This window comes from Cupressus sempervirens, chromosome 1 (genome assembly GCF_028749045.1).
Source record: "Cupressus sempervirens isolate cs-2001-9-10 chromosome 1, ASM2874904v1, whole genome shotgun sequence".
NCBI lineage: Eukaryota > Viridiplantae > Streptophyta > Pinopsida > Cupressales > Cupressaceae > Cupressus > Cupressus sempervirens.
The window spans coordinates 73,238,996-73,311,084 of record NC_143118.1 but is presented as its reverse complement, the minus strand read 5'-3'; the positions used below and the strand labels follow the sequence as shown (position 1 = coordinate 73,311,084).

At 34.6% G+C, this 72,089-nt stretch overlaps 3 protein-coding genes across 11 annotated transcripts; 2 read left to right on the top strand and 1 right to left on the bottom strand.

Moving 5' to 3' along the window:
* Positions 1-22,760: 22,760 nt before the first annotated feature.
* LOC149576224 (homeobox-leucine zipper protein HOX15-like) lies at positions 22,761-45,079 on the bottom strand. 9 transcript variants are annotated; one of them, XM_089816697.1, is made up of 7 exons: positions 44,894-45,079; positions 44,432-44,699; positions 43,888-44,165; positions 42,574-43,657; positions 39,247-39,297; positions 38,985-39,105; positions 22,761-23,230 (listed from the first exon to the last, which is right to left on the bottom strand). In XM_089816697.1, the coding sequence occupies exons 2-3, from the start codon at positions 44,559-44,561 to the stop codon at positions 44,131-44,133; spliced, it is 165 nt and encodes a 54-aa protein (XP_089672823.1). In that variant the 5' UTR covers positions 44,562-44,699; positions 44,894-45,079; the 3' UTR covers positions 22,761-23,230; positions 38,985-39,105; positions 39,247-39,297; positions 42,574-43,657; positions 43,888-44,130. The 9 variants fall into 9 exon arrangements, 8 of the variants coding, with proteins under 8 accessions (XP_089672823.1, XP_089672821.1, XP_089672814.1 ...); XM_089816695.1 differs by having other exon boundaries at positions 42,574-43,609; positions 44,302-44,699; positions 44,894-45,056; XM_089816688.1 differs by having other exon boundaries at positions 44,894-45,056.
* Positions 30,496-31,640, top strand: LOC149576226 (F-box/kelch-repeat protein At1g80440-like). The gene has a single exon (XM_089816674.1). The coding sequence runs from the start codon at positions 30,496-30,498 to the stop codon at positions 31,531-31,533; it is 1,038 nt and encodes a 345-aa protein (XP_089672800.1). The 3' UTR covers positions 31,534-31,640.
* LOC149576225 (F-box/kelch-repeat protein At1g80440-like) lies at positions 31,805-32,942 on the top strand. Its single transcript, XM_089812792.1, has one exon. It carries the CDS (start codon positions 31,805-31,807, stop codon positions 32,870-32,872), a length of 1,068 nt encoding a protein of 355 aa, XP_089668918.1. The 3' UTR covers positions 32,873-32,942.
* Positions 45,080-72,089: the final 27,010 nt, after the last annotated feature.

The window sequence follows — 72,089 nt, the reverse complement described above, 5'->3', positions numbered from 1 at the left end:
TGACTGGCATATTGTATCTATTTTGGCCTATTGGATAATATATAAGTGAATCCTTTTTCTTATGTTATTCAGTCTGGTTTCTTGATCTGTATGTGGTTATTGATTGATATAAGTCTGGGTGTGTATGTCTTTTGGACATTATCTTGGTTTTGTAGTGCATATATGGCCAGAAAAGAAGTCTAAACACTCTATTTTGGTGCATCACCTCGTTAGATTAGACTAGGTAGATTTGCTTTCATGCTCTCTCTCTCCCTTTTCCTCTCCAAGAGTAGTTAGGTGCACCCTGATAGTAAGAGGAAGCCAGTCTTCTCCAGAGACTCAACCTCGCAGTTCAAGTCCCACAGCTTGGAGGTTGTTTCCATGTTTCACTAGGTTGTCCTCACGCATGGACCTTGGACAAGGGTGCAAACCTAAGTGACAACAATTTTTGGCATGCCCGGTGGGACACTTTTTCAAACAATTTTAAAGTCTATTGGTGTTAAGAAGAAAGAGTTTTAGAGATTAATGCTGAAGAGGTAGTGTTGGCTTCAGTATTCAACCCTTTAAGAGGCTGATCCTTCAAAGTACTTGGTGACTCTGAACATCAACAAATCTGGTTCCAGGCCAAAGTTGCCGTGATTCATGCCCAGAGCTGAAACAAGGGCGTCTTCTGGAGGTAAATTTCAATATCAAGATCTTTCTCTTTCAAATCCTAGAAGAAGAAGGACTAGAACTTCATTATCACCAGTTAGGGGTGTAATAACAGTCAATATACCTGTAAGGTCTGTCTCTACTCCTCCTACTATTCGAACTCAGCCTAGATTGCCATCAACGCTCATCAATAGAACACTTGTTTACATGGCACAACCAAGAGTTCATGCTTTTACCACCTTTAATGGTGGAAGTCCTCTGTTGTTAGCCCAAAGACATGATATACCAGTATCTGCACTAAAAAGTATACCTGATTTTACTAGTGAAACTTCCATCTCCCCTTTAGAGCATATCTAAGAAGTAGCAAATGTCTGTAATATTCATGGTATTACAGAGGATGATGTTACTGTCAGACTTCTAGCCTCATCTTTAAAATGAAAAGCATTACAGTGGTATAGAGGCTTAGCTCATGGTTCTATAACTGATTGGGATGGACTAGGAGCAGGATTATGCAAACATTTTGAGGATAAGAGTGACCATTTGTCACTTTTAGAGCAGCTGACTACAATAAAAAGAGCCCCCCATGAGTGTATGACTGATTTTAACTATAGATTTCAAAAGACATGGGATAGAATACCTACTATAGTGAAACCTACCCTTGGTAATGCCTTCTTGCATTACCTTAGAGCTTTTAACAGTGATATTGCCACTACAATCCAAACTATGGGAGGAGATATCTTGCCCAATGCTTATGAGATAGCCATAAAAGCTGAGAACATCTTGATACAAGGAGGAAAGTTGGCTCCAAGGCCCCCAATGCCTTTCTTTCCTGATGTTCCCAACCACCAACCAGCAATAGCCCCTCTTCCTACAACTTCTACATCACAAGCCCTTACTCCAGTTCCCCAAGCTTCCACATCCTCAAATGGGATAGATGAACTCAAAGAAATGCTCCAAGGTCTAGTGTTGAATACAGATAAAAGAGAGAAGACCCTAGATAAAAAATTGCAAGAGCAGGGGAGGGAGTTGAAGGACCAAGGAAAGAGATTAGAGGATAGTTTCTCTATGATACAAAAAATGAGTAACAAGGTGGTGGCCTTGGAAAGGAAACAAGCTCAAGGTGGCAAGCTTCCCCAATTGCAATATCAAGCCCCAAATGGTGGTAGGCCTCCTAATCAGTGGAATAGCTCTTTTGATCAGGGTAGGCAAAGTAGTCATGCCTCTGCTTCAAGCTCAAATCAGAACAGGGCTATTGTCCCTCAAAATAACTTGGCCCAAGATCAAGATTTTTGTCCTTCCTGCAACTATTCTTATACCTATTGCATGTGCCAGAAGGCAAAATTATATTTGGCCCTAATTGACCAAGAACCTACAGCAAAGCAATCATACAAGGAAGATCATCCCAAGGAGGCCTCATATATTCAAGGACGTGATGATTACTCTTTCATGAATCATCAGATTGGGGAGCATTGTAATGTAAACCAGGATTTCGTTGCTCATAACACAAGAAGTAAGAAGAGAGCTATGTAACATGCTGCCCCTTCTTCTCCTAAGAAGGCCTCAACTTCAAGTGTTGGACCTCATGCACATGTAGCAAATGAACCAACAAGTACTTCACAACAACAAAAGCAAGATTCTAGAAAGAAAGATGCAGGTGATCCTTATGTTGCTCCATCTCAACCTCTTATAAGTGCAGCTCCCAAAGTTTCTACCAAAGTTCCTAATACACCTTTCAGTGTGGTAGAGAAAATGAAGAAGACCAATGTGAACATTTCTATGTGGGATGCTGTTGCTACCATACCAATGCAGAAGAGGATGCTGCAGCAAGAATTAGAGAAGATTGAACCCAAGGATCAGCCATCTTCCATGGAGAGTGCCACAAGTCTAGTACAACTAGGAGGAGATGTGGAGACAAATAAAAAGGTTAGACCTCCTCCATTCTATGTTTCTTTGATTATAGGGGGCAAATTAGTCCACAATTGCATGATAGATTCAGAGGCTAGTAGCTTAGTAATGCCTAGGTGTGTTGCTGATGCTTTAGGAATGAAATATGAGCCCATTGTTAGGGATGTGTTACAATTAGATGGTAGTACTGTCAAAACTATAGGTATCCTTAGGAATGTGGAAATGGCCCTACATGCATGCCCTGGTTGCACTGTGGTTCAAGACATATCTGTTGTTGAAGTCAAGCCCTATTTTGCTATCTGTCTTTCAAGAGACTTCACTGCTCAAATTGGTGGATTCATATCTGCTGATTGGTCATATATGTCATTTAAGACTAGATATGGAACCAATGCCTCAATTAGAGCAAAACCTCAAGCCCTTCATCACACTGAATCCTACACCCCCAATCCCATCAACATGAATTACCCTATTTTAGAGATGGATGAAAATGACCTAGTAAATGAGCCTGTCACTTCCATAGCAGAGATTCTTGATTTCTTCTTGGATGAGTGGGAAAGTACATATCAGTTTGAGCCTATGTCAAAGACTCTTGAGACAGGTCTTAGTACATATTGCATAATAGAGAAAGATGCTCAAGTTCCTGATCTTGTTGGGACTAATGATGATATAAATGGAATATGGAGTATGTACTTTGACGGCTCAAAGAATAGAAATGGAGCAGGGGCTGGTGTGATGCTAATCTCTCCTACACAAATAAGATACTACTTCTCCTTTAGACTCCAATTTAGTTGCACCAATAATGTGGCTAAGCATGAATCCTTGATTCAAGGTCTCCTACTTGCCCAAAAGAGAGGAATTCAAGCCTTGAGAGTATATGGGGATAGTGAGTTGGTAGTTAATCAAGTGAGAAATTAGAATATCACCAAAAATGGCCTGCTCAAGTCTTACAAACACAGAGTCTGAGATTTTCTTGAGGGCTTCAATGCATTTAATATTCAGAGCATTCCTAGGAAAGAAAATAAACATGCTGATAGACTTGTAGCAGTGGGTGCAGCTTATGATGTACCACGGAATCTTGAGGAAGAGAAGAAGCAAAAAATAAGGGTGGTAGTGAGGCCTGCCATCCTTGACAACAGCACTTATTGGCAGGTGTTTGATTTTGATGAGCAAATTGTGAGTTTCTTGCAGAATGAGGCAGAATTCTCAGATAGAAACTAGTCAAGAATGCAAGATCAGTATGGAGATCAGATCATTCATCTTAGTTCTAACAAGTTGCCCAAGGGTCTCATTACCTTGGAGAGTGTCTTTAATCCTGATGACCAAACAAGAGGCAAAGGGATGAATCTAGCTGTAGAAAAGGATGATTATGCCCCACTTACAATTGTTGATAGAAAATCTCTGAATATGGGGAAGGTATGTTCTAAAACTAAGCAAGAAAACTTCATCCATTTATGTCAAGAATTTAATGATGTATTTGCTTGGACATATGATGACTTAAAAGGATTTGATCCTATTTTGTTTAAGCATACCATAGATTTAATTGATAAGGCCAAACCAGTAAGGCAAAAATAGAGGCCAATGAATCCTAAGATTGAGCCCCTAATGAGAAAAGAGCTATCCAAGTTAATAGAGGCTAATATAATATTTCCTATCAAACACTCATCATGAGTAGCTAACCTTGTCCCTGTAAGGAAGAAGAATGGAGAAATCATACTGTGTGTGGACTTTAGAGACCTTAATCAGGCTTCTCTTAAAGATCACCATCCTCTCCCTTCCATGGAGCAGATTCTGTCCAAGGTTAGTGGTACAAGGAGATTCTCTTTTCTTGATGGATTCTCTGGTTATAACCAAGTGTTGGTTAAAGAATCTGATAGATATAAGAAAACATTTACTACTAAATGGGGCACTTATGCTTATTGCAAGATGCCATTTGGACTAACAAATGCAGGTGCCACATTTCAGAAGGCAATGGAGATGGCCTTTAAAAAATTAATTGAAAGGTTTGTCTTAGTATACCTTGATGATATAACTATATATTCAAAAAATGTAGAAGACCATTTTAATCATCTAAGGCAGGTATTTCTAAGATGTAGAGAGTTTGGGGTTTCCCTTAACCCAGCCAAGTGTGTCTTTTCTACAAGCCAAGGAAAATTATTGGGACACATTGTATCTGAGGATGGGCTGACCATTGATCCAGAAAGAACAAAGGCAATACTTGCCCTTCCTCTTCCTAAACACAAGAAGGGGCTACAAAGTTTCCTTGGTAGGATAAATTTTGTAAGAAGGTTTATTCCTAACCTTGCTACCATGGTGAAACCTCTTACAGCTATGCTTAAGAAAGGTATGGTCTTCTCATGGACCAAGGAAGGGAAGGAGAGTTTTGAAGAGATCAAGGCAACCATAGCCTCAGCCCCTACTCTCATGAACCCAATTTTTGAGAAAGATTTCATCCTCTACACTCTAGGTGGTGGGTCAAGTATCTCTGCTGTCTTGACTCAAACAAATCACAAGGATGAGGAGCAGCCCATAGCTTTCTTTAGTGAAGGGCTCAAGAAATATGAGGACAAGTACAACTTTGTTGAGAAGCAGGCCCTTGCGGTCATCACAGTCTTGAAGAAATTCAGACACCTCTTATCCCACAATAGGATCCATTTGTTGGTGCCCCATGCTAGTGTAAAAGACTTCCTGTTAAGAAAGGATATCAGTGAAAAGAGAGCTGGATGGATCATTAAGGTAACGGAGTATGATGTTAATATTCAGATTACCAAGCTGGTAAGAGGGAGAGGATTATACGAAGAAATGTTATCAGGCCAAGATTTAGATGAAGAGGCTGCTATGGTAATAACAGAGCAACAGGAGGAAGGAAATGTTAATGGTCCAACGAGCTGGATAGATGATATGAAGAGCTTCTTATCAAGGGATGGATACCCTTAGGGATTGGACATAGCCAAAAGAAGACAATATAGACTGCAGTTCATTGCCTATGTTGTAATTGATGGTATCCTATTCAGAAGAGATTTTAATGGGACCCTGTTGAGATGCATTGAAGAGGATTAGGCTGAGAGGATGATTAAGGAACTTCATGATGGCCCTGATGGTGGCCATTTCTCTGCAAGAACAACTGCCATAAAGATCATGAGGGCTGGTTATTATTGGCCATCTCTATTCCATGATTGTTACAGATATGTGAGAAAATGTGAGAAATGTGCTTTCTTTTCAGGAAAACAAAGGCTTGCAACTCTCCCCCTTCATCCTATTCAGGTGGATCAGCCCTTTACCCAGTGGGGGTTGGATTTTATAGGCCCCATTAATCCTCCATCTAGTGCAGGTCATAAATGGATTTTGGATGCTACTGATTATTTCACTAGATGGACAGAGGCAGTTGCCTTGAAGGATGCCACAGAACCATCAGTTGTTGAATTTCTTGATGGAATTGTATCTAGATTTGGTGCTCCTTCTACTATCATTTCGGACAATGCCAAGTCTTTTGTTGGAACCCAGATTTGTGCATGGGCAATGGATCACTATATCTACCTGAGCACATAATCAAATTACTATGCCCAGGGTAATGGTTTGGCTGAGTCTTCCAACAAGAATCTGATTAGAATCATGAAGAGGACAATAGAAGACAATCAGAGGGTCTGGCATAAGAAATTAAGAACTGCTCTGTGGGTTGATAGGATAACACCCAAGAGATCTGTTGGGAATTCACCTTTTGTGCTGGTATATGGTAGGGAGGCTAGACTCCCAATTGCATTGGAATTCCCATCCTTGGAGTTGGCTCATCAGCTGGAATTGATTAAAGATAATGCCATGTCAGTAAGAATGGCAGAGCTGATTGAACTAGAAGAAAAGAGAAATAAGGCTATGCAAACCCTAGAGATACATCAGCAGTAGATGAAGAGGAGTTTTGACAAGGAAACTAGGGTTAGGACCTTCAAAGAAGGAGATTTAGTTCTAAAGTGGGATTCTGATAGAGCAAAACTAGGAAGACATTCCAAATTTGACCCACTATGGAGTGGCCCCTATTTGATTGCCAGTTGCAAACAGGCCAATGCATTTCAATTGAGCAGGCCAAATGGTGAAATTTTGCCCATTCCAGTCAATGAGATCTATCTAAAGCTCTGTTTCTAAAAATTTGGGAATCCATGTATATAGGTAGTTTAGATTCTTTTCTATTGTTTCCTACTTTTCAAGAAGTGCGCGGGCACAGCCGTCTCCCTATGAGGTAGCGGATTTTGCGGTGTCTCAGGTTGTAGAGGAAGTTTGGTTTTTTGTTTCCAGTTGCATCTGCAGAGCTAGGGTTTTTTCGATGTTTTCGCAGAGGGGTTAGGGTTTTGCAGTTCTCAGGTTCATATTTTTCGACTCCATAGCCCAATAGATTTTTTGCCAGCACTGGTCTGATGCATAGCAGGCTTCCATCCCCTATGAGTTACCAGAATGTTACCACATTTTGTTCACCCGCCAAAGATTCAAATTTCAAATGTCCAGCTCATCCAACGACTATTTTCCAAGTTAATATTATTTTAATGCCGAGCTTTATAACATGGTTCCTACGGTTGCAAATTCTCCTTCGTTGGATCCGCGAAGATCTATGATTGGCGTTGTCTCGCTATGGAAAAGTTGTGCGAGATTTATGTTAGCGACATGGTGCCTGGAGGATGCGTGTTCGGTGGGTCCAGTTTTTAGGTCGTCCAAAACTCTACGACGGGTCAAAAAAGTTTCATGACGGATCGAAAAGGTTCCCCGGCACTGTGGGTGTTATGTCGCTATCGTGTGTTGGCCAAAAACTCTTCATAGTGACATAGCGCCTGACAGAAAAGGTTTCACAGCAGGCAGATTGCATCACCGAAAATGTTTGCGGTGGTCGGGCAAATATGTGGTTCACGGGCCAAAAAATTTGAAAGGCAGCAAGGCGCCATGTCGCCATCAGAAAACTCACAAGTTTTTTGATAGCGACATAGCGCCCGACCGACTGGAGGTTATTTCTACGGTGAGTCCTACTGTCGGTGGCAAGGTTTGCGGCAACGGAAAAGTCACCACGGTGAGAGCTTCAGGCAAGTGGTTGGGTCCCATGTACCTCATCTGTCCAGTTGGCAGAGTCTGGTGCCATGGTGGCAAATTACTTGTTGACACGTGGCCGCTCAGTGGGGCCAGGTCTTGCCGGGTGTGCTGACAGCAAAGGATCAAAGTGCGAGGTACGACGAGTCTTCACGATCGTTGGATTAAGTCAGATCAAAAAATGATGCTATGTTGCTATGGTGAAGCTATGCGATCTTTACCATAGTGACATGGCACCCTTTCGCCACGTGTCAGCAGGGCCAGATTGCACCAAGGTACGTCTGTCAGGTATTGCCAGGTGTCATTCGGGTGTGGCGTTGTTGCTGAGGTGACACTAGATATGATGGGCCTGGGGTAAGGACAGAGCGGAGCATGACGAGTCTTCACGATCGTCAGATTGAGACAGATCTACGATGGGCGCCATCACGCTATGAGGAACTACTCAGGAGATAACATTCGCGACATAGCGCCCTAGCGCCACGTGTCCTAGTGGGGCCATATTTCCATGCAGCCAGTGCAGTAAAGAGGGACAGATCTCTCGTGGCCGTCAGATCAAGACAATCGATGGCAGGTGCCATCGCACTATGAAGAAGCTGCACGATGCATACGTTGGCGACATAGCGCCTTGATGACACATGTCTCACTGGAAGACCAAGGTTGATGGTCAGTGGCTGGCGGTTGCGATTAATGATAACAGTCTGAAGGGTGGCACGGTTAGTTCAATAAAAAGTAGGTCAACCACAGAGGACCTCCCAGGTGGCAGAACAAAAAGAAGTGATTTGAATGGTAAACCTCAATCAGGGGATGGTGAATCCTCTCCAAAAAGGGTGCTTCAAGTAAAGAAAATTAATGGATGTTTGTAGAGAGCGGAGAATTAGCCAATTTTAATTATCCAACATGAACAAGTCTAAGAAGATGTTGAATACTAGAGCAATCATGCACTTATCTGTAAGTTTTTGGGTCTTCACCTTTCCTTGCTTGTACTGAAATCTTGGGCTTGCCAGATATAGAACCTAGAAGGAAATATGGAGATTTTGTTAGCAGCTAATAACTACTTTATGGTTTTTTTTCAAGCATGACAGAAAATTATAAGGCATTTAAAGAAGGCCCTTATTTCTTTAACCAGGTGGGGCTTTTCATCAAGCCTTGGCACATGGGCTTCAACTCTAATGAGGAAATCCCCTCTTGAGTTGTAGTGTGGGTCTGCTTACCGAGGCTGCCTTTGGAATTCTAGAGGGAAGATATTCCTTGCTCAATCTCAGCGCTTCTTGGAAAACCTGTGGGTTCAGCTACACTAATGCAAAATCGTAAGGTAATTTATTTTTCCCATATTTGTGTAGAAGTTAATTTAAATAATCCATTGCTAGATTCTATGCAAATTTGCATGGGATCATGTTCTTGGATCCAACAGATGGATTACGAGACCCTACCATTTAGATGCAGAATTTTCTATGAATATGGGTATTTATAGTGCAAATGTCCCAGGAACTAGTCCCCCACCTTGGCCACTCTCAAACCTCTAAGGGAGGACAAGGGGAAATCTACTTCATCTATTGGAACTATTGATAGGGAGGGATTTATTCAGGTCAAGTCTCGTAACAAAGGCAAAGGAAAGAAGAGAACCTGGGTGGACAGGCAGACTAATGAAACCTTTAACAGGTTTGATGCTCTTGGAGATTTGGTCCAAGAGGAAGGTACCCCAGTTGAGCTTCTTTCTAAAGCTAAAGGGTAGAAAGAGATTCAAGTTGGGGATATGCAGAGGGAGGATTAGATTCTAAATACAAGGGAACAATAGGCTAGACAGTTGGATATTGATTTGCCTCCTCTTGTTCAGGATATTGGAGATATTGGTGAGTCACAAGCTTTGATGGGTCCTATCTTGGTGGCTCTTATCCCCAATAAGTCCAAGGGGACCCTAGTTTCTACAAAGGGTAATAAGGCTCCTCTTGTCTTAGGCATATTGTAGAAATCTTTCAAAAAGGGGTCTGTTGATAAACGATTAAAGAGTGGTAGGAAGACTGATCAAGAGAAGGTGAAGATAATGAGTGAAAATTTGGTTGAGTCTGGGTCTCTGAAACCTATTGATTCTAATTTCTCTCACCCCCATAAATGATTGTGTTGTTATGGAATGTAAGGAGGTTGAACAAAATCCCTAGATAAAGGGTTGTTCACAGATTAGTTGAGTCTCAATCTCCAGATGTGGTTTTTATATAGGAAACTAAGCTTACAATGGAGGTATTGGCTAATTGTGCTTCACGTATTTGGCCCTAGGGCTTTTGGAAGTAGGTAGGTGCCTTGAATAGTTTGGGGGGGGGGGGGGGGGGGGGTGGCTTGCTTGTGGGACCCTAGAGAAGTTTCCTTGCTTGTGGGACCCTAGAGAAGTTTCCCCCTTATGGTAGATCTCTAGTCAATTTTCCATCTCTTTGGTTGCTTCTAGTTTTGAGACTAGAGAGAGGTGTCTTTTATCCAATATATATGATCCTAATTATTTTTTAGGTAAATAACATTTAGGGGCTTATATCATATTCATCTGGTCCCTGGACCCTTTTCTCCCATGGATTATGGTTGAGGATTTTAATGCTATCACTAGTTTGGAGGAAAAGCAAGGTGGGCAAGCTAGGCTGGACCCATCTTCAATTTTTCTCAGTGGTATATGATTGGCTCCTTGAATCTCATTGATTTGAATTAAACCAATGGTGTCTTTACATGGAATAATCAGAGATATGGGGGTGAGGCTATTTCAAAAAGGCTTGATAGATTTTTGGTTTCCTGCTGTTGGATGAACAACAAATGGATCACCAATTTAAAAATTTTTGACTAGAGGGGCTCTGACTACTAGCCCATCAAGCTATCCATCACCTCATACAATGTCACCAAACCTCCCTCCTTCAAATTTTAGTTAATGTGGCTCAAAGACTTGTCTTTAGCTGACCTTATGGTGGAGTGGTGGTATGAGGGGAAGCCTGCCCATGGAATGACTATGTATACTTCTAGTAAGAGGCTCCAAAATGTGAAGTATAGGCTTAAGAGATAGAATAAACATCATTTTGGGAACCTCCATGCTCTGAAGGTTGCTACTCAAACCAAGCTGGATAATATTACTCATTAGATTAGAGATTAGGGGTTGACATCTGATTTGAGTAAAGCTGAGTCCTCAACTCTAAAGGGACTGGAAGAATGGGAGCTTCGGGAGGAGATTCTATGGAAGCAAAAATCTCATGTTTATTGGCTACAGGAAGGGGATAGGAACACTACTTTCTTCAACAACTCAGTGAAGGCTGGAAGATAGGGTAATTCTATCTCCTCTCTTGTCTCATCTAATAGGGATCGGATCTCATCCGGTGGAGAAATTTCTAGGGAAGCTATCAATTATTTTACTAATCTTTTTACTACGGAAGTTCTTTCTGCTAAGACTGAGGAGCATGCCATTTTGGACTGTATCCCCTGCTTGGTCTTTGTTGAGATGAATGAGGCCCTCTTAAGCCCTATCTAATTAGCAAAACTAGAGAAAGTTATTTTTAATATAAAAAAAGGTAAGGCCCCTCGTCCAGATGGCTTTCTGATTGAATTTTTTTAGGAATTCTACGAAATAATAAAGTTTGATCTCCTTGAAGTGGTATACGAATTTCATAGAAATAAAAAGATGTTGAAGTCTTTGAATTATACTTTCTTGGCTCTTATACATAAGAAGGAAGATACCAATAGGTTGGACCAATCTAGGCCTATAGTGTTATGTAATGTTGTCTATAAGATTATTACCAAACTAATCGCTGAGAGGCTCAAACCACTTCTTGGTTCTTTGATCTCTGTTGAACAAAGTTGTTTTGTTGAAGGTAGACAAATTTTGGATGGGGTTGTTATAGAAATGGAGGTGATTCACTCTATGGCGACATCCAAGGAGAAAGGTATGTTTATTAAACTCGACATGGCTAAAGCTTATGATCGGGTGAGTTGGGATTTCTTACAAAAAATTCTTTTCGCCTTTGGTTTTGATGAGGAGTGGGTGAATTGGGTTCTAAGTTGTGTGACCTCTTTCTCCTTCTCAATTCTCATTAATGGGGAACTGTCTAATTTTTTTGGGGCTTCTTGGGGACTTCGGCAAGGAGATCCTTTATCTCCCTATTTATTCATCATCATGGCAGAGGGTCTTGGCAGATTTTTAAAATCACAAGTGAGGCAGGGTCTTATCCAAGGTTGGAGCTGGAATAATAATCTTCCCTCCTACTCTCATCTTCGATTTGTGGATGACACTAAGTTAATGGGCATGGCTAGAATCAGTGAGGTAGTAAATTTTAGGTGAGCTTTGGATACCTATTTGAAAGCCTTAGGGTAGTGTATTAATGATGATAAGTCTTCTATTTATTTCTTTAACACTTCTTGACTTATTCAGAATAGGATTGCAAGGATTCTTAGATTTCAAATTAGATCTCTTCGTCTGATGTACCTTGGGATTCCTTTGGTCTTGGGTTCTCAATGAAGAGACTACTGGAAGGGGATCTTGGATAAATTCTAGAGTAAGGTTAGTCACTAGACTTACAGATGGTTATCTTTAGCTGGAAGAGTGGTTATCCTTAAGTATGTGGTGTAGTCTCTCCCAATTTATAGATGTTTTGTTCAAGTTCCCCCTTCCAACTTTGTGAGGGATTTTGATGCTCTATCTAGGCAATTTATTTGGTCTAGCATCTTTCTATCCTCGAAATGGAGCCTTGTTAAGTGGAAGTCTATGTGTAGACAGAAGTGTCAGGGGCCTTGGTTTTAGGTCGATGGCTCTTGTTATCACTGCTTTGGCTGCCAAGCTATATTGGAGATGGTGTAAATGTTAGGATCATGATTGGGCCAATATTTTTGCCCACAAGTATTTTTTGGGTGCCAATTGCCTTGATGTACCAAGGCTTACTCTGGCAGGTAAAGGTTCTTGTATTTGGTACACTCTTAAGAAGGGAGTTCAACTTATTAACGAGGGCATCTCTTGGATTTGTAACAATGGTTCTGATGCCCTATTTTGGTAGGACTCTTGGGATGGCCATCCTCCCATTCTTTCTAGCTTCCCCCAACTTTAGACTCTTTGCCACATTTTTACTAATGCTGCATGGTTTACGATGGAGCACCTTAAGATGGTCAAGTGTCTGGGTCAGGTGGAGGTGACTTGTTGGAAGGACCCTCAGAAGTGGTCCATGGGTGGCTCTGATGAGGACTGTGTTGTTCTTACTAAAACTTTGGAAAGTAGGTTTTTCAGCTCTCTTCATGAGTGGGATGTCTTGGCCTAGAGTCCTAGCCCAAAAGGCAAGTTTACTATGGCTCAAGTATATGCTATGCTTGAATGGAACCTTCATGGTCCAAATGAGGTGAACTAGTGGAAGAGAGTTTGGTTTAACCTTTCTTGGCCAAAATGTAATTTTTTCTTATGGTTGCTAGCTCAGAACAAATGCCTCACTTGGGAGAATCTTCAAAAATGCGGTTTTCAGGGACCCTCTATCTATTTCCTATGGTTAAACAATGAGTAATGTACTTCTCACATGTTTTTTCTTTGCCCTTATTCAGGAGAAATATAGCATAAATGGTGGGAGGCTTGGTGACATGGTTGTATTCATACGTCCTCTTTAATTGACTCTTGGGAGAGTTTGGGCAAACCTCCAGCAAAGACTTCTTTCTTGCGGGTTGCTTGGATGGTCGGGCCATCTCTCATTCTGTGGAACCTTTGGCTAGAGAAAAACCACAGAATTTTATGTGACTTCAAGCTAGAAAGTTTGCATCTATGGAGGATTATTCTTAGTAGGCTTTAGGAGACCATCTTCGCTAACTGTGATATGTCTCAAAGTATTGATCTTGGTGATTTTGCTACTATGTGAAATTTGAATCTAGCAGATAGCAGACGAGGTTTCAACCTTGGAAAAAGACTTCACCATGGCAAGCAACAGGTTTGTCAAGATGGGAGGTGGACACCCCCTTGTGGCTGGGACTTTGTCGATTAACATGGATGGTTCTTCTCATGGGAACCCTAGTCATGCTAGTATTGGGGGCATAGGTAGAGAAAATGATGGGGGTATGGCTTTTCTCTTCTCTATCTACAAAGGTCAATACTCTAATAATCTGATGGAGGCCCTTGCTATTAAGACTGCGGTTGAGAGAGGTTGTTCCTTAGGCTGGAAGAGGATCATCAGTGAGTCTAATTTTTAGATTGTTGTGGACATGCTAAATAGTCAAAGCTTGGAGAATGTTAGTGGAAGGGATGAGTTACCTACTGAGTTTACTGGGATTGTTGAGTAGATGTTATTGGGTGACATGAATATGTAGTGTTGTTGTGGGTCGTGTGCCTATGCTTTGTACTTTGATTTTGGTTGAATAAATTTTTACCCCCTCTTCTTCCAAAAAAAATGTTCAATTTTTAAAATAGTTATATATTTTGATTTTAAGATCATTTTATAATTTTAAAACATATATTAAATGAAATTTAGATATCATTGTTATTTAACTTTGGAAAACATATAACAAGCTTTGAAGCTTTTAGTAACTATAATTATTATTGAAATGACATTGTTATTAATAAATATTTAATATTCTGGTACTATTAAAATAATAATTACTAGACTTAGTTTTTTTGCATATGAGACAACTCAAAATTGAATAATGGTCTATAATTTAGTCATGAGTAAATCAGTCATACCAATACGATTACATTATTTTTATAAGCCAAAATTACTATTATGTTATTACAATCATTATTATTTTTCTTTGATTTGTTGATCTTAGATTTATATGATTTAAGTCAAAAGACACATTTATTATTTAAGTATTTCTTAAAATGACATAAACATTTCTGTTTTCCATCTACAATAAATTATCAAAGTTTTAATTTATTTAGTTTAATGTCAAAATTTACTTGTCACAAATTGGATGGAATTTTCTTGGTTGAATGTTCCAGCTACTTGCAGTCCAAGGGGTCAAGTTTTCTTGGTTGGATGTTCCATGTCCTTGGGCCTAGCTGTTAATGGCTTTGGGAACCTTTTGCATTATTCTCTCCAAGCCTAGTTGTTAATGGCATATTAAATCTAAGATTGGTACTAAGTTGATTAAATTTATATTCAATCTCAATTGCATATTTCTTCTACATGTTCTTCCACTCTTTGTGCATTTTATTTCATTATGCTAAAAATTGTAACTAATTTAATTTCCTCTTCATGCACTACTACTTTAGTCAACCATAAAAACATGAAGGCAGGAACTTTGGCGCATGTGCCCCTTGTTTATTTTGTAATTTTTGAAGTTCTATTTAAGAATTAATTTAAAATTATTTTAATGAGATATTATTAAATTAAAAGATCTATTATTAGTTCTTGCCTTTGGAAACTAATGGAATCATGAGATTCCATATTAGTTGCATAAATCTAAAAATTTGAAGTTATACTAATGTTTGCAAAAATTATATTAATTTGCATTTTTTTTGAAATTGATAAATATAATTTTTTGAAAATTGTATTGGCCCATGATAAAAAAGGCAATGAAAAAATTCAATTTTCTCCAACAAAAATAAAAATATTTTCTAACAACTCTATTAATGAATGCATTAATTACAACTTTATCTTTTCCACATTTGAGACAAGTGGATTAATTTTTTTAAAAAACAATCATTTTTATCTTCCACCTCACAAATGAATGTCTTATCAATATTAAATATCCCTATCTATTTTCCTTACCAAGTTCAAATATAGAGTTAAATGTTTTATATTTCTTATTTTAAATATATTTATTATTAGTTTTACATTGATGTTTATTTTTGTAATTTGTAAAATGTTATTCAAATATAGATATTTTAATCAAATATAGAGTTAAGTGTTTTATATTTCTTACTTTAAATACATTTATTATTTAAGATGGTTTATGAAGAAGAAGTCACAAATTTATAGAGTTAAATATTTTTTAAGTTGTATAATTTAGATATTTTAATCAAATATAGAGTTAAAAGTTTTATATTTCTTATTTTTAAGCCGAGAGTCTTTCTATACTAAAAGCATTCATCAACGTAAACATTTGGTGGTTTTAATAAAATTTGACATTTACTTGAATGTTTTATAAAACGGTGTGCTGGTAGAATGATGAGTTGACAAGTCACACTTATTTATATTTTAAGAATTACTAATAATTTATAGTCTATGCATTTGTTCATACAACTATAAAGAAGGATGTTTGCTTGCATTTAATTGTGTAACCCTAGACATTGAAGAGCCACTTGTTAGAACTAATAAAGAAAGATACATAGATAAAGAAACTTCTTACTTTTTAAATTGAAATTGAAGATGTTTCTAAAGTAGTGAAAAACTTTCTCATTTTCTATGGGAATATTAGAAAAAAAAAATCTTTTAGTAAATACGTAAATAAAAAATATATAACAACTTATTATTTTTCAATATCTTATTTTTAAAAAAATTATAGAAGATTTAAAAAAAGCTTATAGGAAAATAAGATATTTCTAAAAAATGTATTGCTTTAATGTCAAATGAATCTATTGTGCTAAACACATTGCATCCAGAATGCTTAGGATATCTCTTGGTTTATTTTATATATGTAGAATATGTATATAAGCTAGTAAATATATTTATTATTAGTTTTGCATTGATGTTTATTTTTTTAATTTGTAAAATGTTATTTCTTTAAGTTTACACTATATTTTACTAGCTATCTTACCAAGTTCAAATATAGAGTTAAATGTTTTTTATTTCTTATTTTATATATATTTCTTACTAGTTATAAATTGACGTTTATTTTTAACAATTGTAAAATGTTTCTTTTTTAAAGTTTACATTATGTTTTACTAGCTACTATTTTACAATTTTGCTCAATTTTTTTAATACCATTAATACTACCCCTCAAACTTACTATATATTTTGGTCTTTGATTTAAGTAATCAATAAATTTTATTTTATTTTGATTTAAGTAGCTGAAAAAGTTTATCATCAACAAGTTTTTACTAAAAATTGTAACTAATATAATTTCCCCTTCATGCAATACTACTTTAGTCAACCATAAAAACATGAAGGCAGGAACTTTAGCACATGCACCACTTGTTATGTTTTCAACTTGTCTAATCTCATAAACATTTCTTCTACTTAATCAAACAAAGTTTAGGTAAAAAGTTAAATTTAGCTTTAGTATCTATAAATATATATATATATATATATATATATATATATATATATATATATATATATATATATATATATATATATATATATATATATATATATATAATTTGATTTGATTCTTTTACTGTATTTTACATTTATTAATTTTTTAAATTAAAGAATTTACTTGTTGATATATTTTTTTAATATAATTTTATTATATCTATTTTTAAAAACAATTTATAACTTATTGATCTTTATTATAACTAATGTAAAAACAATCTTAATATAATAAAATTAGTAAAAAATATAATTAAATTTTTCAATGTAACTAATATTTCTAAAAATAGTGAGTCGATTAAAAATAATTTGAATATCCAACTATTTTATTTTATCTTTAAATTCTAAATTCAAAGTAGAAAAAATCTTCTCTATTATCATTATATTTACTATTTTGTGATGTTTGAAGTTCTATATAAGTATTAATTTTAAATATTTAAACTAACATAGATCTCTTAAATAAATCTATCTAAAGAAATTCCCATAGATATCCACTACAAAATAATTATAATTCAATTTACTACATTTAAAATTATTTAGATTTACTTTATCTCTATTTATTTACCTTTTAACTAGATCTCCTAGATCTCCTTCCCCCCTAATCAGTTTGGTAATATTTTTTAGGTCATTGCCACTACTCTTTTTGACCACCACCCTATTTTCACCAGGGTCAATTTTATCAAGGCCCCCTTGCATAATAAGGTTTCCTCTCATAAGTTTATATTGAATTCTAGCCTTCTCAAGGATGAAGATGTGCTTGCGGCCATTCAGATCATTAGAGGCATCAATAAAGTTAATCTTCATCATTTATCTAGTATCGATATATGGAACCTCAACCTCCTTGCTTGGAAGTGCTTCCTTCAGACTATTGGCTAGAAGAGGGCAAAAGACTATAGATTCGTTGAGAAGCAGCTGAGCATTGAGGTTTAGAAGGCTGAGAGCAGTATCCAAGAGAACTCCTCAAACTTTGATCTCTTATCTCAAGTCATGGCGGCTAAGGATGTTCTTAGGAAACATCAACAAGTTAAAATTTGGGGAGCTAAAATTAGATCTAGAGCCCATTGGCTCCAATTTGGGGACTGTGGTTCAAAATTTTTTTTCAATCTTCTTAAACATAAGCACTACAAAGAATACATTGATAAGCTCTCTATTGATAATCAAGATATTTTTGATCTTGAGATTATCACTCAAGCTTTTGCCAATTACTATACGACACTTTTCACCTTTGAGGATTCTAAGGAAGCAGAAGATAACAGGAACAAGTGTAAACCGTTGATTCATTTTAAGTTGAATGTTAATGATGTCTCAATTTTATCTAAATCTATCTCTCTTGAGGAGATTGAGCCTGCTATTAAGGCTCTTAGTAATGACAAGGCCCTTGGCCTGGATGGGTTTCCTATTGAGTTCTATAAAGCCAATATAAGCTAGATATGTAAAGATCTTTGTGACATTTATGTTGAAGCTATCTCCAATGGTACTTTGGGTCCTGAAATTAATAGATGCATTATTAAACTCCTCCCTAAGGATGGTGATAAGGCTCTCATTAAAAAAATGGAGGCCTATTACTCTTCTCAACGTCTCTTATAAGATTCTCGCCAAAGTCATAGCTCTCAGGTTAGTTGATATTATCCCTAAATTTTTTTGTGACACCTAGAAAGGCTTCATCAAGGGTAGGTACATCCTTGAGAACCTTATTACAAGCTAGGAAGCCATGGAATGGGCTAAATGTTCTTACCAGGATTCTGCCATGCTTCTTCTTGATTTTGAAAAAGCATATGATAGGATTGAATGGAAGTTCATTATAATGATGCTGGAAGCATTTGGATTCCCTCCATATTTTTGTAGTGTTGTCTAGGCTCTTCTTAAAGATGCCTCAAGCTAGATTGAGGTCAATGGTTCCCTGTCAACCCCCTTCCATCTTGATCGCTCCATTAGGTAGGGTTTCCCTTTAGCCCTTGCCCTCTTCGTCATTTCCTTAGAAGCTCTTTTCTATATTCGAAGGGATAATTCTCTATCCCCTAAGGTTAGAGGTCTGTATCTCCCTAATGATGATGATCTTATTAATTGTCAGTTTGAACTTTCTGAAAATAATTTTAAGATCCTTCAAGGAAAGATTGAATTATTTCTCTCTATTTCTAGTACTTGCATCTCCCAATCTAAATCCATCTATTTAGATTGGAATGAACAATCTCCTGACTAGTTTTCCCATTATAGTTTCCAATGGGGTGGTCCTAATAAGATTGTTAAGTACCTGGGCATCCCTTTTTCTATTGAACCTACTCTCAAGGACACGTGGTCCTATATTAGGGATAAAATACACAAGAAGCTTAATAAATGGCATAATAGAGCCCTCTCTCTGGCTGGTAGAATTCAAGCTTGTCAAAAGATTCTATCTTCATACAATTTATATTACTCTTTTGCTTGGTTATTCAATGACTATCAGATTTTGGAAATCCATAAAAACTATTAGACAATTTCTTTGGTCTAATGGTAAAGGTAACAAAAAGTTGCATGCTATTAAATGGGAGTGGTGCCATGTTGACAAGATCCTTGGGGGATTGGGGCTTAAGGACCTCAGAATCCAAGGCATTGCCCTTTCTTGGAGGGTAATAGTCCTTGGAAGGTGCTTATTAGACATAACATTGAAAGAGGTTGTCTTAAGAAAGCTAGGTCTTGGAATAATCTCCCTTTTTGTGATCTCCTTGTTGGATGCTTCCCTATCATCTTCCAAGGCTCTGTGGGGTTCAAATCTATTTGGAAGGCCTTAGACCATGTTAGGGAATTTATCACCAACAAGGACTATTATAGTAAAAAATTTATCCATGGTGAAAGATCCATTTGGTGGAATCTCCACCTTAATGGCAAACCCTTAGCCCTATCCCAAGGATGCTCTGCTAGGTCTTGGGCCAAGAAAGGTTTAAATCAATTTTCTGATCTCTTTGAACAAGATTGCCTCACTCCGTGGGATGAGCTCAAAAGGAAGTATGACATCCTTGATTCGAAAAAGAAAACTTACAATATGATTATTCAAGCCTCTAAGGGTCTACCTAATTTTTTTTTGTTGATTTTGATAGACATCTTAAATGTAAATGGCTAGATGAAGTTGTCATGGCTAACCTTAAAGCTAAGAATATTTACAGAATTATTGATGAGAATAAATATATTATTGAGCATGTTAATAATGTTTTGTACTCTTCTTTTGAAGCTAGTGTTTGGAAAAATTATTTTGATTACTTATGGAAATCTCCTATTGAACAAAAAATTAAATGTTTTAAATGGCTTGTTATGTTGGATAGGCTTCTTGTTAAAAGAGTTTATGATGATTCTAATATATGTAGCCTTTGCAGGCTTCCTGATACTGGTAGACACATTTTATTTGACTGTATTTTTGCTAAAGAGATTTGGAAAATGTTTGGTACTATTTATCCTATTAATATTACTATTATTGACATTGTTACTAGTCATGTCTCTAGTCTTCATAAGAATTGCAATCTTTTTTGCAATATGTTGTCCTCTAACATCCTTTGGCAGATCTAGAAATATATGAACAAGGAGAGGTACCAAGGTAAGCCAAGGGTTCTTACTGAGTGTTTTCATAAACTTACACATTTTTAAATTTTCTTGCAAGTTCAGGCCACTATGTTGATTGAGAAAGACAAGTTGAAGAGATTCTTGGAAGATGGTCACGTCACCTTCCTCGACCATCAGCTGAAACATGGAGAAGAACATTGGATAACCTACATGCTTTTGATCAGGCATGTAAAAGATTGAATAGGGAGATTAGGAAGAATATTAATGCTAGAAAAGAGGACCTGCTCATATTAATTCAATTTCAAGAGTGCAAAAACATTGTTTGGATGGAGGGTCCGATTGGTTGGAATACCTAGATGGATGTTCACTTTGATGTTTTTCATTAGTTGGTTGTTCCTCATGTTTTGATGTCATTATACATTTGATAATTTATTTTTGAATGGAGGCTAGGCCTCCTTGTTGATACTCTGTAAAATCTTTGGTTCTATTGTTTATTTTTATCCTCTTATATTTAATAGAAAAAAACTTAAGTTTTTAATTTTAATTTTTATATCTCCAAATATTATAACCTAAACTAATATTTTATGTTGTATTTATTAAAGTATTTTTAAAAGTATATTCTATTAATAATAAGATTTAAACTCTTGACATGTAGATGGTTGTCAAATTTAACCTAGACGAATAAAAGTTAACTCCACCCTGTAATGACAATGGGCATTAATTAGATATTATTAAATTCAAAGATCTATTATTATTATTATACTTTCTACTTGTCTAATCATGTAAACATTCTTCCACTTAATCAAACAAAATTAAAGTTTAAAGTTAATTTTAGCTTTAATATTTGTTTATTTTCAAAGTATATATATAACTTGATTTAATTGTTCAATTGTATTTCACTAAATATTTTTATCAATTTCATATTTTTTAATTTACTTGTTGATATATTTTTGAAATATTATTTTATTAGCTGATAGGCTATTATAGGTGAGCATTTCATCTAAACCTGCCCGACACTTGAAAACAAGTAATGTTTTTTTGGATGGTTTGCAAATTTCAATAAATGCAATATCTAGGGAAACCAAAGTTTGATCGGATACCAATCATAAAGTGGTGGAAGACCAAAGCTCATTTTTCTTCAATCAAATTCTATATTGGGCGTTAATCAACGAGAACACGCTTTGTCTGTATAGTAAAGGAATAAAGAAATGGATTTTAATAGCTGTTAGAGCCTGTGAATCAAATAAATAAATTAAACATGATCTCCAAGATTCCTTTGATTGCAATATTACTAAGATGAATTAACTTCCAATTTTAGCCTAGGAAATGGCAATTTTAATAGCGTAAGGATATGAGATATTAAGATCCAATAACATTGACAGATGGCATACATAATTTCTACATTATTTGGCACTAAAATATGACAATATAAATTACATTCTCTAGATTTGGTGACCAAACAATCTCCTGGCTAGTTTTGACCAAGTTATATTATAATCTTTTATGCCCATTTGGAAGTCTCTCTAACCTTTTTAGTTCTTGATGTTAACAAAATCCTATGGAGTAAACAAAATGTTGGGATACATGAGTATCCCTTAAAAATCCATGAAATAAATTTCATTCTTAGACATCTCATGAGGCAAAACAAAACTCTTTCCAACATTGGTTTACAATACTTTACCATTCACCTGGTCTGACTGCTATACCCGAGTACATTCATCATAAATTTTAGTCGTGAAATTTTATTTCAAAACCCTTTGTATGATTTGTTTCAAATTAGGAATACTAAAACATACCCAAATCTGAGCCAAAAATAATCAATCCATTACACACTATAGTCTCTGCATGTAGACCCATTTTCTTTGTCATAAATCAGAAGAAAAACCAGTAACCCTTCCTTGGGCATCTAATAACTTTCTCAAAATGACTCCAAATAAAACAAAACCAATTTTTAATCAACCCCACATGAGTCTAGTTTCTGGATATATAAGCCATTAAATTTTTCAATTCATAAATTGTTCTACAAGCTCCAATCATTGCCTATAACTTCAAAACAAATCCTTAAAACCCAGTCTTCATTAAAATGAACATAAATAACATATATTTGAATGAAAATGACTCAAACAAATTGGAAATCAAATCCAATTCATATATCTTTCCAATGAATACAACTAGAGATTTTGTTTCATCAAAATATGTCCATACCAAACATTCAAATCTATCTGTAGTTGGGCATCCTCAAATCTGCAAATAACCACCTTTAGAAAAACTAGCATAACTTCTTTAAAACTTAACAAAAAATTTTCAAACCAAAAAGAGAAAGAATATTATTCATCCTAATCTTCAAATTTATAGAAAATACAAGAGTTCCAGGCTGTACATGGTCATAAAAGACCTGGAACCAACACTAAAATAGTTAAAACCAATCAAAATGGCAAGTTCTTGAAAAAACAATTGTTTCAAAAATGATCTATTCTTCTTCTCATTCACCCCTTTCTATTTGGAATGACCAATACAATGATTTTAAAGCGGTTTTGGTGGTTTACAACTTCCCAACCACCTCTTTAACCAACCCAACACATTCTTTTAACCCTTGTACATTTTTCAATGCTTCTTTAAGCCCTCCCATTATAATGTAAATGTATTTTTTTTTCTACTTTTTAATACATCACAATGCAAAGTTCATAATTTTAACCATTTATTCAACATGGTTATAGGGAAATCTAAATGACTTAAATATTACAATATTATGAAATTCATCATAATGTTTGAAGGGTCAAGATGCTCCTACATCAGTTCTCCTCCACATTTGGCGCAATTGCTTTAGCTATGCATTAAATCTTCCTATTATGCTCTAGAATTATTTTTGTCCCAGCCAAATATTGCCAAATTTTCAAGCCTCTACTTAGTTTAGAGGGAGATTCCTGAAAAGATCATGTACATATTCTATTAGTATTATATTCAACACATGTTTAGCCAAATCTAGTATACCTTGATCAATAGCAAAAGACCACCAGAAATATCCTTTTAAATTAAATCCTAATTATCTCCATGTTCACTAATAACATTTTTTATAATCTAAAAAAATGAGCAATAGTTTAAAATAAATAAAATTATTAGCCGATAGGCTATTAACGGTGGGTATTTCAGCCAAACCTATCCGTTTGTTCAAACCCGATACCATTGGTTGTTTACCAAGTTGAAAACTACTTTCAATGAGCAATCAATGTGAATCTCAAATCAATCTTATTGACCAACCATATTTATTATGATATTTCAGATCCTAGATCATTATATTTCTCAATAGATCTTTTAATGATATGTGAGATTTGTATATTGATTTCAACATATCTCTTAAAGATATGTGAGATCTATATATTGATTTCATGTTTTTGACTGCCTGGCTTCTATAAGAAACCTTCATGAATGATGTAAAGTTAACAATGTAAATATTATCCATTTTCAATATCATCTGGAATCTTGAATAGCATATTATTTTGGGATTCTTGGCCTGACAGTGGATCCCAAGTTATTATTTTTCTCTCAAAGTCCAAACTACTGGTATATTGATACCTACAATACCCATCTGGCAGCTAGAGACTTTGGAAACACGAAGCATTTATCTCCAATAGCTATGTTGTATCCTGGGTGTGTGAGAGACATATAGAATCTCATGGAATGGGTGTATGGATTGAGCCCAAATTATAAGCTAATGGTTGCTACAAAAGGGCATGGCCATTCAATACATGAGCAAGATCAAGTAGAAAATGGTGTGGTGATTGACATGGGATCTGTATGAGGCATCGATGTGCACAAACATGAGTTGTATGGAGATGTCAGTGGAGGAGAGCTCTAGATCGATGTCTTACATACCACTCTAAAGGAAGGTGTGGCTCCAAGGTCCTTCATGGACTATTTGTATTTATCAATTGGAGAAACTCTCTCTAATGCTGGAATAAATAGTCAGGCCTTTCAGCATGGCCCCCAGATCAGCAATGTTCTCTAGCTCAAAGTTGTCACAGGTAATTAATTAATTATTCAAGATTGTGTATCAATGTTTCAAATCATATTCTATGGCTCATCATCAGAATAGTGAATTAGAGAAGAGACATTGAAACCATTATCATGAAGTTGTAGATGGGTGAGATTGATGAGTTTGGCAAGAGAAAGGGGAACAACTCCTTGCAGATGATGGGCACGTAATCAAAGAGGGGTGCAAGAATACACAGTGGAGAGGATGCTATCGAGCTCATGATTGCTATCGACGCCTGACATATTCACTTAGTCAAGGATAAGCTCCCTCAAATCTCTCATGTTTCCCATCCACGTCCACATGTCTACATTCTCATATAGCTTGAGGAAAGATCCAGGTACTAGCAAAGTCGACATTTTCCCCAGCTTTGTGGGAATATCTCCACTCAACCTACCAAATGAAAAGACCATGTAGCACAGACTCTCGAGTCTACCCAATCCACGAGGGATGGAAATCCCTTCAAAGTAATTGAGGCTGAGATCGAGGTGCTCCAGGTGTTGGAGATTGAACAATGTGGAAAGAACATCCCCAATTACACTGCTCAGAGACATACCATTGATGCCTCTGTTTATGTAGGGTTTCCTAGTTTTATATTAACTATTTGTTTAAGTTAACAGTTTAACATTCTTTGGAATTGAGTTGTATCAATTGTTTTATATATTCTAATGCATGTATTAGATGCATATAGCCGCTATTCAAAACCAAGCAGTGACCCAATATTCTTATGTTAATTTTAACATTTTATACACCATTGATGATTTTGATTTTGTGATGATGCATTTGAGTTTATGATAGATTCTTCAGTTGTCTATTGCAAAATCTTAATTTTTAAGATTTATCCTATATTTTACTGTGAGTTGTTCAACATTTTGTGGTCGTTATTTGGTTAACATATATAGTTTTTATTAATTTTGTTAGGTTATATAAGAGAATATGAGATGCGTGTGATATTAGAGCCAAAATTCACTACCATCACTTTACCTTATCATATCATACAAAAACTGAGATGTGTTGAATCACCTATTCAAAAACCCACATTCTAAAAACACTCAAGAAGTACACAGAGAACCATTACAAGCATCATGATAAAAGAATCCAAGAAAATTAATTTAAAAACCTAAGTCCAATCAAAGAATTACCCATTCAAATGCAATGTTATGAATATTGAAGATTATCATGATACCATGAAAGATGTAGCTAATATTAAAAAATCCCAAAATTAATTATAATGCAAATTCTTTGTTTTGCATCCCAAATCCATTATGTTCCCATGATTGTAGGAGAGGACTTAGTAGCTGAGCACCCTAACTGTGTGCTTGTCAAAATCCTATATGATTTTTTTAATTTTAAATCACTCCTATTTATTTATAGCAGTTTCCTGACAAGTCCTTTGTTGATAGCAAATGCTTCAAGGCTACATCATCAAATATGATGACATATCAACATGCTTTTTGCCAAGGTGTCCAAAAAGAATCCCTTAAAAAATGAGATCCATACTTGTGCATTAAGTCATCTTTTGTTCCATTGATGTTGTATTGCATGATAGGTTGCTTTTCTTTGACTCCCTCAAGGAGATGCAAATTATAGGGTTTGGAGTATGGGACAAAGCAGAGTCCATGTTAGCTCTGGACAAGAACCAACACAACAATTCAGTGAATGGCATATTGGAAAGATGTGGCAGCGAAGGAGGTGAAGTACTATGTATGCCAAATTGTGTACGTCACCTCCTCAAGGCTTGCCCCAAATGCAAGAGTTGGCTTTCAAATATATATATAGCCTAGATAGACTAGTCCATGCAATTTTTTTTCTTAGGAACTCTCACATATTTTATAGCACTGTTGTAAGATACAACCAAATTTAGATTGTTTCTAATTTGAATGGGAAATTGAATGAAACTTATACGTTATTTTATTGAACTTTGTGCTCTACTATCATTTTCTAGATCGACACATATTGTCTATCAAGCATGTCAGATGTACCTTTTTTGGCTAAAGAAATATGGTGAAATACGAGACCTATACCAGATGCCATGGGCTATCTACTTGATGTCATCCATCATACTATCATCATGACTACCTGTCACCTGGCATTCTAGCATACAACTCACTTGCTCTCACATAGTTATTTTTAACATGTCTTTAATATATTTTTTAACATTGAATATCTTAATGTCTTATTTATATTATAGTAATTTATTTATTTTAGGATTATATCAAATTCAAATTGATTTAGTATTTGAATTAAATTGTTTAAATAATTTGAGATATAATAATGAAAATTTTTAATTTAGAATTACAAATACCTATTCTGTTTTAAAAATTGTCATAATTATGTATATTTAGTGTTATAATTTGTATTTTGTTTTGTAATTTGAATGATATTACAAAAATAATTTATGTTTTAAAGAATCATTTTTCTTTTTCTTTTTTCAATTGATTAATATTATATAAGATTATTTTATAAATTAAATTTTTTCATTCTATCTTATAGAAGTCACAATTGTATAAATCATAAAATAAAATAAATTTTAATTTTTATTATTATATAAAAATAAAAGGTAAGGTATAATAATTTATATGATTGTACAATTTATTTATTTTCACAATTTCTATAATTATAGAAGTCAAATTAGAATTAAAATTATTTTTATAACTGAGAATACTAAAATTTGGTTTAATTATGTTTGGTTTCTATAATTTTGATTTTTTACAATGGTTTTCTAATATCAATTTCCTAATTTTTAAACATTTAAAAAAAATGAAAACTGAAGAAAACAAAAATGTATTAATGATTAGAAACAAATTCTATATATTTCAAGTAAAATTAAAATAGTAAAAAAATATTGTTGCTTGGTAAATTATTTAGAAAGATAATAAAGAAAATAATAAAAGTGATAAAATGATAAAAGTTACATAGACATCAAATAAATTCACTAAAATATAATTATTGACAACATAATCCAAATGGTTTTGAAGGAGCAATGTATTCAAATTTAATGTAATTTGAAACAAAATTAATGATCATCAATAAATTATGAGTGTCAATCTTTCTTTTTTTTAATAACAAAATAAATCAAGTTTAGTTTATATAATAAAATTGAAATAAAATAATTTTAATGAACATTAAAATGTGTTAACTTAAATTTAATTTAATATATAACATGGTTTTAATCTTATAAGAAATAATTAGTTTTATTTAATCTAAATTTAAAAATATAATTGTCAAACAATATGATTTCAATTTAATTGATGGCACACAATTGTTTTTGAAATTATTTAGATAATTAAGATTAAAAATCTTTGAGTAAATTAATAAAAACAAAAAATAATTTTACATTGCAATTTAACTATCTAATGATATTGTCTCTTTTAATAAATATATATTTAAATAATTAATTTATTTAAATGTTGAGTGGAACGAATCCATTTGTTCAATAATTATTGATGTGACTCCGTAATATTAATCAATTAAATATGAGTTAATAGTTACTAGCTTGGAATAAAGGCACTAACATTGTACATATGGATGGGATGACCATGCAATTGAAAGTCGCATGCGAATGACAAGGCTATCGGTTGACTTAAAGACCCTTAGTATGTTGATCAATTGTACAAAATAGATTTAATCATGGATACTTAAACTAAAAAATACTTTCATTTTATTTTTTTATTTTTATATCTTCACATAAATGTGTTAATATATTCATACTTAGATATATTATGCTCATCAAATTTATAGATGTATAATGGTTGTGGAAGACCATCTATTGGTGAATGAATGTGGTTTGGAGGATGTGGATACAACTAAAGAAGTTGCAAAAATGATAATTAAAAAATTGAATGAAAAAAGAGTATAGAAGCTAAAGTGGTAGTTCCAAATTGGACCAAAATGTTCTAGTGAGCTACAAATATGGATTCATTTGGATTTGTGGTGCACTTGACATAGACAAATTCAATTGGAAAATTTATGTGAAAGTAAAATGAGTGAAGTTATTCCTTGAAAAATATGTGAATATATGGAATCCCCATACTCCATGTAGTAGAAACAACACATGACATCGATCTAAGTTGCAAGAATATCCTTGCTTATTGGAAACAACTTCTATCTTCTCTAGAGATATGTGTGTTTCACTATGAAAAACTAATCAATAATGTCCAACGACACATACAATACAATGCAAACACGTGGTTATGCAAATGAGGTACTATTTTAGATTTTTATTACAAAGCCCCTTGGTCTAAAGCGCTAGCTCATCCTTGGCCTGTGATAAGTGTGGAAAAAAATATTGCTACTTTCATTTTCTACATGCATTTCAATATCTTCCTTGCAACAACTGAACAACTTGAAAAGCCTTTGACATACAATTTAAGAGTAGAAGATCACTATGAGAGGTGGTAGATATTGTGTATACACCAAGTTATAAACCCCCAGAACTACCAATATATGTGGTTGTCTAGTTTAATAATTACAGTGGGCCACTTTGGGACTAAGAAGATCCAAAAAGTTTACCTCTAACACATATAACCTTGGGTAATCATAGGATAATGTCATTATCCATCTCATGGGCACTCACCATACACAATCCAAAGGATTGACACTTCATAAAATAAAAATTGATATTTGTAAACTAGAATGACATGGTTTGACTTTCACACTTGTATCAAGAGTTAAATCACTAGACAACCTTTGTATAGAGCCACCATCCTCCTTTGATCAATATTCAAAAATGAAAAACAATCCATGTAAAATTATGGGAAAAAAGAAAGAATCTTGATTGCAAAAAGTCTCATTATTGTAAGGAGAGGAATGTGTGCTTACTTTGTTAGTTTTTTAATTGGGCACATTTATGCATTTCAATATCATCTATCCTTAATGTATAAAGTTGTTGTGTTATATAGGTATGGAGAAAATAAACCTATTGTGGCAATGTGATGTAGTTTACTAATTTATGCATATTTACATATGTCCAGTGTTAGCTATTAATGCCAGTGTTTACAATAGTTCTATTGTATGATGTGTATTATGATGTGGGCATCTATTATGTTTATTTTGAATGAAACTACTTATTAAATAAGCGTTTTGTGGAGAACATGTTTGTAGCATGCTTTGTCTACATAGCTTGAATTTGAAATATGTTAACTGTGACCCGATGAAACTTGGTGATCTTTAATGATAAATTGGAACATCCTTTTAACTTTTCACAAAACTGCGCAAAAACTTCCTAAAGATCCTCATGATGAAACTAAAAACAATACCAAACTAAAAGGTGCAAACTTTATGTAATGTCTATGTAGGTACTACCATTCATCCAAATTATTAATTAATAAAAAATAATAGAAAACAATTGTATTATGATTTATTTTTATTTTTCAATTATTGAAAAAAAATCTCCAGAACATGCAAAGTTTGACGAAGAAATAAAATAATTCCATGATAATAAGTAAAGGTTCCTTTGTTGTGACAATAGATGAGTACCCTTATCCAAACAAGCAATCACTCTAAAAAGGACTCTTTGGACTTAATATTAATTATAAAGTAACTCGTGAACAGTGCAATTTCTATCTTAGATTTCTTGTTTTCCTCTTCTACATTTGTTATATGAATTTAAGTATCCTAGATTTAATAATTAAGTGTGTCAAATTGACAATGTTTAATTTTTTTCGCTATTTATATTTCTTTTATATTGTATTAAATTTGTGACAAAAATATACATGAGCAACCATCTTATATAGACTTTCACCTTTTGTCACTATTGGGGTACTCCTTGCTCCTTTGGGTGCAAGTGCTAGTTATATCTATTTAGAAAGATAGTAATTTATAACTTATTGATCTTTATTATATTTAATATAAAAACTATCCAATAGAAAATTTAATTTAATTTTTCAACGCAACTGATATTTCTAAAAATAGTGAGATCGATTAAAAATATTCAGAACATCAGACGTATTCTATATTTGGAACAATTTTTTTAAAAAGTGAGCAAATATAGAAAAAATCACGAGGTATCAAGGCACTTTTTGCTCGGTATATATATAACATGGCATATGCTGGGAAATCTATTTGTTTGAGACGTTACAGCTATGCTCTTTGTTTCGAATTCACGTGAGCACTGGTAAGATCAAGATTATTTAAGAATCGTTTCAGCAGTGTATACAAATGATGGAGTATTTTAGTGTAATTCCAGAAGAGTTGGTAAGGGAAATCTTAATGAGAGTGCCTTCTACATCTCACGGAAGAGTGAAGGAAGTATGTAAGAGTTGGAAGAGAATGCTGGAAAACTCAGAGTTTTACGAAGACAGGAGGAGTCGTGGGAGGTCCGAAGAGTTGATATGTTTGATTGAGAATGTTCGCATAACTACATTTGACCCCGTTAACCAGTTATGGGGAAGACTGCCTCCCGTCCCTACCCAATTTGAATTCGACACATTCTCCAAGTGTGTTTGTGTGAAGCATAAACTGGTTTTATTAGGGTTAAGATATGAGAGCTGCAGAGTGGGTTCAAAGAGGAAGAGAATATCAAACATGACTGTTTTGGTCTTTGATTTTGTGTCTTTCCAGTGGAGCAAAGGTGCAGATGCGCCCACCACAGAGATCATGTTTGACTTTGCGTGCTGTGCATCTCCTGAGGGAGATGAGATTTATATTGCAGGAGGAAGACAATGTGATTGGAAGAGTACGAGCCAGGCCGCAGCTTACAACGTGGAGAGAGATGAGTGGAAGCTTCTTCCCAACATGCTTCAAAAGGAGTGGCTGTGTTCCTCGGTTTTTATAAAAGGAATGCTGTATGTTGTCAGCTTGTTTGATGAGGAGCTTCAGCGGTTCGATCCAGAAAGAGGAGTTTGGTCCACTTTGCCCAACGTCTGGTTTATTCCAGATTGTGTGCATCCCATTGTGGCCGCATTTGGGCGTCTGTATTGCTTCTACTGGGATGCTGTGGCACAATTTGACTCTACACAGAATTTGTGGGCGGAAGTTGATGGGCTTCCTCAGCCGCTTGACAGGGTTGATGCTGCGGTGTTTGGGGATGATGGGATTTGCTTGAGTGGGATTGAATCGGACACCAACGATAAAGTTTTCTACATGTATTACCCTCCATTGGAAACAGGGGTTAACACAGGGAGATGTGTTTCTGTTGAGATGCCTCAATACTTGTCCTACAGCAAGATCGAATCTTTGGCCACTGTGATGATTTGATTCTGATGCTGAGAGGGGAAACTATTATTTAGTAATTGAAAGTCTTTTCAATATATTTAGTACTTGTATTTGAATAATTTAATAAAAAAAACTCAAAACATGCGTCATCTACAGCGTTACATTTCAAAATTAAGAATCAATGTCTATATTTAAAAGCATGCCTATATTTAGAGTCAATCATATTCTACTTCAATATATATAACTTATGAAAAATAATTTAATACGAGTTGCAATTTATTTGAGCAGAGTGTAACAGCAGAATTGGTTGGTAATGGAGTATTTCGAGGTAATTCCAGAAGATTTGGTGAGAAAGATCTTAATGAAAACGTCTTGTGAATCTCCCGCCATTCTGAAGACAGTTTGTAAAAATTGGAAGTCCGTGCTGGAAAATCCCAAGTTTTATGAGGAAAGATTGAGCGAGCGTGGGTCTAAGGAGTTGATATGTTTGCTTGGAAATGTAGGTCCTCTGGTAACTATATATGACCCCATTAACAAATCATGGAAAACACTTCCTCCCGTCCCTACCCAATTTCAATTCTACTCATTTTCCAAATGTATCTGCGTTAAACAGAAACTGGTTTTATTAGGTTCATATGAGCACTACAAGCACACTGCAGGTTTGAAGCGCAAAAGACTGGCGAGAAATTACACGGCCATTTTGATCTTTGATTTTGTGTCTTGTAAATGGCGGAAAGGTGCACATATATTGCAAGAGGAAGATTTTGCGTGTTGTGCATCTTCTCATGAAGGACTGATTTACGTTGCAGGAGGAAGAATGAATGGTGAAATCACAAGCCGGGCTGCAGTTTACAATGTGGAGAGAGATGAGTGGAGGCTTCTTCCCAATATGCTTGAAAAGGATTGGTTGTGTTACTCTGTTTTTATGGAAAACATGATGTATGTCATGAGAACATATCATCAGGAGCTTCAGCGATTTGATCCAGAAAGAGAAGTTTGGTCCACTTCGCCCAACATCTGGTTTGTTGAAGATTGTGTTGAGCGCATTGTGCCTGCATTTGGGCGTTTGTATTGCTTTCAATGGGATGTTGTGACTGAATATGACTCGGTAGAGAATGTGTGGAAGATTGTTGACGATCTTCCTGAGCCTCTTGACAGAATTGATGCTGCAGTGTATGGGGATGGGATCTTCTTGAGCGGGCTTCAATCGGGCACCAACAATGCAGTTTTCTATATCTACCAACCTCCATTAGAAACAGAAACAGAAAAAGAAACAGGGGCGGAACTGAAGAGACGGATATGGGTCTCTGTTGAGAAGCCTCCACAATTTTCCAATATTGATAGGATCGAATCTGTGTCCACTGTGATTGTGATTATTTGATTGGGGTTTTTCCCAAATTGGTTGTGGTTTTTCATTTGCTGTAAAAATCTGAACTTTTCATTGATTTTGAGAAGACTGACACAGAGTTGTTTTGGTTCGCCTTGTTTGTTTTAAAACAAATTTCTCTGATCAGGTTTTTTTTTCCAAATTGATTGTTATTTTATTGGGCTCTTCAAATTCATTGTTGTATTGTGGCTTTTCATTGGCTGTGAAGAACTAATCTCCAAAAAACTCATCTCCAAATAGTTTACTCACAATGACTACTTAGCGATGCAGCAATAACCTTACTCTGCTGCTGTTCTGATTTTGTATTATTATGATTTTTCTTCTTCCAATAAAAACACTTTGAAATTTTAAAAAAATTGCTTCTGAAATCCACGTCAATACGTAACCGCGTCGGTTGACATCGACACCTACCTACAGTCCATCATATAACGGCTACGTTCCAGATCCAGTATTTATAGGCCTACTTCACAGGATGGGTAAGAACAAGCATCCCATGGCTGGCTCATTTTTTCCCCGCCAAATCACATTCAAATTGATAGAAGCAAACTTGTTGACAAGAGCCATTCAATGCTAGATAAACTAATCTGTTGTTGTATTACATCTTCGAAGGTTCTTTAATAAAAGTCTTAACACAAAATAAGAAGTTTTAGGCGGTTCTGCTTGGATTGCTGCATTCGTTGCTTCAGTGCTACAGAGCACCAGATTATCAGCAATTCTCTGTCGGCGTTTTCCTTTTCTTCTTCCTTCAAATTGATTGTTATACTGTGCTTTTTTCCTCAACTACTCTAAATTTGGCTTTGCTATTATCTGAAATTTAACGCACCAAGTTATATTCTAAATTTGGCTTTGCTATTACCTGAAATTTAATGCACCAAGTTTTACACTAAATTTGGCTTCGCTATTACCTGAAATTTAATGCACCAAGTTATACTCTAAATTTGGCTTCGCTATTACCTGAAATTTAATGCACCAAGTTATACTCTAAATTTGGCTTCGCTATTACCTGAAATTTAATGCACCAAGTTATACACTAAATTTGGCTTCGCTATTACCTGAAATTTAATGCACCAAGTTTTACTCTAAATTTGGATTCGCTATTACCTGAAATTTAATGCACCAAGTTTTACTCTAAATTTGGCTTTGCTATTACCTAAAATTTAATGCACCAAGTTATACTTTATTGTAGTGCTGACTGTAATTAGATTTTCTGAGTTCTATAGTGACTTGGGAGGCTCAAAATGCAATTCGGAGCCCTTCTATGGATGTAAGATCCTGTTCCTCATAGGAGAGGCTCTATCTAACTTTTACCATAGATTCCTCATCCAATTAACATGTAGGAGATGTGAATTTGTAAGTGTACAACATGGTTTAACAGAGAAAATGAGTGAAAATTGATGGCTAGTGTGTAGCAGCAGAAGATCTACCTTAAGGAGGTAGTGTTTTTATGTGAAACAATGTTAGAGGATGGTAAATGAATGGTGAATATGAAGAGGCAAGGTCTAGAAGTGAGTTTTGGGGTTTGAACAAGAAGGCCCTAGTTTTAAGCATGATTTGGTGAGGGTTTTGGGGTTTTTGCATTAAACAAGTTCATATCATGAAAATAACTTGATAATCCATTTATTGGGGTCATATTACAATACTGTTGAAAGCTACAAGGTGTGGGGATAATTATTTCTCATACTTCCTTTGTAAAAGTGGGGTCATTTGCATGTAAAAACAATCCTTTGTGCCAAAACAAGTTTAGTCCAAAACAACTATATCTAAGTTTTTGATATATTGTTATACTCTGAAATGGGTATCTAAAAATGTAATTTATTTGGGGGATGTTTTGAAAAAGAATTAGAGAAAACGTACAAAACAGTCCCAATGGGCCTAATTGGGCTGGTGGGTTGGATAGAGTGCACAGAAGGGTTTGAGTGCATAGTGGTTGGGCTGGTGGGTTGGATAGAGTGCACAGAAGGGTTTGAGTGCATAGTGGTTGGCTGAAGCTTTTTAATCAGTTGTTTCTTATCACAATATTTGGGAATAGGTTTTTGGAACCATTGGGAGACATTGACAAGTGTTGGATGTTAATATACCCGTTTGTAACCTTTAGGAACACTTGAGGAGACAAGGATATTGAACCATTTTGCATGCACATTCCTTTAAGTCATCTTGACCCCTAAATCCTCTGCATCACTTCATGCCAATTCTAAAATAGGAGTTCAACAGATATACAATATTAGTATATGTAGGCAGTGATTTACATGTCATCATGGACATCTGAGTTTACCAATTTAACAACATGTTCTACATCTGTAAACAGAGGAAAACTCATGTTCTAAAAACTTAAAATAATAACCAATCCCTTCTATATATCACTTGAAACTTGATATGATGCAAGTCTCATTGTTTACATTATAGTTTTGTTGTGCTAAAAAATAATCTCCACAATAATACTTTCCTTGTTTAAAATAATGAAACCTATTTACATCTCTATCAACAATTTCTCTAGCAATAATGTTGGAGATAAACTTGGTTGCATTGAGGCACTCAACACATACTTGAAGATTATTGGTGATCCTAATAGTTTCTCTAGGGGAAATGCAATTGCCAACTTCTCACTATGGTGGCAGACGAAGAGTTGTTTTTCCTCATCCTCCACATCATTCAATACATGTGTCAAATGTGGACAATACCCTGCTACCTTCATCTCCCAGGACAAATTCTCCAACTGTTTATAGATCTCCTGTATCTATGGTGTGATCTATCTCTTGCATAGAAAATATTTATTGTCTTGTGGCCTTTAATCCAACTACATCCAAGCATAATTTTTTATTTCTCTACCTTCCATCAATCTCCTCACCATTTGTGCATCACCCCACCTATCAAATTTTGAATATATATTTGATAGAAGTACATAAGTTGTAGTATTATCAGGGTACAACTCAAAGAGAAGGTTTGATGTAAATACTCCTAACTTTATATTATTATAAGGTCTACAGGAATCAAGCAAACATGTTCACATAACCATCTCAAGTCTAATTGGCATTTTGATGATAAAGTTGAGAGTTTCCTCAAGATAGCCAGCACAACCAAGAAAATCAGTCATGCACACATAATGATCAATGGTTAGAATAATGCAGTGAGACTCATTCATGCCATTGAATTATTTTTGTCCATCTTCCACTAAGCCTGCATAGGTACATGCTAATAAACAAGCAAAGGTTTTGGTGGATGCCCATGCCAAGTTTCAAATATCTAACTTTGGCACAGGCTGGGAGGATGTTGGCAATAGTTGTAGAGTTTAGCTTCAAACCTATCAATCTCATTTCCTTAAATACCTTGATGGCATTTTTAAATAAACCATTTTGTGCATATCCTACAACCACGACACTCCATGAGATGACATATGGGAAAGGCATCTCTTTGACAATCTTTAAAGCATCATCCAGAGCATCCTAGAGCATTTTAGACAACAATCCATAAATCCATTCCAGAGCATTTACAGAATTAGCAAAGAAATTAGAAATATACCTATTATCTAATAACCATGCATGTAATCATGGTAGAACATTGTCTCTCTATTTCATAAGAAAAAAATAAAATAAATTTGGTGTAACATTGTATTCTATTTGCCCGGGCATGCTTTTGTAAGCCTTAATTAGCAAGCATACAGTTGAAGTTGAAATTCTTTATATGGTTGAAGTTGGAATTATTTATATGCTAATGTTGTAGACTAATGTCATGTGCTTTTCTTACTGGATTGAGTCTATGACAATGTCAGATCTATTTGTAGTTAGATAGATTACTGCCAGGGGAAATTTTACAGAGTTGGAATCAATGTGATTGGAAACCAAAGGAAGCCAATAATGTTGAGATCTATAACAACAAAGGAAACAAGACTACAATAGAGTTTTAAAATCCACCTCATTTTCATAATTAGTTTCAAATAACTTGTATACATAAGCAACATATACTAGAAGAAAAAAAAATTAATTTTAGGCTACACATTCAACCAGAGATAGGGACAAGAGAAAGGGTAAGGGCATAGCCAAATAAACACAACAAAATCATTGCCACACATGCAGCAAAGCTTCCAGCACTTGATTTTGCCCTATATATCCATGGGCAGTCAATCCAATGAAGCAATGAAGCAAAATAAGATTAAGTAATAGATCCAACCATTGATTCTGCAACAGTGACCATTGACCCAGTTCCAGTTGCCTAAAGATAAGTAGGGGCCAAAATCTCTCATCCAAAGATATAGATCTCTATTTTTCTATATCCACCAGCAGCAAAACAAGCCCCAGTAAAGCTAGTTACCCCTACTATTCTAAAGGGCAGCCCTAGACAGAGCTACTAGCCAGACAAAGCCCTACTATTTATAAGGGCCACTAGCCACTAGGTAAGGACCACCTAGGTAAGGAGCGTATTAGTAACTTGTTCCTTGGGAACTATGAACACATAGAAAGTAAGATTGGTACTATAGCAAAGGCAGAGGTTGTAGTTGCATTTCTAGATTGGGACCGAAACCTCCTAGCATCAATGGAGCATGGATAGAAGTAAAGGTAGTAGCTCTCTTTGCAGTGTCTTTTGTATAAATTACATATGTAACCAATGGCTTTCTGCCAAAATGGAATGGATGGGATAGGAAAGGAGCAAGCAAGGCCGGAATGAAGAAAGAACTTATGATGAAGAGGTGTCGACTAAGTCAATTAAATGATCAACAACTACAAAATCTACTCAATCAACAGAGTTGACTAGGAGATCCACTGCCATCCACTGCCTTTTCCTCTATAGGTTATGGAATGGATCCCTATTATTCTATAGGCTCGCCAAGAAACCATCACAGGTGCACAGGACAACCCTATCACATTCAACATGACTCCTCTATGCACTGTTGTTGCAACACCAAGTGCTCAAGTTGGCATCGAGTCAAGGACTCAACTTTCCATAGGGGTAGGGTGCAGAAGGGATACACCGGGATCCAATAGCAACAAGGCAAAATAGGGGCTAGAGACTAAGGAGCAATTTGGAATAACTATTCCCATACACAATTATAGGAAGGGGGCACCTGGGACCTATCAGGGAACAGATGAGCAATTTAGACCCAAACACGGCAGGCAAAATCACAAATGCCTATAATTCTAGTTGGGGAAAGCACCTCAAACAGAGCTCATAGTTTCACAGGTGAAAGAGGTAATAACTATAATGGATGACTAGCTAAGATCCCTCAAAAAAGAATTTGATCCCAACCCTAGCAATAGAAGTAGATATGACCAAATAAAAAATTAGAGAGAGGGGTACTGGGGAAGAGAATAGACACTACAAGGCTACCTCTGCATGCATTTAGGGTGAAAAAATAAAGCTTTGTTGGGCTACATAAACACCTATTAAGGATCAATATGCAACTTGGGAATGGTATATGTCTACAAATGACCTCTTCATGCATGAAAGCTTCTTGATCACTGACCAAGAGTGTGTGGATCCCATCAGGTATAGACATGCAACAATTACCTACTCTAACTGCCGTAGGTAGCTCGAGGAATGGGAAGCTATAAGCACAAGCTCAACAACAAGCCCTATAATTTTATAGGAGTTCTTACAGGCCATTCACATATCTTATATCAGATCAATAGAGCATGAATGCAGCCTGTATAGAATTATAGAGGTAGGGCAGATTACTATCACTGCTAGAAGATGCTTTATGCATGTAGAGGGCAGAAAAGGGCGACTATTTTAGGTAGGTCACTACGAATATGTAGGATGTTGAGTGATAAGTGACAACATAAATGAAGATTTGAAACAATAGGTATAGCAGCTAGACTACCCTTGTGCTTCAGCCAAACAATTTGCAAATGGGCAGCAATAATCTATTTAGGGGGGCAAGGGCCCATAAAATTATAGGGTAAGGGCATAGCCAGGTAGAGACAACAGAACCGGCATAGGAGAAATGTGCATTAGCACACAATTGGAATAGAGGTATCCATAACATATTTTTGTATTTAATTCTAAGAGGCCATTGCCATAGGCATTCTATATCAAAGATAGCATATATGTTGATAATATTTTTTACAAATCAAAGAAAATATATTCAACTATATAATGAGGAAAAACTACTCACTAGTAGAAACTGGCTGAGTCTTGTTCTCAATTTGGAGGAATATAACCCGAATCCTTATACTACTATGTCGTAGAAAATCAATAATAATAGGTGCACGAGTTGCTCCATTTTACCCTATTGGCTGCCACATATAGACAAATGAAATGTAGTAAGGCCATACAAATTCACCAAATTGGGGGAACACCTAATCCTAAGAACATTTATATTTGGCATTACACTCAGCTCGAAGTAATTATAAAAAGGGAAGAGATATAATGTGTACCAGTAAAAGGTGTCCAATTAGACTGTTCAATATTGCTGATTTTCTAGCACCCTGTAAAAGGCAGTAGAAAACTTTAATCACTATGCTCACAAACAATTGTAATTGAATATACATATTAAAGTAAGAATGTGCATGCCAATAAAATGAGCTGAATAATAATATCCTACATCAAAAATATACTCACTTATGTATGCTTATGTAAACATCAATTTTTTTCAAACCACTCAAACTAACAAAGTCTGAATTTCTGATGGACCAGAGTTTACCTAGTAGCCGCATGGAGGGTAGATTTGATATTTTTCTTGACAAACATCATTTCTTGAATCTCCACAAAAGACCACCTCTAGATATATTGAATAATAGCAATAAAAAAGTCAAACTAGATCTATTTGTCATTTCTCCACAACTCCCCACCTTCTCGAATTTTTTTTTTTCAGAAGTGGATGCTGCAAATTTTTAGTTCACTGTCTTCAATAGCTGCATAAAATCTCCCACCACAAGAAATGGTAGTTTAGGTTTATAAGGCTATTTTCATATTATAGGTTTAGTTTGCACTAGAAAACATCCATGGTTTCTCCTATACAGTGCAACTCTTTGATGGTAGTTTCCACGAAGGGTACCCACTTGATCTTTTTTGGCAGCTATAGTACAAGGGTACTCAAAACCATGTACAGGTTAATAGGCTTCATGGAACATCAGATATTTGGTTACAATAACACAAAATACTAAATTTCTATTCAAATTTACTAACTTTGAAACATTACCACACAAAGCATGTCATTTGTGCAAAAGATGTTGCAAGTTTTTGAGTGGCTCCATGAAACCTCTATCCTCTTTCTAGAGCTAGAGTTCAAACCATCCTGCCAATAATATAGGAACTCTGATTTTTAGGGGCAATATTATGTACATTGTTCTAGTTGCAAAATACAGTTTTCATGAATCTTCCCACACACCAATAATCAGGTTGATGATCCACTCTATGGGACCAAGTCCTGAGTACAAACTCTTTTTGTATCAAAATTCTGCAAGCTAAAATCCTACTTGTTAGTTCACCTAGTCTATTGACCTAGTCTGTTGCCAATAGTCATTGCAGGGTGCTATAATGAGTTATAGCTATTTTTGAGTATGTTTAATGAATTTAGCAAGATGCATCATTATCTTGATTTTCCTTCATTAACCTTTGGGCTAGAAAAATTGAAAGACATTAATCTCTGCATTTAAAAATTTTGAATTACCTATAATTTAAATTTTCTTTCCTCTTCTTAGTATTTGTGAAAACCATTAAATTGAATTGTTTAGAAGAGAAAGTGGCTTCATATGGTGCTCTTGTCAACAAAATATTGATTTTCTAATGTTATGCCAGTTTCAGTAACATAAGTTGCATAACAAATAGATTTATACTAAGGAAATAAAAAAAGGCGTAGCTTTTGGTGTTTGAAATAGAATGTTAAATACACAGATGTAGGGATTCAACTATTTCATGGCTCATAAAGAATGTAAACACCACAATCAATTATAGATCCAACAACAAGCATGAAAATACAAACTAGTGCTTGTACCCCAGCAGGGTGCAAGAGTATAGCCGATAGGCATTGGGGTTGAAATGTATAGCTGAATATTTCGTCCATGCTAGTGTGATTATAGTGGAGGTGAAAAAAAACCATTTTTCACAAAACATTTAATATGATTTGATACCAGGCAATAGGAGATTTGTAACAGACTGATCCCATTTTTTTAAGAAGACATACCTATTAATATGATTTAAGATGGTTTGTTTAAGAAAAACCTACTCAAACAGCATGTTATCAAAACATAATGTAACTGTACTGATGAGTATGATCAAGCTTCTGAACACCTTCAACGACAGATGCTTCACCATTCACTTCATATAAAACATTATTCTCATCATCCTTCATTCTCCATTTGCTTATAGATAGAAATTGAAATAACACCTGTGCAAATCTTGTGAGAGGACTTCCAGTAGGATACTTGAACCTGTAGAAAGGAGCTCCACACACAAAAACAACTATAGATACCAACATGGCTACGGTGGAATCCCAAATCCACACAACCATCCATTTATGTCCTGAACATATACAAGCACAGTTATGCCTAGTAGTGCACTGGTGTTAATGCCAAAGAAGAACCAATTGAAGGAGTACTTTCCCTTTCTTTCCTCCTCATCCATTTCATCAAACTGATCTGCTCCAAAAGGAGGAGACACAAGGCTTGATTCCTCTTGTTCCAAGTGCAATTATGTATAGAGCAACGTATAAAAACCGAATCTGAGACTTGGAAGCTGGCTCACACCCACTTTTAGTTCATTTTGCTGGCTTGAGAGAGCTTATTGGTCCATTTAGGAGAAGCACATCTCCTATAAAATGGGTCAAAACCAAGATTAATTATTATTTGTTAATATTAATTATTATTATGTGTTAAGTTCAAATAGACTCGAATACAAGACCTCCAATAAGGGGCTCATAAGTTGGCGATATAGACTAATAATAATTGGGCAAGCTGAATTATTCCTTACCATAGCATAAATGCAAGAAAAGATAATAATTGTTTTAAAGCATCCCAAATATGCATCAGCAAGGAAGGATCCAGGTAGTGTGAGCACAAAAGCAGCACCTATCTAGTCTGTAACAAAATTAGCAGCATTTGGTACGCTCCCATGCATCTCTGTTATCACGTATGAGAACATGTTCACAACAACTGAATAGTATGCAAACCTTTTAGCCACCTCATTCACTACAAAGTATCACATGAATTCAACATTAGTATCATTTCATCTAATTTGAGTAAAAACACATTTAGAGGATAGGACCATTAAAACTGTATAGATTCACAACACATATTCAAAGTAATTAAATCACAATTCAAAACTCAAAAAAATGAGAGACCATATAAAGATTACGTTGTTAAGGAAGTGCTAAACTGTTAATCCACAAAAAAAGAAAAATGAGAGACCATATAAAGAATATATTGTTGAGGAAGTGACAAGCTGTTCCACACAAAAAGAGTAAACTTACTGTCATTTGTTTAATGTTCTACAAAAAGGTGAGAAGAGTATAATACACAACGATAAATTATAAGCCTCTTATTTGAAAAATCTTGTGTCAAGTCTACTCAAACACAACGCTTAACACTTAACAAATGAATAAATAATAATGATAAATGAAACTGTAGATGTTACTTGACACAAGTCTACTCAAACATAATGCTTAACACGTAACAAATGAATAAATAATAATAATACATGAAACTCTAGATGTTACTTGAAACCAAGCATCGCATTGATTTCAAAAATGTGCTAGTCTACTATACCTGTAATGAAAGGTGATGCCTTCCATCCCCCTATTCTTTTCTTATCAACTAGATTCCCTTTCAACTCATGCTATACGTGGAACATGAACAGATAATTTTTCCCTTCTCTCCATTGCCTGCAATAAATTCAACAAGGGGTCATAAATCATGATAAATTGAACTCCACAGAACTTCCATATCTGGTATTGATATGTTTGAGATTGATGGTTGTTTGAAGCATCCAATGTATAGCTTTCCCTTCATGTCAGTTTTCTGCTAATAATCTCAAAACAAAACTTAAAAGAGTTGAACAAAATCTCTTGTTGCATGGATGTATTTAAAGGAAAGCAAAGATAATTTGAGAGAAATACTAGAGAACCTTAGAGAAAATATGCCATAGAAAAATACAAGATTCCAAATAGTATATTTCTCCATATTCTCAAATAAACATGCTAATGGTGGAAGTGCCTTCATATTCCTATAATCCATTTGACTTGGCTAATTATGATAATAAAATGATGTATATTTAAATCCATTGCAGGCTTCTCTGAATTTTACTGATGATAAGCTTGTATGATTTTATTTCTAGCCTTTTTAGAGGTGTGAAAAGAACTCCAGGCTTTTGCACACCCATTTTTGGGATATTTTATACTTGATGGCAAGGACATAATTGACCTATAAAAGATTTTGATCTTATTAAAAAAAGCTAACAGATTTTAAGCCTAGAAATTATAATCATAAGACAATAACATTTGCAAAATATATGAAAACTGTTGATTCCTTCAAATTATTCTTAAGGTAGTTGATGTGATTCCATTCATCTCTTATGTATGAGACTTCCCACTCTTTCGCAGGAGGAACACATGGTGAGGGTTGCCGCTGGAAGTTGCATGTACAATGGAGTTGAAACCTTCAGAGCTCACAGCTCATGCACTTCCTTTTGTAGCCACCTGTTTTCTTCCGTCAAATTTTCTCAGCACCGCTTCAAAAATTTGCACTCCATTTCTGTCTGCTTCACACCATTTGTAAGCAGTATGTTCTAGAACCAGACTCCAACCTGCCATGGACAAAGGTTGAGCTGCTTTGCCAGGGCAATTTTTTGCTTCTGCGCCATAAATTTATTTTAACACTTATTTAAAGAGTTTGAGCAGGATTTGAGCAATTACATCAAGAATTTGAGTAGTTATTTAGATTTTTTTAACATTTACTTCAAGGATTTGAGCACTTATTTAAAGGTTTTGAGAAATTATTTAAAGGACTTGAACACTTAAAAGGATTTGAGCACAAATTTAAAGAATTTGAGCACTTTTTCAAAGTATTTGAGCAAATATTTACCAGATTGAGTGTGTTGTGCTTTTTAAAGCTTCCTTCTAGGAGAGCCGATTGATCTTTGGAAAGGCAGAGCTTCTTCCTGCTATTATCTCCTTCCTCTTCATCACTACCTCTCCAGGATGCCCTGTCACTCTCCCTGTTGTTTTTGCCATTGCAACAAAGCCCGCCCTCTTCCATGTGAAAGGACAAAATGGTGCTATTAGGAGAAGACACAGCAGCCTCTTCATCATATTCAAGCGAGGATATCTAGTTCATATCAATGCCCTGCCTCTCCCTCCTCCCTACAACACACCATATGAAAAAATAAACTCAGAAAATACCCTACAATTTCTCCAAATAACTAGATAATTTCACCAAATAACCAGAGGATTTCACTGAATAACCATAAATAAATGCAACAAAAATGCAAAAACACACCAGAGGATGTCATCCAGGACCATAGCCATCCATGGAGGCTGGCCTCGTCTTCGCCCAGTAAGGAAGCTTAGCTATCAAAGACGAAGAGGAGATATTTAATGGAGTAAAGCAGAACTCCAACATTTCTAACCTGAGTTTTTTGCTGAGCGGTGGTGGAGACAGCTGACCCGAGACATGTCAGACATGCCTTTCACCGCCTGTTGCAGGAGCACATCTTGATCATCCCTATCAACCAAAATCTCTGATTCCTCACACTCCATCTATTTCTTTGTCCACACATCAGTGCCCCTGTTTCTTAAGTTCTTATAATAAGTATTGGCAGCATCCCACTCGTGAATGGAAGACTTCTAGCAGCTCCCTCTCACAAAAAAGAAGCTCTCTATCCCATGCTGCCTGCTCTGTCATTCAAAACCGCTAGCATATGCGACAGGCAGGAAACCAGTGCGCAAACCAAATGTTCCATCCGATGCAAGCAACAACATGATTAATTTCTGGGGGCTCTCGTCCACAAGTGAAAACCTATCGGCAATGAAAAAGGGGATAGGGCAATAAAATGAAATCACCTAAAAGAAGAAATGTCAGGAGGATATACCTGGTGATCTGTAGCTACAAGATGAAGTAATTCCATGCATTACAAAAATAGAATCGCCTGCTGTAATAAAGAAACCCTGATCCATAACACCAATCTCAAGAAAGCATGGACAAGCCACGTCACAAGAGCATGCAAAAAGCACGTACACTGGGCTGTCTAAATAACACGTCTAACCCGAGATTTGTTTGGGTTGAATTTTATGACAAGGAAAACCAAAAGACTGCTAGGAAAATTGATTCCCACCAATGAGAATTTCATAATTTTCAAAAGGAAATGATGTTTTAAGAAAGGGAGAAACAATGCGTAATTTTATAGGATTATTTTTCAATTATCCTGACTCCCGATGCACAATTTAATGCAGAAGTTGAGTGAAAATATTAGTTTCTGCCTATGGGTGGCAGGGACTAATAACTGCATTTCTTAAAGCAGTGATATTTTAATTGAGGATTCACTAAAGAAGATAATTTGACAAGACGTGTAAGATGCAGGTTTATTCCCTAGAGTTTGCAAAGATGCAAGGTGCATATTCATTCAAAGGAGAAATCTATATCATTGTTCAATTTTATATAGTCCACTCCAAAAAAATAAACTCAATGCTTATAGCAGATAATTCAGGAAACTAATATATTGGTTGGCATCAAGCAATTTTATGGCATCCATCAATTTCCCAGGACTGAATTGCCCATGGGCAAAAGCCCAATATAGAATTTTATTGGTTAACTGATCCACATATTTTTGCATATTAATTACAATTGTCAAATAACCTAAAAATGGCATTGGGTTTTGAGGAAGACGAATAAAAAGACAAATTGGGCGCCCAATTGAAGATATTCAAGAAATTTCATTTTGGAGAGCTTGGCTTGAGAGTTAAAGAAAAGGTTTGAATCAAGAGCTTTTAAAGAGACAATACTTCACAAGATTGGGTATATCAATAGTGAAAGATCTTTCTAGGCTATTCTTGGGGCGATCTCATTTTAGGGAAACTTAATTGAGATTGTTTATAGAAGTATTGATAGAGTTTTTGAAGGTAGATTTGAAAGTAAAAAAGTGATTCCAGATTTGAGGTGACATAAGGCATAGATTGGAGGTCATTAACTTTTCCATCTATAGTGCAGGTTGAACCACTTCAAGGTGCCTAGCATGTGATTTACAGGAATTTAGAGGCCAAATTCGATGAGGGTTTCTAGAAAAATAGTAACAATAATTTATAGATCCTTTCAAACTTAGTCTTGGCTATACATAATTGTCCTAGAGCCATATTTCCTTCACCATTCTTACTTCTTTCCTCGATAGACTTGTGAGCTAGTAGACCTACTTCTTTCCACAATTAATACTCTTTCTTGAAGCTAAATAAGTATGTTTTGCTGCATCATTTGAACAAAAGTTATTGAAGATTTTTTTGTTGTAGGTTTGGAATCATTATTTAGTTTGCATTATTACTTTCAATCATTTATATCTCTAAATTTTTGGACCACCCAATTCTTTGACAGCTAATGAATTTTGGACCACCTGAATTTTGGGATAAAAGACATTGAATGGCTACTGCATGTAACAACTAAAATGATTCCAACCTAGTTCTATACCACTTGACAAATAGGCACCCCCAGACAACATATTCAATTGGTCCACCTCATTCATGAATAACAAATCAAGATATGGAAAGAACCAACCCCTCTGGAATTGTATAATTCGGATTCTAATTAAGTGTTAGTGAATTGTCACTTTAATCATGGATCTAATAGAGATTTGGTTAGAAGTTCTTTCTTAGCTATAAATTATAATTATGTGAGAATGTCTTTGTAGTAGATGTAGAACAACATAGTTTTATATCATTTATTGATTTCATTTCTCTAACTCATATATTGAAATAGAAAGAAGATTAACTTGTGGGCGTTATTGCACTACATGATGATATACATTTACTAAAATTTGTCTTTTCTAATCCTTTGATTTGTAAGGTCTTCCATGGAGAAAAAAGTGACATCCCTTAGCTCCAATTGGAATTTCATGTCTATGTTGTAAATTTTTTGATAATACAAGGCATTATGATGTTCTTGGGAAGCCACAAAAATATCACTGGCATATTTGTTGCAAATATATAGTGGAATACATCCAAATAAAATATATCAATGTGCAGATTGGTGACTTTGTCCTTTAGCATGTTGCAGGATAATGAAAAACATGTGAATATATAGATCAGCATTGTAGGTACTAATGATAAAGGATATTGAAAATTAATGAACATTTAGCTTTCTGTGGGTTCAGAATGAATTCAAAATACTAAAGAGTGGTCGATCAATCAACAAGAACAATTTAAGGGTTTATAATTATTCTACATCCTAAATAATAAATAGGTTTGGGTTTCTTATCCTCTTTTTCTTTAACAAAATTTTTCTTAAATTAATTGTACAACATGACACAATTTGCATCTACCAATAGTGACGACACAGGCTAAATTTGACAATTACTCCACTTTGTCAAGAATTTTCCACTATTGCTTTCTTGTACACTATTTTAGATTTCCCGTCTGTGAATCAAGTAACTTTATTTCACCTAGCTCAGATTAGTTACTATCCTTATTTCACACTACATCAATAACCCTGCTCACAACAACATCCTAAATTCCCACTCCAACATAGACCAAACTTATTGTGTGATACACACATAATCTTGTTACAATAGTGTTCCTTTATTATCTATTGTCATGCTCTAAGCAGCATAACTTTATAGAGTTCTGATTCAAAGATCATTTCCTTAGCTCTGATTCCTTTTGGTATTTTTGTTTGAATTAAAATTTGTTCATTGTTTTAACTCCATATTTAAAGCAGGTTGTGACGATAATCCTCTATACTAGATTTTGTTTTTAATACAGAACTCACTGTTGGTATGTTATTGGATGTAGTTCTCCAAGTAATAATGTTATGTTAATTTGCAGTGAAACAAATACCAACTGTATTAACTACCTAGTTCATATATTCATTCATGTTATCTGGGAAGCATATTGTTTACTCAGGAATCACTAGGAAAAGTGAAGGATGTTGCTTTCCTAATAAAAAAATGCAAGAGCCCTGTAAGTTAATACAAAATGATAAATAGGCATAGATATTGAAAGAGAATTCATAGGAGTAATTCCAATGAATCTTGTTAGAGCAATCACATTGCACAAAAACATTCAATATGTGACTTTTCCATGCTTCTCTTATGTTGCCGTGAGCATACATATCATTGTTGACTATTATATGCTGTTTGTTTGTGGCACAAGGGAAGAAGAAATATCTGCTAGAATAGCTAGACATGCCACATGCCACAAGCAAATACCATTGGTCTACAGGGCCTACACTAGCTAACTACCTTATTTTGTTGTACAGATATGTCACAAAGGAGGACACTTATGACCAGCGACTTCCTCACTAAATAACTACCTTATTCTACTATGCAGATATGTCATAAAGTAGGACACCTGTGACCAATCACTTCTTCAAACACATGGAGATCCTCAACCTTCAACAAGAAGAAATATCTAGTGCAATAGCTTGACATGCCATAGGCAAATACCATTGGTCTTCAAGGCCTGCAGTAACATGGACTTATCTACCATCTACGGTTTGCTGCCAAATCCAACTCTATGGAACTAGTAGCTTGTGCGAATATGGGACTCACAAGGCATGCATTTAACATTGTCACCATTTAACATTGTCACTATATGGACAACTCATGAGACTATTTGTATTTTAAGTATTAATCTCAATAGCTCACTTGTTTCTTCATCAAATTGCATGAAATTATTATTAATCAATTCAGAAAGGAACATAAATTGTCATTAATCAAATGGGAGAGCATATGCAATATTAAACAAGAAGGACAGGGATTGAAGGATGCCTAACTTGTTCTAGCATGATATTCTCACATTAGACTATATGGTAGATACATCTCCAATTTCTATTTTCATAATGATAAGATCTTGTAAGGTTTTGTTGTTCAGAATCTTACGGTGGCATTGAGGAGTATGATTGCAGCCACATTAACCTATAACATTGCAAATTCAAAAAAGATGAATTCTGGTAGGATTCTTGGCCTGGTAATGCACTTCTCACTAGTATCAAATATTTAGTTGAATAAAAAAGAAAAGTATCTTAGGAAATGGGCATTAAAGGGAAATATTATTGGGGGAAATATCTAGATCAAGGAATTCAGAAGCAAAATGACACAAATTTGATCTATGTTGTATTCATAGTTACACCACCCTAGGGGATGGGGGGTTGGGGGAACAAGTTTCCAGGACAAGGGGACAAAGGGGCCTTAATTTGGGGATGACAAGGGGACAAAGGGGGGATGATGGCATGGGGACCGAGGGGGTTGTATATATTATATATGGTACTTAAAATGCTAGTTATGAAAAGATTTATTGCAATATAAAATATAAAGCTGTAAAAGAGAAAATACTTGAATATTGCATTGAATTGGAACATCAAACATTGAATATAAATAGTAAAATCAGATAATACTTAACACTTGGACATCCCGCCATCCTTGGTGAAGGTGGTGGAATTTGGTGGCACCATTGGGGATGGGGGAATAGAGTCCCCAAGTCCCCAGTGCATGGGGCAAAAATGGGGGAGATACATCCCCATGTTACTATGGTTTTATTCTAGACAACTAATTTTTTTTAAAGAGCATTTAACATCCATTTATACTCCAGTACTATTTAGGGGGATCACCCTTTTCTAGACAAGGAGTAAAGATGAAAATTATAAATTCAAATCTGCCTATTATTTAATCAAATGCAGTTAGGTTCCCTAGTTGTTGGACTAGCATATAGATCTTATATGCCATACATCTGCATCCACATGCTCAACTCCTCTAAATGTAACACGATTGGATTATTGGAAGCTAGCAATAACATTCCAAAATTTAACAGACATATTAAAAGATCAATTAATAGCCCTTCTACTTCATTATGTTAAGTGTGTATGAGATAGTACATCATTTTTTTTGTTCTTATCAAGGATACAAATTATTTTTCTTTCTAAGCTTTAAATGGAGTGGACATTTCTGAAAATGTTATGGAAACATTATTATTGTTGACCTAAGGGCATTTCATGGCTACAAGTCCTTTGGAAAGCATCTTTATTATCTGTCTTATGTCAGATTTGACTTGGGTAGATTTGTGAAGTATTAAGAACCTAGGAAGTTTTTAAGGATGTTCAGAACAATTGACCACCATAAACTTCAAGAGTACATGAAAAAAAAGATAATTAAGAATGTTAGCAAAAATTCCAAATCTAAGATATGAATAGTAAACTAATGGTATTTTGCATATAGTCTTCCTGTTGATGAATTGGTTTCAAAAATAGTATAAAGATGAAAAATGGAAAGCTCTACTAGAAGGGGGTTTCTAGAAATTTGATGATGCAACATAAGGTGATATCACTCAAGCACATGTTGATGTGCTTCATTATTTAAGGATGACTTTATTGGGAGAAGCTCAACACTAGGCCATAATACTAATAATGAAGTAGAATTGATATCACTCCTTGTAGGACTAAATATTGCATATGCTGAAAAAATGCTAGAATAGTATTGAACAAAGCATCCTTCCCTAATTGGAAACATCTAAGAATCCTTAAGGAAATTTCAATCTACAATTTTTTTCTAAGAAGCTTATAGTGGCCCAATATTTACAAAATAAAATAGGCTATCTAATTTTTTGGGGAACAAAAGGAATAAAATTATCTAATTTCTTGGCCCTAGAAAGTAAGGACACTAATGAATAGAAAGGTCTTTCCAAGATTATAAACAATGATCAGCCACTATGATTAAAAGAAAACACAAGATTTGGCCATAGGCAATCTATTATGGCATTGCTTCAAGCTAATTTGAATTAAATGCTGATAGTAAGGTGATTCTAATCCTTTGCACATTTTGAGGATGTGAGTGGCTATAAGTTTAATATATCAATATAAAAAGGAATGTATCATATGTATCCATTATTAGGTTTAGGGCCTTCTCTCATGGTGCATTTGTGACTTTGGATTCAAGATTAGATTTTTCCTCACCACTGCCTCCTTCACTACCCCTATGTAGTTTGTGGATGGAGTTTATTTCATGGGTAGTTGGAGAGGCTCGAGGGAACAAAATATGTATGGAATATATTTAAAAAATCTATGACATAATATTTCAATGCTATGTGATGATCTCGAAATAAGAATTCTAACCACAATTTTGCCCACTAAATACCTCAATTAAAAGTGTTAATGAAGAAACCCCAAGGTCTAGTCTACTAGGTGTAGACTTATCATAAATTATTAAATATCCTTAATAGAACTACCAAGTGGCTATTATAAAGGCTACTGAGAAATCTTTTATGACTATTCTATCAATAATAAAATTACGAGCTAACTTTAATATAGATGTATGAAACCCTGTGCAAATTAGAAATTTCATAGTAGGCCACTTAACAGTACCCTATGCTAACAATTTAAAATCCTATGCAGATTTAAAAAGCAGATGGACAAAGGAAATGAATATTTACCTCAATCAAATGGATGGAGAAATCCTAAAGTATAATACACACCAAACTCCTTTGCAAATGAACTATTTAAAACATATAAATCTTCTGAGATGAAGGAAAACAAGGAAGGTAGAGTATAAGATGCGCTTACTATTCTCTAACCTCATCTCCATTTCCAACTAAACACTGACCAACAACATAAAAAAATAAGATATATAAGATATCAAAACAAATTGTAATTCATACACAGAAAGAAAAAACATAATCACATTATTCAGTAGCATACCTGAAGCTCCTCCAAGAGGATTCTAAGGATTCAGTCCACCATTAACAATGTTTGTGTGGGGAGAAGAGTTTTAAAGATTTGAGTCAAGAATCAGCAAACAAACCTATGCCCTACGCTCCTCCATTTACATTATTCAGGGGGATAGATGAGGTCCCTCTGAGGATTTAAATTGATGTTAACAATTTTTGAATTGAGGAAAGAATTATGAAATCCCAAGCTAGGAATGAGGGAGCCTATGCCCTCCATGCCATTAGTGAAGGGAGAATTTTTTATTGCTGCACTCCAAATGGTAAACAGAAGAGGCCAGTGACACCGATGGGTGGGAAGAGTGCAACAATAAAGGGCACTGATGCCCAATCAGCATGCTCCTACACAACCACTCTACCACTATCCCTGACCTGGTTCGACGCTTGCATGGAAAAAGGAAATGGAAAAATACAACTTTCCCGCCTAAGGAAAAATGACAAAAATGAAGACATGCCCGCCTAAGGTAATACCAATGTTTCTTGGTTTATTTATTTATTTGTCTTTTATTTTAATAACTAAACTTTAATAAAGTAGGGTGTATATATATATATATATATATATATATATATATATATATATATATATATATATATAAAATAAATGTGTGGGTGAGAATTTAACAAAATTATTTTGTAAATATATTTATTATATTATTTAATTTTAAGGTTAGATAAAATAGACATGTAAGAAAGTAATAAGGAATGACTATTTGTTTTTCTTTATTGCGCACATTAACTTGTTGTAAAACATTTAATAAATTGATATTTAAATTTTATTTTATTTACATATTATTTCAAATGTAAAAAATAATTATAATATTAAAAGAAGATGATATACAATAAAGACAATAATTATATTACATGGTCTTAATAGTATTAAACGATGTGTCAACACACAGATTCATATGCATGCATCAATGAGGAAAAAATGTAATACAATGAAAATTTGGCACAAAACACTCATGGCATGACAAAGAAGTGGTGAAAACTATGTTATCAATACAAAAACAATGGCATGGTTATGTCTAAATACAAAATGATAATGGTGATAATTAAATGAATTATTTGATGAACACATCAATGAAAGTTAAATGGAATCTCAACAATAAAGAAGTCTTCTAGAGCTAATAGTAGTATTCCAAGGTTTAAACCATATACACCAATCATATTATAGTGACATATGATTCAATAAAAATTGTGAAAGAGATGGACAATAATAATTGTTGCTAAAATGTCAAAAGCATAATGTAAATACAATGGTACTAAATATAAACACAATGATGTCAATATCCTACACCAACACACGTCCTAAGGGCACTCTTTAACCCAAACACATTCCAAGGCTCCAAATCTAACAAATAAGACAACTCAATAAGATCAATGACTTCTTTAATCATTGATTGACCCTGTCCAGGTAAGTATAGTATTACTATTCTTGCACTCTCTCTTCCTGATGATGGATCATAGAGTGTGATCTGAAACATGGATGCTAGAAACACACTCAATCGAGTCTAGAGATAAATTGACATTTCTTTAATCATTTTTTCCCCTCTTCTCTCATTTCACTTTGGTGTCTCCTCTCCCATTTCAATTTGGTGCCTAACAATATTAATATATTATAATTCATAAATTTATCTTATAAAAAAATGCTAACTTTTACATTGTTTTACTTTTATTATATATTATTAATGTTGTTAAATATATTTTTAATCATGAATAAAATATTAATATTTTTTAGTTTATTTTTAATTATAATTTATAAATTATTAAATCTTTTAAACTACATTTTATATATTTTTAAATTACATTCTTTAACTTTTAAATAGTTATTATCCTTAATTTTTCAATTTCACTCTACTTAAATATTTTTATATTATTTTAAATGGTTATTTATCTTTTTTTTTTTACTTCACTCTACTTAACATCAATAAAGCATTCTTTACACATTTGAGTCCTAGTAGTTCTGTTTAATAAAGGGTCTCCTTGATGCACTCCTTGTATAGCATTAAAAAAAACTAGTTGGAGTACCATTAATGAGAATGGAAAAATAAGTCGCAAATAGATAAGAAAGGATCTGCTTAGACTATTTATCTGAAAAACCAATATTTAAAGAACCTTGATAAGAAATAACCACTAGATTCTATCATAAGCCTTTATTTAATAGTTTGGTGACTAGTTATTAGTGACTAATTATTTAGTACTTTTTTAGGGGGTGATTGAATTTTGTGACTAACAATCCTTTAGTAGTTTATTTGATCATTTATTTAGTCATTTGACTTTTTGATTTTACCACATGACCAATTAGTCACTTATTTAGTCACCTTTTGTTGTAAATTACAAAGAAATAGTGGAATGTGATTAATTTTAGTCACTTGACTAAAAGTTATAGTGGCATGACTAAAAGTTTTGGTCACATAGTCACATATTTGCCAAAATGTACTAGTGAAGGTAACATTTGGTTCTTTGTCATTTGGACTGTTGCAAGTAATCTATTACTCCCATCCTTCTCATGAATGAAACACTTGTAATTTTCCATCAACACCTTGTATCCATTTTGAATGAGTTGTCTAACACTCATCAAATTGTGCTTCATACTTGTGGCAAAATACACATTCTGTATCTCCTTCTTTTCACCTTGCTTGGTGTAGACCATAATAGATCCTTTTCCCACTATGGGAATTGTTCCATTATTTCCCATCTTAATTTTAGACTTAAAAGTATTATCAATGAAAGTAAATATACTTTCATTACCACTGATATGGTTGCTGCAACCACTGTCTCGGTACCATACCTTAGGGCTTACTTCTTCACCGATGTTACACATGATGAAGGCTATGGGATTGTTTGCATTTCCCATGTTCACATCAGCCACATTAGCATTTTGCCTTAACTGATCAGCCTATTTCTTTTAGCATTCACTTGCATATTGCCCATAGTTATGACAATAGTAACATTCAACATTGTTCTTGTTAGAGTTATTTTCAGAGGTGCTTGCTCCCTCTTGGTTGCTTGATCATCCTAAGCTTTCTGTACCAGCATTCCTTTGACCATTCCTTCCATGAAATATTCTTCTTGAGCCTCTACTAGAGCCATTTCTTTCTCTCCCCTTGCCTCTTGAATTCTCTTGAGCCTTGAAAGATTTCTCTTGGGAAGTAGTTGCTAATCTATTTATTTAGTCCTCATGGGTTTGAAGAGTTCCCATCAACTCATCCATGGTCAATGTGGTGAGGTCCTTTGCTTCCTCTATGGTCATCACAAGGTTGTCATATTTCTAAGGTAAACTCCTCAATATCTTTTCTACAATCCTTTGCTCATCATAGTCTTCTCTATTTGATTTGAGCTAGTTTATCAAAGTGGAGATTTGTGAGATGAACTTTACAATAAGTTAATTTTCCTTCATCTAAAGGTTCTCAAACTCTCTTATGATCATTTGTAGCTTCACTACTATGACCTTATCAGTCCCCTTAAAGTTGGTCTCAAGAATATCCCATGCTTCCTTTGCATAATTTGCTGTTGCAATCTTGAGAAAGACTGTCTCCATCATTGCTACCTCAATTAGACTTAATGCTTTAGCATCCTTTCTTCTTAACTCTTTCAACAGAGTCTTTTGTGGATTTGTGAGAGCAACATACTGAGCTAGGTTTGTCACATTATTGAACCCATTAACAAAAAACTCTCACAAATCATTTGTAACCATTATGGTTTTCATCTTCTTTGCCCATGTATCATAATTTTGTCCATTAAAGGACAATGGTTGTTGCCATATCTTTCTTGCATCTCCTGCCATGCCAAATATCCTAGAAAAATAAATTTCCTAACTCATTGTGGATGTGGGGCCTCAAATATTTGATACCATGTAAAAATTAAATAATTAATCACAAACCCTAATTTTTTTGCTTAGCAAGAACCAAAATTGAGTGGCAGACTTTCTCGATACGAATGGATGTTGAGTGACAGGAAATGGGTGCCGAGTGAACTCAACATAAGAAGAAGCTAAGTGAACTCGGCACACAAGGGCAACTTAGCAATAGTTTATGCCAAGTGAGCTCAGTCACCATTGTAGGCTGGAGCTCGGTAATAGAGTATGCCAAGTGAACTTGACAACAATAGTCGAGAGAGAGCCCAGTCAAAGACTAGACCAAGTGGGTAGTATAACAGACTACCATTAAAATGTAGAGAGCTGAAGGATGAAGCTTTCAAATATGAATTTCTTAAATGCAAAATACTATGCAATGATGAATAGAAGAAGGGAACAAAAAGGATTTGTATGCTTGCTTGCTTGCTTGTATTCTATTCAACAAAACTATTACAAAATCTGGGAGCATTCAGCTTTAACCAGAAAAACCCTAAAATATTCAGACTAATAAAACTTTAAACTTTAATCTTACAACTCTAATGGTTGCATACAACAATGCCTAGAGCAATCACTACTTCACAAGTCATATCAATAAAACTTATAGAATAACATAAGTATCCAACATGTGTAGTAACTGACATGAAAATTAAAACTTCCTTCTATCTTCTAAACTATAACTTGATATGCTGATCGACTTCTTTCTCTTCCTACCCTGCTTTGCAACTCTTCAAATCCTTCAACTGATCTACTCTAATTTGAATGAACAAAATTGATAGATTCCTTTTGTCTCTTGGCAACAATAATTTCCCTCTCTTTTCAAATTTAAAAAACTCACCTACCTATATTCAATATTTTTGACTTGTGTAGGACATTAGGGTGGGAGGTGGGTGTTTGGCTCCAGGGGAAAAATGACTATCTACATTAAATATTTCAACACAAGCATCTCCACCTGGTGAAATTAAGGCTCCATGTTATCTTTGATCTCAATGGTGAACTTTTTGAAGGCCTCATGAAAGTAAGACATTTTATGTTCTATCTCAACTCATTTCCATCTTTCGTCTCATAGATGAACTTAGTATCATGCCCATTTCTCAGAAACCTGAATAGCTTGTTCCTAACCAAGTTCATATTAATAAAAACCTACACAATGATGTTATAAAAGGTGAGTCGTAAAAAAGACTCAATAAGGCACCTTGCTAGGCCTTCAAACCTATCTTCATTCCTAATCAATAAGGCACCTTACTAGGCCTTCAAACCTATCTTCATTCCTAATCTTCCATCTATACCAAAGAATGCTAGTAGAAAGAATAAACAAAAAGATATAAGCATAGTGCTTAAGCCCCCAAATTTAACCAGAGATGGTTTCCATAATGTTTGCAAAATCTTGAATAGAGAAACCAAACATTAAATGAATCTTTGTGATGTCTTCAATTTTAATGTATTAATTAATTAATTAATTAATTAGTCTTTAAGTTAAATTAAATAATAAGGACCTTTAGTTAATTAATAAATATGGGACCCAAATTAAAACAATCAATGAAATATTTGATATGTGGTGTGTGTGCTAATTATGGGCTTCTAAATCTACACACACTTCAACACAATCTTTAAATGTTAGAAACATCCCAAAATGAACATGGGATTGTCCATTCAGTATGATTGAACAAAGCGCTATGTGGCCTTCTAACTAGATGGGGTTTTACTATTCACTCTCAGAATTGAGAGATCAACAACTAGACCAAACTAGTATGAAGGATTTGAAAAAATGAAAATGTAATCTAATCAATATTTTTGATGTTTTTCGAATGCAAAGATACAAAGATTAATCTAAATGAAATTGAAATTAATCTAAGAAAAATGGAAAGTAATAATTAAATGAATGCTATCATCTACCGTATTTTTCTCCTATAAAATTTAATGATGAATAATATTTAATTAATATAATTTTACTAATCATTAATAAATAATGATTAGTAAAATATATTTTATCTAATGTAGTATATTATTATAAAGAGATGTATTGATATATCAATATAATATGCATCAAATATTATAAATATATACATATAAGAAATAATCAACTTAAAAAAATATGTATTAGATATACATTAATTATAAATATAATAAAGACAACAGCCGTGACCCAATCCCTTGGGGTCATGACCATTCTTGATGTATACACAAATATAAATTAAAAACAAGTGGAGAGCAACCAAGAATCACAGCAGGGATCATCGAAGGAAAGAGGAGGATCAAACAGTTACATATTGAATCCAAGCCAGCGACAATAGCTTTCCATAATATTGGAGAAGGAGTAGAGTAGAACATAGAGTGGGGAGTTTGTCAGGAGTGCTATCAAAATAATAATAATAATAAAAAGATATAAAGCATCGGTAATCAGAATACCTACCATCGACATGGAATAGAGGGAAACCATTTAAATTGAATAAGAAAATGGCTCAAATATATGTATAATCCAATACTACCATTGATGGGAAAAAACAACAACATCAAACCCAGAGGTCAGACCATGACACAAGACAAGAAGAATCAATTACCTTGGAGACCGATAGTTGATAAGAATAGTGGAAAGCAATCATAATTGGCCAGTCAATATCCCACATAAGACTCTATCACATACAAGACTCTAAGTTTAACATCATTGGAAGGGATATGCATACATATATTTATATCTTATATTACTCATGTGATATTCTCCAGCAGGCAATGAATAAACAATACTATTATGAAATATGAAGGGATATATTGTCAAGAAGGAGTCACTAGAGTAGTGTTATTGATTACATACATATTTAAATTTGGAAAAAAAAAACTCTTTATCAAATACTTGGATTTAGGACTAGTACAAATTTTTATAGAAAATCCCTCTCACATTAATCAAGCATACATATTATATCAGGCATTCTTATACTTTTCCTATTTGAAGGGTATTTCAGTAACATATATTCATAAGAATTTAGATGTTGAGAATACTAGTGGACTAAAAAATCAAAACTCAAGTATAATAATGAGACATAGAGTATAGGTACTACTACCATAGTTATGATAAGGACTAGTCAGCACTGAATATATAACTAGAAATTGGATGCTCTTACACTAGCCAAATTTAGGATAAAAAATAAGACATGGAACATATCAGACATGGCCTAGATTATCGTCAAGCACAATCAACATGACCTTATGGAAATAGAAGAGAGGGACATTACATATATATAAGGTCAGATGTAAATTTGTGGATAGAAAGATAACATAAGAGAGCTGATATTTACAAACCATTAGATTTCCCATTGAACAAACATCAAGTACATCTACATAATCTACTTGAGAGAACCAAACTAGTGTAATACACAATATCAAGTATAGAGAAGTATGAATCCAATTTAGAAGTCATTTACTATCAAAGTGAGATAGAGGTTGGGTCATCACCTATTACTTCTAAAATCCTTTGTATCCAAATCCAATTCAGATTTGTGCTCTTTAAAACAATTACTTTCATAGTGACAAGTTGATGATATACAATTTCACATCATAGTAAGGGACAAGGTATGATTAAGCTTAAACAAGGCTCACAATTATTATTATAACCAATATTGGAAGTACATGACCTATTCACAAGATATACCATAATTATAATCAGGTGCAATTCTTAGAAACCTTACAATCCAACAAAAAAAGTCCAGATTAAACAATACAGGGATCTTCAGAAGTCCTAAAGTATACAAGTGACTAAAGTCATAATTGATAACAATAATTAAAGATTTTTGTATATTTCCCTTATAATTTAAAGTAATTATACAACTATCCCCTTTTCCAGCACAACTAGGATAGGGAAAATTATAGTGGTACCAGAGCCTAGTTATACAAAGCATTATGATAGACACATGATTGAATTATACAAAACATTATAGCAGAATTGTGGAAGAAGTGAACACTAGTCCTTTGGAAAATAATAATATGAGGACCATCAACACATTACTCATTCGAGATTGATCATCATATAAACAAATAACATTCATCTCAGATCAAACCAAACATGACATGTTTTTGACATCATGTAAGAAAGGAAGAAAATCAATAGAAATGAGTGGTATGGGGAAAGATTCAAATAAGAGGAATAGTTAATACATCAATGTTCTAATGGAACCCAAAAGGACACAACAAGAATATCAATGAAATATATATAAGACCAATCATTGATTTAGTGATCTCTTATAGTTAATGATAAATTCTTGTAGAATATTGAATTTGTTGAGATCGAGAGGAAGAAGAAATAGACTACTCCAAATAGCCACTAATAAGAGGAAAACAAAGCATAATAATTCCTAGAAGGAATTAAGGCATAGAACTAACCTTTTTGAATGACTTCACAAGATATTCTATAATTGAATACTCTAAAGGAAGTGAGGTGGGGAATTGAGTATTCTCTGAAGGATAGTACATACTATTAAGGAAAACCATATGCATATGTAAGGATGGATACACCAAGAGAGGGTATCCATAAGGCCTAGGACAAGGAAGAAATCCCTCCTAGGAAGGATGGATATATCAAGATTGATTATCCATAAGGTCTTAAAGAGAAGTATTGTGAGAAGATGGTTCTTAGTGGAGAGTTGTTCTATTAATTAGAGCCCCAGGAAGAACTCCCCCAAGAGCTAAGCATCTGATCACAACTTCTCCTTAAGAATTGATTTAATTGGGAATTAGGATCTTATATTTTAAATGACTTACAAGATTAAATAATATTCTTATCATGGATTTGGAGTACTAACATATAATGTAGGTCTATTTGTTAAGGAGCTATTGACCATTAACTTTGGTAGCATGAAAATGGAAATCTGAGGAAGGAATCTACCAAATTTTTTTAACATGTGTATACTTTGTGTCTGCATTGTGTCTTCATGCATTAATGTGTATACTTCATGTCTGCATCGTGTCTTCATGCACTAATATACATATATTTTACATATATTTTTAAAATTATATATATATCCTAGTATATATTTCCTAGTGAGTGTCAAAGATTCAAAGCATTCTTAATGAGTGCCATAGACATCCTTAGTAAGTGATGGGGATTCAAGGTGTACTTAGTAGGATCCAAGTGGCAAGGACATTCTTACAAATGGATCTAAGAAAAAATTATTAGAGGATAGATAATAAATGATATCAAGATAAGTACCCATCTTCAAAATTATTCTTAGTGAATATTATGATCTCTTGTTTGGATAAGATTATGCTTTGAGCTTCTAACTTCAAGTTGAAATTATCATTTCACGATCAATAATCAACAATACTAAATGGAAGAATCATTGCTTGAGGACAAGCAATATGAGGAAGGGTGGATTGTCTTGTCCCCTATTTTTCTTCTATAGAATTTAATAATAAATAATATTTAATTAATATAATTTTACTAATCATTAATAAATAATGATTAGTAAAATATATTTTATCTAATGTAGTATATTATTATGAATAAATGTATTGATATATCAATATAATATGCATCAAATATTATAAATATATATGTATAAGAAATAATCAACTTAAAAAATATATGTATTAGATATATATTAATTATAAATATAATAAAGACAACAATCATGACCCAATCCCTTGGGGTCATGACCATTACCGCCGTATACACAAATATAAATGAAAAATAAGTGGAGAGAAACTAGGAATCACAGTAGGGATCATCAAAGGAAGGAGGAGGATCAAATAATTACATATCAAATTCAAGCCAACGACAAATAGTTTTTAGTAATATTGGAGAAGGAATAGAGTAGAACATAGAGTGGGGAGTTTGTAAGGAGTGCTATCAAAAAGAAAAAGAAAAAAGAAAGATATAAAGCATTAGCAATTAGAATACCTGCCATTGACATGTAATAGAAGGAAGCCATTTAAATCAAATAAGACAAAGGCTCAAATATATGTATAATCCAATGCTACCATTGATGGGAGAAAATAATGACATCAAACCTAGAGGTCACACCATGAAATAGGACAAGAAGAATCAATTACCTTTGAGACCAATAGTTGATAAGAATAGTGGAAAGAGATCGTAATTGTCTATTCAATAGCACACATAAGAGTCTATCACATATAAGACTCTAAGTTTAACATCATTGGAAGGGATATGCAGACATATATTTATATATTATTTTACTCATGAGATATTCTCCAATAGGCAATGAACAAACAATATTATTGTGAAATATGAACAGATATATTGGCAAGAAGGAACCATTGGAGTAGTATTACTAATTACATACATATTCAAATTTGGGAACAAAACTCCTTATCAAATACTTGGATTTAGGACCAGTATAGATTTTTACATAAAATCCTTCTCACATTAATCAGCGCATTCGTATTAAATTAGGCATTCTTATACTTGTCATATTTGAAGGGTATAAGGCACCTTCTCAGATTTTAGTCAAAAATATTCATAAGATTTTAGATATTGAGAACACTAGTGGACTAAACAATCAAAAATCAAGTCTAATAATGAGACATAGATTATACATACTATTGCCATAGCTATGATAAGGACTAGTCAGTACTGAATACATAACCAAAAATTGGATGCTCTTACACCAACCAATGTTAGGTGGAAAATAAGACATGAAACATATCAGATGTGGCCTAGATTATTGTCAAGCATAACCAGCATGACTTAATGGACATAGAAGAGAGGGGCATTATAGATATATAAATTTAGATGTACATTTATGGATAGAAAGATAACATAAGAGAACTAATATTTACAGACCATTAGATTTCCCATTGCACAGACATTAGGTACAACTACAAAATCTACTAGGGAGAACCAAACCAGTGTAATACACAATATCAAGTAAAGAGAAGTATGTATCCAATTCAGAAGTCATTTACTATCAAAGTGAGATAGAGGTTGGGTCATCACCAATTACTTCAAAAATCCTTTGTATCCAAATTCAATTCAAAATTGTGTTCTTTAAAACAATTACTTTCAAAGTGACAAGTTGATGACATACAATTTCACATAATGGTAAGGGACAAGGTATAATTAAGCTCAGAAAAGGCTCACAAGTATGATTATTATAAGTAATATTGGAAGTACATGACCTATAATTTACAAGATATACCATAATTATAATCAGGTGCAATTCTTAGAAACCATGCAATCAAACAAAAAAAGTCTAAATTAAATAATACACGTATATTTAGAAGTCCTAAAGTATACTAGTAACTAAAGTCATAATTGATAACAATAATTAGAGACCTTTGTATATTTCCCTTACAATCTAAAGTAATTAGACAACTATCCCTTTGTCTAGCACAATTAGTATAGGGAACATTACAAATGCATTTTAGTCTAAATGATGAGCATATGAAAGCAAGAGAAAATTTGAATGCAAGGCATTTGAGTAATCAAATTAGCATTAGTTAGATAATTTTCATGTGCATCCTCCTCAAATGAGAGATTGAAGGTTTTCTTTATAGAATCCTAGAATTTGATCAATGATCAAGATCGATCTATGTGTACGATCTTGATTGAAGATAAGATTGAGTCCTCCATTTTTTATGGAGTTGAATGGGAAAAAATATGAGATAATAATGATCCATTCAAATATGTGCTCATAATTATATTTTCCAATTAATTAAATAATTAGTTTCAATAATTACGAGGACATATTTGAATCAATCATTATTATTAATTCCTTTTTCATGTGAGATGAAATAGGAAAGGATATTGATCCATTCAAATATGCGGTCATAATTAGATATTCTAATTAGTTTTAGTGATTATGACATATATTTAATTAAATCAAAGTATTTTAATTCCTTCTTTATGTGTATTAGCTAAAGGAGTAGATTAAATTAAATTAAAGTACTTAGGACTTATAATTAAATTAATTGAGTTAATAGTTAAATTTAGCTAATTCAATTAATATTTAGGAATTAAGTAAAGCAAGTAATTAATACAAATTAATGATTTTTTGCATTTGACACTTAGATCAAGTAGAGATTATTAAAATTAGAAATGCCTAGTACAATAAGACTTAAGTAAGATTGAAAAAATGAAATTGGTTCAAAATACTAATTTTCCTATTTAGGAGTATTATAGTTGGCATGTACTTATAAACTTCTAGATGCTTTTTGGAGACTTTTATAAGGAGATGGATGACATTGTCATCATCATGGCTTGGATTTAATTTTGTTTTGTATTTTCAGAGGCTAGAGGTGGAAGGTAGTTTGTGCATAGTTTTAAAGGGGGAAGATTCTCCCTATTTTGTCCTCATAGTTTCAATGGTTCAACACTGCCCTATTTAGCCATTAGAGGTATTGCTTAGATATCTCACTATGTACTAGATTTGCTAATCATTTTCAAGTGGTGATTGCTCTATAATTGGTCAATATTTTCTAAATGCCCATGTAACTATAAGTGTTGTGATTTGCGAATATTAGTTGCATTTGGAATTCCATTTTCTTTAGGTGTGTGGATTCATGAATTGATTTTAGGCATTTCATATCTTTATGTTATATGCACAATAGTATTGTGCACTCTTCGTACACCTGGCAACACCCCCCCTCCGTACTCCTCCCTCCATCCACTGTACTACCTCCCTCTGTACTCCTCCATCAATCCCTCATACTACTCCCTCTGTACTCCTCCCTCCATCTTCCATACTACCTCCCTCCATACTCCTCCCTCCATTTGTCATACTACCTCCCTCTATTTGTCATACTTCCTCCCTTTTTACTCCTCCCTCCATCCACTGTACTACCTCCCTTTGTACTCCTTGATCCACCCATTGTACTACTCCATATATACTCCTCCCTCTATTTCTCGTACTACCTACCTCCATAGTCCTCCCTCCATCCATCATACTAATTCCATCCATACTCCTCCCTCCATTTGTCATACTCCTCCCTCCATCTACCATATGCCAACATGCCAACCTCCCACTTGGATGGGAAAATTAGAACAATGTCAGAGCTGGTGATCTTTCCAATTCATCTGGTGTTGAGTTTGGAGCATGGAGTCTAGTGATGATTTGGTTAATCCACTGAGAGAGCTAAGAAGAAGTAAAGAAAGGATCCATGAATAGGAGAAGGAAATACTCAACATCTTGGCAGCCGCATGGTGGTTGGAAATGACTTTTGACTCCCAAGGTTGAGCATTGAGAATGATAAACACCCACCTTGGTTGAGTCACTGAAGAAATTTAAGCAAGATTGGGTGATTGCAAGATGGGAGAAAGCCATATCTCTAAAGGATTATATAGAGTTTCAAATGAAGAATCTATCATCTCAACACAATATACTCTTTAGCAATAGTCTGAGGTGGGACATTGAGAAGTGGATACAAGATGAATTCATACAGACATCAAAAGATTGAAGATGGAGAAATGATTGATGATTCAAACACAGTTGATGATAGAGAAATATTTGAGATTAGGGAACATGACTAAATCAAAGATTTAAAATAGGATGACAATTGAGTCAATGTCAAAGTGGATTTTCATAATTATGTCATTGTATGGAAGGACAATGTGACTGAAAATGTTTTGGAGTGTATGGGTAATGTTTTGGAGTCAAATAAAAGAAGTCACAAACCTAGAAGTGTAGGCATTACCAAAAATTAATTCATGGAATAATTACTACCATCTCTTGAGTATGAAGTCTATCCTCTGTAGATAACAACCAAGAATGATTACATCAATGAATTTCAAGTCTGGCATGTTTGGGATCCTAAAGACTACGGATAGGACAATGTTTATATCAGAGTGGCACAACATAATATTTTCAATAGTGTGACAGAACGAAGGTTGAATGTGCACAATTTGTTTGGGATCTTGGAGTTGATGGTAGTTCAATTAATTGATATTTTTGGAATGTACTTATAGATTTCTAGATGCTTTCAAGAGATCTTTATAAGGAGATGGATATCATTGTCATTATCATGGATTGGATTTGATTTTACTTTAATTTTGGAGGCTGGTGGTTAAATGTAGTTTGTGTTGGTGTCAGAATGGTTTTGATATTCGAGTGTCAACACACTTAACCAATTCTACTATGTGTGTCGAGTACACTATACATGCGAAGCTAGAATTTCAATAGGCATCGAGTGACTTTAGGTGCCAAGCAAGCAATAGATGTTGAGTAATATATAGGTGATGAGTCACAGTTAATGCTAAGCAAGACATGATGTAACATGTGCCAAGTGATCTAGAAATATACATGTGCTGAGAAAAACATAGTGTAATAGGTGCTAAGAAAACTAGGATAGTATATGTGCCAAGCACCAGTAATGCAATATGTGTTGAGTAACACATAATCAACATAGTAGTTTGTGCCTTCACAAACTAAGATGCAAAACCATTTTTGGATGATTCATGAAGGGATAAGAAGATAAGATTGAATCTTTACATTTACCTATGATATCATCATGTAGCCAATCAGAAAATTGGAGACAACATCCAAGCAATGAGCTAAATCTAAGGATTTGAGTAGGAATTTTGAGTTCATGATTTCATTGTAAAACCTAAGTCCAAAAAATATTTATAAGAAGACTTAGACACCATAATTTTGAGTTGCTAAGAAGTTTTTGAAGAAAATTGCTAAGTAGATGGGAAACTACATAATAGAGAAAGCAATAGTGGTGTCAAGGACTTAGTGAATTGAGCATCAATTACACATTTAGTTGATCACAACAGAACAAGGGACACACATCGAGATTAGATCAAGCAAGGATCACATTGGAGAGAGTAGATCAAGTGCCTAAATCTAACAATAGGAGATTGCATACATTCAAGTTAATTGTTCTAATACTTTCTTGTCATTCTATTAGATGTTAGAAATCCTATATTGATAGGTTAGCTTAACAGCTAACTGGGAGAACCTTTGGAGAAGGTGAGTGAAAATTCTATTGAATTAGGTGGGCCTAACAACCTTTTGAAAATCCTTTAACCAAGTCACTATTGAGACAGTGTAAAGCCTTTAATAGGGTAGACCATCAAAAGTGGTCAAATAATTATTCCTGTAGTGATTTTGTTATCATCCCCACCCCAATTTTACCTTCTTATTCCTAGAGGTTTTTCGAGTTACCAAATTCCTTGTGTTATGTGTTGATGCATGCTTTTATTTTATGTTTGTTTATATGTTTACATGCATGCAATTTACTTTCAATTATGTGTTGAAAAGGATATAAAAAGGATAAAAACTAGTTACTTCTGATTCACCCCCCCTCTCAGAAGTACTCTTCCCATTTGAATATTCCAACAATTGGTATTAGAGCATTGGTTCTCACAAGGTGAAGCCCAATAGCTTAGAGAAAAGATCAGAAGATGAAAGTCTTCAAACTTGGGAAGATCATAGGCAATCAGGTGATTGATGTGCACCTTGCTCTACACAAGTTGGAGGAAGCTAGAGAGGAACTAAGAAAATCCTTGAAAAGAAGGAAGGACATAGTCATAGCTGAAAATGACATACACTACAAGAAAATTGATACCACACAAGTGTTTGCTAATGGAGATTCCAAGGAATTTGAAGCAACAATAGCATAATTGATGGAGAAAAATAGAGCCCAAGAAGAAGAGATAAGATCTCTTAAAATGGAGCAAGAATCACAAGCCACGATGCTATGTGACATAACTAAACAAAAGAAAAGAGAAATTGAGGACAGGGCCATGCTTGAGGATGACAAAAGAAACCTTGCAAATAGACTTGAAGAGAAGTCCATAGAACTTACAAAGATCTCCAACATGTAGTTTATGCTTAGCCAGATGATGAATACTCATCATGAGCTAAACATGAAGGACATTGAGATCTCCACTTTGAAAATGCAAAATGAAAAATTGCAGAATGAATTGAAAAGAGAAAGGGAGATAGTAAATAGCTTCAACAAATCAAGTGAAGCCATCAAGCACTTTGAACAATTTTTGAAATCACCAAGATCCAACAATGACACTTTAGGACTAGGATTCACCAGTACTGAAGAAGGAGAGACACCAAAGAGTGTTGAGAAAAGGGGTGACAAAGGTAAGAACTCTAAACCCACTTGTCATTTCTATGGTAAAAAAGGACACACTGCTAATGCATGCAAGAGTAGGAAGACCAATTAGTAAGACATACCCAAGAACAAGGGTCATTGTCACAAGTGTAACAAGCAAGGACACCAGACACAAGATTGTAGGACCAAGACCATGAGGACACCAAGATTTGATGGTAACTGCTAGAACTACAAAAATTATGGACATAGAGCCTTGAGTGCAGATCAAAGCCTATGTGGACATCTAATCAACCCACAAGGAGAAACAATCATGCACACCACTACAATTGGGATTACAACACTAGGCAAAGTTGTCATTACTATCAGGAGTATGGTCATGTTCCTAAGAACTACATAAAAACATATTTAAGAGGAAACTATAGTAGGTGGTTAAGCTAAGCTACATGTTTCAATTTCTTGAAGATTGGACATATTAGCAAGAATTGCCCTACAAGGGCCAAGGCACCCAAGCCAAAAGTCAACAAGGGTAAAGAGAAAGTTGATGTGGAATACATAAAGGTAGAGATGAATAGGACATGGCAAAGAAGGGATGGAGCACGCACATCGAATAGAGGGATCACTTCACCCAAGAGGTCAAGTGGTCACACATCATCCAACTAAGCAAAGATAGGTGTATGGGAATGATATACAAAGCTATATCATACATCATACCAATAACAAAGAAGTACTTCAAAGAAGAAATTAGCATGAACAAAGATGCCAAATCAAAAATTTGAAGAAGCTGTCAAGTTGCCCTTAGATGCCGAGTAAAGCTCTAGTACCTAGTAGCGACCAAGTTGATAGTTGATGCCAAGTTAGAAATATTAGTAGATGCTGAGTGAATGAAATTCAATGGATGCCAAGTCATGGTGAAACCTTTAAGTGCCAAGTTTATAGCTGTATGTACTATGTAATAAATGCTAGGTTTCAAAAGGTACAAAGTTGAATTTTTCTCATCTTCACATCATTCGAATAAAGAGAAAAGACAAGAAGAGCGAAGAAGTGATAAAAAAAAACCTTGCTACCTTTTGAATAGATTTCAACAACAAATTTACATGATTTCATCAATCTAAGGTATTTATCAGGTGCTGAGCTATGCAGTTTTAAAAGTTTATTATATATATAAAACCCTAGTTTGATGAAATGGCATCTAGTTCCAAAACCCTCAAGGAAAAGGAAAGTCATGAGGTTCAACTGGTTAGTAACGAGGTAAAACAACTTGAGTTTAGACCCATTCCCAAAGTAGCATATAAAAATGACCCTACCAACACGTTGTCTATCATTTCATCGAAAGTAGTCATGGTGCAAGATGTGAGAAAATGCTATAACTACAAAATTGGTGCCATAGGTGATCTTGAAATCCTCCAAGCCTATGAAAATTTGTGTGATAATGGCATACTAAAGGACGAGTTTTCAATCATTGAGAAGAAGGGTTTGACAAATGCACTAGTTTTTCCCACGGTGTTTAAGACATAATGGATTCACATTATTTTGAGTTGAATTCACAATGGCTATCTATGGCTGGAAATAGGACCTATCAAGATTACCAAGAGGATAGTACATAGCGTTATGAGATTTCCAACCCTAGATCGGCCAAAGACCTTGAGAAGTGATAAGAAGGAGGCCATTGAGAAGAATACAGGAGCCAAGTGAAACAAGTGGGGTATGACCATTGACACTGTAATAGAACCCCTACTTGAATTTGCAGTGAGAGTGATTTCTCATAAATTCTACCAATCTAGTAGACTAAACAACATACCTTGTATAGCTGTTGATGTGGCATATAAGCTGGTAAAGAAAGATCATACTTATGATCTAGTAGAACTAATGCTTCAGCAAATCAATGAAAATTTGGGAGCTATAAGAAGATCCAAGGGAGCACAATGCAAATTTGGATTAGTATTAGTCTACATATTCTTCTATGTGATGGAAGATTTCCCTTCAATTGGGAAGGTAAATTGGAATTCAAACAAGTCTAATGTAACAAAAATTAATGAATATATAGATTAGATGGGAGATAGCTTTAAGACTCAAATGGCCAACTATTTTGAGGACTTCAAGAAATCCATGAAGTAGAGAATGAGAATACCAGTTTCATTGGTAGAGCAACATGTCAATGACATATTCTTTTTGGTTGACATTGACTACACATACATCCAAGCTGTAGTGCCAAGAGTAAGATGGTTTAGGCCACTAGGTTATGAGTTGGATGTGGATCAAGCCTCAGCTGCAATCACTACACTACTTGTAGAAGATATTGACAAGGATGCCAAAAATTTTGGCACATATGATGTAGTAAAGTCAAGGGTTGAAACAAACTTGAAGAAAACCTCTATAATAGAGGAAAGATAAACTAGTAAGGAAAATCAAGAAGTTTGGAGCAGATATTGAGGCAATAGGTACAACAAAAGTAGAAGAAGAAGATGACAGTGAGGAAGAAGAACAAGGACAAGATTCTATGGAACTCACATGAGGACTAGGAGAAGATAAGGAGGAAGGTTCCAAGGAAGCACCTACACAAGCTGAGAAAAAGAAGAGAAAAGACAACACTTAGCCCAAACCAAAGAAGGTTGTCAATCCTGCTCAAGCCAAACCTAAGAAACCTACAACAAGGGCTACTACAAAGGCATCAACACAAAAGGTCAAGGAGGAAATAATAGAGAAAAAGAAGGCCACTGAACAAACTAGTGAAGTGTAGAAGAAAAGAAGAAAAGATGTAGCACAACCAGATTCTAATGAGGAGAGAACAAAGTCAGAAGGCAACAACCAATTCTGAGTGGTAAGCCATACTCCCAAATTTGCCATAGATAAACTTTGTGAAAATATAAAGAATGTAGATTTGAATGATTTGAAGAATCTTGATTTTAATAAGCTTAGTAGAGAAGAGAAAAATAAAGTAGACAAATCTATGTATGCCATGATGATAGAATTTAAGAACACACCTCTAGAGCTTGATAATACCATGCCAAGAGAATTGTATGAGATAGTTGAAAACAAATGGCATTATTGTTTGAAAATGGAGAAGGATATAAGAAAATCTACCTTAGCTCAAGTGATGCCTAACCTAAGAAAAGGTCAAATAAAAAAGGCCAATAAGAGACATGGTGACAAGTTTGCACCTAAGTATAGAGCCTTTAGCATCCTGCAGAACAAAATTGAGGATATAGTGAATAAATCCACATTATTGTGGAAGTCAATCTACAAGTTGACTGATGATGAGAACAAAGAGGCAAATAAGGTAGAAGCCAATACAAAGGATAAAGAGGAGGCAAAGGAAACAGAGAAGTAGGAAGAAGAAAAGAAAGAAGAAGAAGAGAAAGGTGAAACAAAAAAGGAATAAGAGAAAGAGGATAAGGAAAAAGGAGAGGAGGAAACACAAAAAGGAGAAGATACGGCAACAACTGAGTAGCAGTAGTAGCACGAGGAACAAAATGTGCAAGACACACAATTGCCACCTCTTAGCCCTCCTCATGTAACCATCACACCTACAAAAACAATAACTGTTAAGGATGTTACTGACACTATCAGAATGTCAATCCCCTAACTATAGAGGATCTCTCCAAGATCCTTGACCAATCGACCCATCAAGCCAAGTTATACACAAAACCTTTATTGGTCAATGTTGATGTGATACAAAAGGTGGTAGCTAACCCAACTAGACTGAAGCTAAATCCACAAGAACCACCTTCTATCTCTAAAAATACTAGCACACAGCTTCTACTACTTCCATTGCCACCTCCACCAAGTGCAACAAGTGACATAATAAGTGATACTATTCAGATGCCAAGTGTAGAAGAAAGGAAAGACACAAGGTTGAAAGGATAGACTTCTACATCTGATCCTATAGTAAAAGTAATAGGTACACCCCCAACAATTGTGATTGATCAAGAGAAGTTAGATGAGGAAAAGGAGAACATAGCAAAAGATGAGGAGCAAGCTACAATCCAAACATTGATTGAACTACCCAAAACAGGCACTCCTGCACAAACTCTTCAATAGCCAAGCACTGAAATGATATCATTGCAAGTCCAAACACTAGGCTCGAGCTCTACTAAGGTTGCCAGAGTACTTCACTATGGAGATCCTGAGCTAGATGCAGAGATTGTTATACCTTCCTATGACTCCAAGACTCTAACCATTGAGCAGATCACTGAGATGCATAATGCATTGGATAGGAGAAAACGATAGGAAGTACTCAAAAAGGAGTACAAGTATAACCAAGCATCAAATGAGATTAAGGACATCTTCACGAATGCCTTTAGCTTGCAATCACTAGATGAAACAAAGCCAATAATAGAACAACTATCAAATATAGTTGACCAAGTGACCAATGAAGACCAGGACACAAATACTAAACTCATGGAATGGTCAGAAAGAAAGTTCCAAGGAAAGGTAAATGAGAAAATATCAAGTGATCTAGCACTAGCACAGGTAGAGTTGGCTAAGAAAATTGAGAAAGTTAA

Excerpts from the sequence above, each read along its gene's own strand:
- LOC149576226 (XM_089816674.1), top strand. The coding sequence starts at position 30,496 with ATGATGGAGTATTTTAGTGTAATTCCAGAAGAGTTGGTAAGGGAAATC.
- LOC149576225 (XM_089812792.1), top strand. The coding sequence starts at position 31,805 with ATGGAGTATTTCGAGGTAATTCCAGAAGATTTGGTGAGAAAGATCTTA.
- LOC149576224 (XM_089816688.1), bottom strand. The coding sequence starts at position 44,061 with ATGGAAGAGGGCGGGCTTTGTTGCAATGGCAAAAACAACAGGGAGAGT. Across the intron at positions 43,658-43,887 it reads AGCACAACACACTCAATCTG|AAGCAAAAAATTGCCCTGGC; the intron begins GTAAATATTTGC and ends TTTATGGCGCAG.